The sequence below is a fragment of the Electrona antarctica genome (assembly GCF_951216825.1).
Source record: "Electrona antarctica genome assembly, chromosome: 5".
Classification (NCBI taxonomy): domain Eukaryota; kingdom Metazoa; phylum Chordata; class Actinopteri; order Myctophiformes; family Myctophidae; genus Electrona; species Electrona antarctica.
In genome coordinates, this window is record NC_136810.1 from 5,974,877 (window position 1) to 6,029,706 (window position 54,830).

The 54,830-nt window shown below is 42.0% G+C and overlaps 2 protein-coding genes across 6 annotated transcripts in view; one reads left to right on the forward strand and one right to left on the reverse strand.

Moving 5' to 3' along the window:
• Positions 1–14,691, reverse strand: part of LOC306923652 (troponin I, slow skeletal muscle-like) — a 41,619-nt gene extending 26,928 nt beyond the window's left edge. Inside the window, exons 1-7 of one of the 3 annotated variants that reach the window (XM_079501870.1) lie at positions 14,657–14,691; positions 12,413–12,454; positions 11,837–11,968; positions 11,520–11,609; positions 10,248–10,409; positions 6,079–6,187; positions 3,561–4,101 (exon numbers count right to left, since the gene is read on the reverse strand). In XM_079501870.1, coding sequence (XP_079357996.1) covers positions 6,101–6,187; positions 10,248–10,409; positions 11,520–11,609; positions 11,837–11,962 — 465 coding nt within the window. In that variant the 5' untranslated portion in view covers positions 11,963–11,968; positions 12,413–12,454; positions 14,657–14,691 and the 3' untranslated portion in view covers positions 3,561–4,101; positions 6,079–6,100. Of the gene's footprint in view, positions 1–3,560; positions 4,102–6,078; positions 6,188–10,247; positions 10,410–11,519; positions 11,610–11,836; positions 11,969–12,412; positions 12,455–13,117; positions 13,513–14,656 lie in introns of those variants that run through there. The other 2 variants (XM_079501868.1, XM_079501869.1) reach the window with 2 other exon arrangements.
• A 13,036-nt stretch (positions 14,692–27,727) lies between these two features.
• Positions 27,728–46,616, forward strand: LOC306923348 (uncharacterized protein). Of its 3 annotated transcripts, none has more exons than XM_079501401.1 (18): positions 27,728–27,856; positions 27,986–28,100; positions 33,025–33,199; positions 34,405–34,516; positions 34,638–34,744; positions 35,617–35,743; positions 38,352–38,472; positions 38,744–38,829; positions 39,382–39,518; positions 40,108–40,167; positions 40,596–40,659; positions 41,004–41,098; positions 41,209–41,337; positions 41,684–41,798; positions 41,892–42,029; positions 42,543–42,712; positions 44,223–44,305; positions 46,240–46,616. In XM_079501401.1, the coding sequence occupies exons 1-18, from the start codon at positions 27,784–27,786 to the stop codon at positions 46,433–46,435; spliced, it is 2,103 nt and encodes a 700-aa protein (XP_079357527.1). In that variant the 5' UTR covers positions 27,728–27,783; the 3' UTR covers positions 46,436–46,616. The 3 variants fall into 3 exon arrangements, with proteins under 3 accessions (XP_079357527.1, XP_079357528.1, XP_079357529.1); XM_079501402.1 differs by having other exon boundaries at positions 44,223–44,298; positions 46,240–46,468; XM_079501403.1 differs by lacking the exon at positions 27,986–28,100 and having other exon boundaries at positions 27,753–27,856.
• Positions 46,617–54,830: the final 8,214 nt, after the last annotated feature.

The window sequence follows — 54,830 nt, forward strand, 5'->3', positions numbered from 1 at the left end:
GGGCAGGCCCGTCTAGAGTTTAAATGGACAGGTATCAGTCAAAAGGGAGATATCGAAGAGGAAGGATGGATGGGGAAGGATCAACATATGGAATGTCAGAACAGGTTCTGACATATATCCATATACAGTTTGTAAATACATCAAAGATGCAAATATGATCCATTTCTAATGGATGAAGCCTTGACCTGGAAGATGTCCAACCTTCTGTGTTTCGACACTCTCCAGTTGGCGTGTCAGCAGTGATTGGCCAAGTCACTGCCCCTGTCCTCCAGGCTTCCAGCTATAGACGAATCCGCAGAGGGGCGCCCCGGGCGCAGCCATCACTGCAACCAGCACTGCGGTGAGGGCCACACCTGGCCAACAGGGAAGTTCGCATCCTGCCGGCCAGGTGCAGCGTGCTTACCACACCACGCCCGCCGCGCCCAGGGCACCCCCCTGCGGATCCGTCCACATGTCCTTTCTCTCCTGCCAGAACCAACAGAAGGCTCTCTCTGCCTTGTGTGTTCTTGTACTGCAGGCACTGAGAGGTCTCTCTATGACTATGGTTTGACTCCTCCTATGTCTCACCAGACTGTGCATCTGTGCGGTGTGCATGCGTCCATCCTTGTCCACACTTGGCATTACTCTGGTGAAGCCTTCTCTGAGTCTGTGTCACTCTCATTGTTGTTGTCTCCACCAGGCCGAAGGCATGGGGAGAGAGTATGTTTTGCACTCCGTCCGTCTGTGTGCGCGTCCGTCCGTCTGCGTACAGCTAATCTCCGGCACCGTTGGCCCAGGCGATGCCAAACTGCGCACACACACTCCCTGGATGCCAACGACGAACCTCTGCCCCAAATGTTCCACAATGGCCTGTTATAGCGCCACCATGAGGCCGATTTCAGCAAAACACATTTATTTGTATTACTCCTACAGATTTTATCCATACATCACGCAAATCGCTATACCCTATCTCCAAAGTCATGTGATCAATACGGACCTGTCCGCTTCCCCATATTCCATCCCCAATCGCTATACCCTATCTCCACAGTCATGTGATCAATACGGACCTGTCCGCTTCCCCATATTCCATCCCCAATCGCTATACCCTATCTCCACAGTCATGTGATCAATACGGACCTGTCCGCTTCCCCATATTCCATCCCCAATCGCTATACCCTATCTCCACAGTCATGTGATCGATACGGACCTGTCTGCTTCCCCATATTCCATCCCCAATCACAGTCATGTGATCGATACGGACCTGTCTGCTTCCCCATATTCCATCCCCAATCGCTATACCCTATCTCCACAGTCATGTGATCGATACGGACCTGTCTGCTTCCCCATATTCCATCCCCAATCGCTATACCCTATCTCCACAGTCATGTGATCGATACGGACCTGTCTGCTTCCCCATATTCCATCCCCAATCGCTATACCCTATCTCCACAGTCATGTGATCGATACGGACCTGTCTGCTTCCCCATATTCCATCCCCAATCGCTAAGATTGCCTTCCAAAGTTTGCAGGATTTGTCCATTTCCAACAAAATGCTTCAAATCATTCACACAGCGTGTGATTTCCATGACATTATGCACACACATCCCCATTAGGCCGAGGAAGAAATGCCACATCTACCAGTTATAACACATTTCTGTACATTACTCGTACATATTTTATCCATACATCACGCAAATCGGTATACACTATCTTCATATTAATGAGATAAACACGCATCTGTCTGCTTTCCCATGTTCCATCCCGATTGCCTAAGATTGCCTTCCAAACTTGCAGGATTGGTCCATTTTGAACAAAATGCCTCAAATCAACACAGCCTGTGATTTCCTTGAAATTATGCACACACATAAATGTTTACACCTATAACTGCACCAATCTGTGTACAACTTTGTATGTGCACTACTACACATTATGAATACACTGTTACGTGTTATATACTTTTTCATATAATACTCCTACTCTGGTGGTATTGCTCATTTGTACGTTCTGTAGCTTGCTTGGTGCCCTCTAGTTGCGAGTGCTGCTGCAACAGGGGTTGCTGGCCCCTGTTACCCCGCCAGTCTTTCCTGGAGGTCAGCTGTCTCTCCAGCGTCACCGACCTTCCTCGGTTGCCATCCGGGGCGGCGGTGGCTCAGGGGTAGAGTGGCTGGATGGTAACCGCAAGGTTGCCAGTTCAAACCCGGGCTCCCCTGCAGAGTTAGTGTCGAAGTGTCCTTGAGCAAGACACTGAACCCCTAATTGCTCCTGATGTGCTGGTTGGTGCCTTGCATGGTTTCTGCTGCCATCGGTGTATGAATGTGTGTGTGAATGGATGAATCTCTGTATAGCGCCTTGGATAAAGGCGCTATATAGGTTGACAGTCGCCCAGGGAATAATACCCAGGGAATAATACCCAGGGAATAATACCCAGGGATAATACCCAGGGAATAATATTGATGACATCAAGGTTCCCCATATATGGGCTTAATTGCGACAGCAGGTCGCATTTACTATGATATGAACCCTGATTTACTATCATCCCTGATGATGTCATAGTGATGTCACAAGACCTGGGCACAATATATGGGGGCTTTCCCCATGTATGGGGATTTTGAGTGATCATCCCTGATGATGTCATAGTGATGTCACGAGACCAGCACATGTGGGGCTTTCCCCATGTATGGGGATTTTGAGTGACGGAAAACACCCCATATATGGGGATTATGAGTGACGAAAAACGCAAAAGATTCCATAGTTACAGTAAGGTGTGAATAAAGTACAATATATTACATTTACACTTAATACATTTGGGGCATTTAGCTGTGGACACTATCCAGATGTAAGACAAGCTTACATTTCTAGATTACTAGATGCTTCGTATTCTTTATTAAAATAAAGTATATGATGCAGAGGTAGTGACTGTGATGATAAATCTATGAAAACTCGGGTGGAAACCTCATACAGTATGTCCAAAAAACTTTTCAGAACATTTCAAATTGAAAAACATCAAAAGTAGCACATCAACAAGCTCAAACGGTGCCACACTTTGAGCTTACAGATCTGCTGCTTTTGCTACTTTTGTGTGACGCTGTAGTATGATCAAGTAGGCCTGTAGGGCATTAAAGGTATATTCAGTGATTTCGCTTCATTCAAATATCACTTATTTTTTATTTTTCTTTGGATAATCCTCCCTACTATAGAGTGTGCTGACCATATAAGGAGTTCCTCCCTGTCCCCAGTGAGCCCCTGGGGTCAAAAAACCCTAGTTTCTGTTTTGGTGGCGGGTGGCAAAGCCTTCATCCAATCAGGATGAGAGGGGGCCTTCCTCCAATCATGTGTGGGGGCGGGCCTTGGTGCACATGCTGTTGCACTTCCCCCCACTGTAGAGCGTGTGCATGTGCACATTTTGTTACCGGGGCGGACTTGGTGGTTTTCCAAATCACCCAAATCACTGAATGCTCCTTTAACTTGTGAAAAAACACTAAACGTTATATAAGTTATATTTTATAAGTTATATAACATATGGAGATAAGAGGTTTCTGGCCGACAGCAACTACATCAGTATCAAAATAAACACAAACATGACATTTTCCATTATTTTTTAATCTGGAACTGAGTAATGAATACATGATACAAATCTAAATTGCCAAAGAAGAAACCATCATTTCCATAATACAGAGTCAGCATTTGTGTGCAGATAATGGCATCATACAGAAGAATTGTGTTTAAAAGCAAACTGTTTACATGTACATTACAAATTACAGGATTATATCTGTATGATATGGATATTGCACTTTCATACAAAACAATATATCACTGTCCTCTTAGAAACAAATATATACAATATTTTGTTTACTGTATTAAGTTCTTACCTAAGCTACCACCAAAAACAACTTAAGATTATTTGTATTTTCTCGTCCTACAATGTACCCAAGGTTTTCCATTTGACTGTTTTTGTTTGTTTGTTTGTTTGTTTGTTTGTTTGTTTGTTTGTTTGATTGTTTGTTTGTTTGAAACACTCACATAATTCCTCCAGGAGACATGTTGTACATTTTATCATGGCTAACCTACGCAATTTATTTCACCTCTGTTGGAGACTTCCGTCCGTGAGTCTTAGAAACAAATCTGTAATAAAGAGTAGAAAGACAATGTAAGGTACCAATAGTAGGACTCCATGACACCCGAGAGTCATCTAGGTCAGGGATGCAATAGTCAACTCAACATGACCATTTAATAAATCATAATTATAATAGATTCAGGGAAATCTATATGTTTTTGAAGGGAGTCCCTTTAGACACAATGCTGTAATAAACACATAGTTAAAGGACCACTTCACCACTTTTCAACTTCTCTTCCTATAATTGGTCCTAACTAATGTTCATGATAAAATACCACCATTTTTTCTCATAGGAAGTGATGGATTTAACTTAAAATAAAACCAATTAGTTGCATATAAAATGCAGAAGGGACAATTAATGATTCACCAAAGATATAAAGGACTGTATAATACTGAATCACTGAGTTACCCAGGGCTATAACTATAAAAAATACTTTTAAGAAAGTATTTAAAAGTACTGATAACTACTCAGCACCACAACACCAAGTTAACAATTAGTTTTAACAGGATTACTTTAAGCAGAAGGATCAACTTCCAGATGTTGATCTGAGCAGGAAATACTCTTTAAGAAAAATACCTTAAGTAGACAATTAAAAAGATGAGTCCACCAGAAGAATGATTGTCGAGTCAGAACAATTATGGTTTAGTTAATTCATTTTCCAGATCTGAGAGACAGAATGATACTCACATACAGCCAAATAACTCTCCCCTGTACCCCCAAAAGGCACAGGGTAGTCTCTCTCGAACAATTCATTTCACAGGCATTAATACTGTAGAATACGTCAGTTGTTGATACACATTGATTGGCTGAATACACAGTTAGTTTCCGCTATTCCACGCTGGCACTGGTTGTCACGCGCTCATTGGACCAGCACATGGATGATGAGACGGCTATTGGGACAGCTTCCTTAGTTCCGTCATGGAGAGCCATAAACCGGGAAAGCACTGAGGCTGGCGTTGCTATGGCAACCTGAAGATAACATTTCTTTCCCTGTTAGCTGTGAACTCTTACCAGAGAGAAATGCTCTCTCTCACTAGGCCCCAAGGCCACACTGATATCGAAGCAGCTGCATGTAACCTAAAATCAAAACAGCACACTACAGTATGCAAGCCAACTTTTGACTGGGGACAGACAGTGAATCTTAACTTGGCGTCAGGCAACCCATAATATAATATGATAAAATAATATAAAGGATAATATAGGGCTGAGATGATTAGGCCTGTGGAGGGTGACATGACATAAATAGGATAAGGAGAACACGGTCTGGGCCAAAGGGAAACATTGACAGAAGTCCACAAAAATACCAAAGTAACTGATCTACCATAACTCAAAATTATCTATCAGGAAGGCTTTAGGCAGTTCAGAAACCTGTCCACCAGTGACATATCATCGATGGTGAATCCAAGCTAATAGAAACGGCAGGCTTTCTTTTCCTGAAAAGTTGCAATGCAAAAGTTGAAGCCATCGTTCTCACGATAATAAAAATCTAAATATATTTTAAAACAAATCGTGTTTAAAAAAAAATCTGCCTAATGATGATGTCACTTGTGGATGGGTGTCCGAACTGCCCAAAGCCCTCCTATGAGACACAGACTGAGTAGGGGGAAAATGGTGGTGTTTTATCATGAACATTAGTGAGGACCAATGATATGAAGAGATGTTGAAAAGTGGTGAAGTGGTCCTTTAACGTCATTGACTGTCTTCCATCCTACTGCATCTTCAAGAACTTTTGTAGAAGCTCAACTTTTCAGTTGGTCGTACTTATCTACAGATAATGTTCAGTTGAATATAATATGACACACAATGCACATTGAAAATGTTGTACATGTATCTTTAAAGTAGCAGAAATTGACCATGAAGTCCATAGGGCTACAACAGTGAATCAGACTAAGCATCCCTAGAGACATTCTAGTGCAGGTTCTACTATAGGTATGCATGTGCATATATACTGCAATGTAGAGCAATGAAGATCATTCTGACATACCTTGTGTGGCGTCATTATATTTCTAGTTTCCAGCATTAAACATCTTCTTCCTGCCATCCATACCAGACATGGCCTCCACATTCTTACGCCAATCAACGGCCTCCTCTTTCTGAAATCGAGACACAGTTCATCGATGTTGACCATTTGACAACATTTTAAATTTGTTAAACTAGCTGATCTACATCTACACGTTGTGAGCTTGTAGATAGGCTATTTGAAATATTTTAAAATGTAAAATTCAAGATACAAAGAAAAATCAAATAAGTTTAGGCATAAGGGTAAGTCGGCATGCTAGATAAGGCCAGTGTATACTGGGTATTTGTATGGTATGTCTAGTAGTAGAGGAGCCTATCAATCAGATTTTGATGCCCGTGATTTTGGAATGTTAATTTTTGGAGACAGGTATATCTTGATTCTTGGGGTTCCCAGAATACCAAAGAAACATGTCTCCAATTTTTTCTGTTGGGTTTTGCATGTGTAATTAGCATAATTAGCTAATGAATTGCCAAAAACGGAAATGGCAATAACTTTGCTTCTAGGTAACTTATAAAGGTGATCTAAGAGTCTAAGTCTATGTTTGTGATGTCCAGAAAATCATCTGTTACCATTGTAAAGTCATACAACCTTTCCTAATTAGCATAATTAGCATAAATTATGCAAAAATGACGTTAAAATCAGGAAATTGCTGCATTTTTCACATTTAGCTGACTTAGAGAGATGATCTGAAACTCTTATTGACTACTTGAGTATTTTTACATGTCCAGAAATTCCTATCCTGCCATAAGTAAATCATGCAACCTTTTGTCATTAGTATAATCTGCATAGCTGATGTATTAATTAGTCTGGAAGTAGGAAATTACCTGTTTTGCTTTTAATAGATTGATAAAAGTGATCTAACAGTCTGTTTCTGTTTGTATATCCATAAATTAAACTCTTGCAATTAAGTCATGCAAATCAAGCTAATCATAGTTATTGAAAACACCTGAATGGTGCTGCTTGGACACATCATCAGTGACTAACCGAGGATAAGGTGTTTCTGGTCTACATTAATCTGTAGTAAATTGTATTAAATCTGAATTACGGAGTGGATACAGGAATTATTTCTCACTGTTGGTACCACTGCAAGAGAGGCCACTTCTCATCTAAATACAGGTAAGCTACTTTAGGCCATGGCAGAGTTTGACAAGAAAAACGAAGCGAACATTCCCCTCTTCAAGTTTGTGCGGCGCTACATGAAGATGGTGTGATATACACTTTCATATGTGCTATCCGTGATGCTCTCTGGTAACTTCATCTTTCTTCCCTCGATGAGCTATGCAAATACTTCTTTGCTCATGACAAGCAGAAGTATGCCCGGTTGGTTCCAGTCTACCTTGCAGAAATGAAGGCCCTGCAGACCACAGATCCAGAGATCTACCAAGATTTTATGGATGGTCATTTCACTGTCAATAAGAATCAGACACCATTCTGTGCCATTGGGGTGGATCATGCACTTGAGCACATCAATCGTATCATGAAGGTCACTGGAGGCCTTGTAGGCATTACTCAGAATGCCAGTGCTAGGGATAGGTTCTTCCTGACAGCACCAGAGCTGAGTAGACTTGCTGAAGAAGCACACCAGATGGCAGGCACACAAACATCTACACGAAAGGAGCACCATGACTTGTCCATGGCTGTCTGGACAAGGCAGGAAAAGTATGTCCTTCGATTGAAGCATGTGATCAAGTCATCTTTGAATCCTCTAACATATGATGGCAAAGACCTACCCAATATCATCACAAAAGTTGTGATGCTACCCCACGTGGAGAAAGATGTATGCAGCAAAGACGAAATTGGCTTTGGCTTTTGTGAAAGAGCAAAAATGAAGTCAGTGTCTGGGCCAGAATGAAAAAGGTTCAACTGAAGATGTGGAAGAGTGCAGGAAAAGTAGTGAAGCACAAACTCGCTGACCAGGTGGTGGAATTGAAGGATGACAGGTCACTGTTTGCTCGAATGCTGATTGTTGCTCGATCACGGTCAGAGATCAACCTCAAAGAAGCCATTGGCCAGCATGAGTTCACTGCCAAACCACGTGCCCTCTTTACAGTGACTGGTGACCTTCGGCCCTGCACAGACAAGTGCAAGCTCATGACCATTCTCGAGGAGCTGCAGAATGAGAAGAGGACTGGTGACGTTGGCAACCACAGAGTGCTGCCACTGACAGTTGTCCCGTGCCAGCTAAGAGTGTAACTGTCATATATGGAATGGCATTGGTACAGGCAATGGGAAAGCCACCATGGATCAAGACGTGTTCCCAGTGGGCTGACCACTTCATAGCCAAACTGGACACGAAGACCAAAGAACATAGTGAGATCCATGTAGTTTTTGACCGCTATTACATTGGATCTTCACTGAAGGAGGCCACACGTAAGCGACGCCAGGGTGGCAAGCCCCCTACCACTTATCATGTGGAAGACAACACACCGATAGGGAAGGTATCAGAAAAACAGTTCTTGTCAGGTATCAGCACCGTATCAGATGAGCTGACTGTCTATCTTGCTAAGAAAGCCCTCCAACACTTGCCCTGAAAAGGTGTCCTGTGGTGGTGGTATCTGCATTTGCTACTTTAGGAGCTACAAAAAAGCTCAGTTCTGACACAGAAAAAAAGATTGAAGAATGTGTTGTACGAGCCCGGTACAAATCTTGTGGATGTTGGTGAGCTCAGGTGGAGGTTATTCACAAAGAAACAATTAGAAGCCGAGAAGCTGCCACCTACACAAGGAGCATTACATCAAGCCATTGCCCATGCATATTATCAGGCAATGGTATGGGATCAGGACCACGTACCTAACCCACATATGCCACCAGCAACTCAATATGGATGGGAGGCTGAGGGAGATCAACTGGTGCCAGTCACAACACGGGATCCCCCAGCCCCAGACACCATTACCCAACTGGTCAAATGCGGCTGCAAGAAATGCAAGTGCATGTCACATTGTTCTTGTCGATCCCAACATTTGAACTGCTCTGAGATGTGCATGTGTGGGGCAGATGAAGAGTGGGGATCTGTTGGGGATTGACGATGACAAAGATGGAGACCCTTCAATTTAAATGCATTTTCAAAACTTTCTGTAAATATTAGAATAAACAATGTGATAATTCTGTGACCATTTCTCATATTGTGATTTATTTTATATGAGGGATATATATGCAAATGATGCTAATAAGGAAAGGTTGCATATCCTAGTTATGGAAAGAGAATATTTTCTAGACATGCAAACAGACTTACACTGTCTGTAAGATCACGTTAATTAATTAACATAAAGCAAAAAAATATAGCTATTTCTGGTTTCGGTGTGATTATTACATGATTATTACATAGACAAAAGGTTGCATGATTTATTTATAGGATGATAATAATTCCTGGACTTGTAAACATACACTTAGTCTGTGAGAAGCTTTAAAAGTTAATTAAAATTAAAAAATGCAGCAATTTGCTGATTTTCACCTGTTTTTTGCATAATTTATGCTAATTATGCTAATTAGGAAAGATTGTATGACTTCACAATGGTAACAGATGAATTTCTGGACATCACAAACATGGACTTAGACTCTTAGATCACCTGTATAAGTTACCTAGAAGCAAGGTTATTGCCATTTTCTGTTTTTGGCAATTATAGAGGTAATTATGCTAATTAAACATGCTAAACCCGACATAAAAAATTGGAGACATGTTTTTTTGGCATTCTGGTAACCTCAAGAATTAAGATATACATGTCTCCAAAAATTAACATTCCGAAATCACGGAAACTGATAGGCTCCCCTACTATAGTGTGAAAGAGAAGAAAAAGACCATTACTGTTTCAAAAGTCATCAACAAACTATGCTTTATGGTCAAACATTGGATAAATTGTCAAATATTGCCTAATAATTACATTTTTTTCTTTTTTTGTATATATATATATATATATATATATATATATATATATATATATATATTATTATTTTTCTGCCCAAAATAATGGGTTAATGTGTATATTAATTACTTATTAATGTGGTTAATTTGTAGTCCGTAATGCAACATGCTGCTTGCTGAGAAGATCAATTGGCAATCAACAGTGTTTTTACATTAGACATTAGTTATCAGTTCTGCTCAATTGTGTTTCAGCCAGTATTTTAGTTTACAGTACCTTCTCCTCCGCCTTCTTATGCGTCTTTAGATTGATCTTGAAGTCAGCCTTTGAGGACACTTCAGGGACAACAACGTCTTCTGTCTTAGGCTTCTTCACCCTCTTCAGGGTTGGTTTCTTGGCTCCCTTCAAGTCATAGACCTTCGCAGCGAGTGCCTGAATCTGTGCATCAAACATCAAGTTAAATCATCAAACATGTTTGGCCTCAGTTCCCCCTTTCCCTGAGTTCTGAAAACAAGTATCCATCCCCTTTACTTGACTTAAACCATTGCTAGCATTATGATGCTAATGAATGATAACCCACTTTTTGAAGAATATAACCTTACAATTGGAATTGGAGTGAAAGGTTTGTAGTTAGTGCCTCTTAATTCTCAGATTAAGAACTCCAGTTCAATTGTGGTCCTCTGTATAATATCGGATTCGGTCAGAATCGGTATCGGCAGATATGACCCTGCAAACTTACTTGACTTAGTCAAATCACTTTATTTATATAGGCTTAAATCTCCAACGTGTTAGCGGATTTTTGATTAATACTGTATGTATGCTAGAGTATTTTAATACAATATAATAGTACACCTGCGGACCTGAGTGGTCTCCCTAAATTTAGTGTTGGAGTAGGAGCATAGTGGTTGACATATTGGTATTGCCTGAAGGTCAAATCTCCCGTGTGGGCAGAGGAGATATTGTGCAAGCTAAGATGATCACCGATAGAAATGTCATCTCCCACCTGGGAAACACAAAGGCGCGATTCATACTCCTATTTTAGAGCCGAATAAAAGTCGGTTCGGCTCTGTAGAGCCTACAATGTGACGTCATTTGAGGTTCGGGGGGGCGGGTACCGTACTAAAGTCGGCTCTTCGGTGCTACTGAAAGTTTCTGACGAGCCGAAATCATTTCGGCACTACAGCGGTAAAATAGTATGAGTATGAATCGGCCCAAAGAGATAACAAAACAACAGTTTCTGTCCAGGCGAGGGAGAACTCCCGAGATCAAATTAACTCACAAAAGATAAAAACGTTCTTGATGTTGATGGGAAAAGAAAAGGATGAAACCGAGGTAGGCTACTGTGTGTGTGTGTGTGTGTGTGTGTGTGTGTGTGTGTGTGTGTGTGTGTGTGTGTGTGTGTGTGTGTGTGTGTGTGTGTGTGTGTGTGTGTGTGTGTGGCGGGGCGGTGGGGGGGGGACGACGACGACTAAAGAACAAGCCTATTAAATGTCTATGCTAGTGAACAGTAATTGGCAGTAGTTTTTGCTCAAGTTTAACTTAACGTACCTCCGTGTCATTTTTCTTCACCTTAACGTCCATGTCGTATCTTGCATCATCTGCTTCATCACTCTTTCTAATCAGGTCTTTGCAGAGTTCCTGGAAAGAAAGAACATATAATGAAGTAAATCCCCCCCGCCTCTCAAAAATATTTAATAAAAAGATAAATCAGTTATTTTATTAAAAGTGATTTAAAAATCACATCCGTGTGAAGTGAGTGGTGCACTCCGTGTGGGGGTCCTCGGGGGGGGGGGGGTTCCAGACCCACAGGCCCGATTCCGGCAAGCCGCCCCGCGTTCGAAACGGTTGAGAAATGACAGAGTTACCTGGAGCTGTTCCAGAGCCATGCCGGTCAGCTTGAGCGGAGGCACTCTCTCATCCAGAGTGCTCTGTCTGGCACGTTTCCTCTCAACCTCTTCGGCCACCAGCATGGACGTTGCTTTCTTCAGCATTTTAGTCTGGAAGTTGGACAAGCCTCGTTGATAAGATAAGAGTCCTTTTTCAAAGACATCTCAGACATTTATGGTTACTAGCAGTGTTGTTTTCGTCGACTAAAACCAAGGCGAAAAATGTTCGTCGACTACCTTTTTTCACTGACTAAAAAACTACCGGTAAATGAACTAAGCTATGATGACTAAAACTAAGGCTAAATATACCGGCAATTTTGTCAACAAATAAAAACTAGACTAAAATGTTAGGAAGGGACTAGTGGAGATCCACTATAAGTCATTTTACACTTGGTTGCATGCTGAAAATAGCAGATCTACAAGCTCACAACGCGTCGCAGCGTGGGCTTATAGATTGGCTATTTTCAGCAAGTGAAAAAACAGCCAACTAAAATCAAAATATGCTGCCAAAAACAACACTGGTTACTAGACATTAACAAAAAATGTGAGGCCTACCTTCAAATGCAACCGGCGCGTGGCCGAATATACCGGCTTTTTCTGGGATAGACAGAGAAATGTTATATTCTCAATGTGTAATGATGTCTATAGACATTTGTCTTGACCTTAACCACAACATTTTTAATAATGAAAAAATAATGAAAGGTCCTACAACATGAGATTAAACTTGTTTTGCGCTCCCCTATGTGTTTTCTATCCCCACAGATACGCAATTTTGAACAATCAGGCTTTCTGGCTTTTATGGAAATTGCTCTCAGGAACAGCTCAACTGATTTGGTCGTACGTGTGATGTCATCTGTATCACCCTACTTTGTATAATATCTCCCCCTCTTCAGTCTTCACTTCCAAATTTGCATTGCCACTTTGTTTACAATGTCCAATTGTACAATGTTGATTTTCCAAGTTGGCATTGGAATAGAAACAAGCCTGGTTCATCTAGCATCAGTATTATAATGACTCAAAGATCAAATAATTTGCATATAAGCGCCCCCACCACCTCAGGACATTGTGGTACTGCAGCTAAGACTTGGACTGGTTATATCAGAGTGGTGATTTAGGCTCAAACCATTAGAAATAAGTTTGAGGGACATAAACAATATAATATTAAATATTAAAAATAGTTTTAAAATGCATGTTGTTGTTCCTTTAAAAGAGTCCAAAGTATTGTTTGTAAAATGTACATTGTGTACTGTTTTTACTCACCGGTCTTCATCAGCAACAGAGGACACAAAAGGAAAAGGGATATTACAGTAGTTGACTTAATTCACACATATGCTATGCATGGTAATTGTATTGTAATGGTAATCTTCACTCCCTAATGCCAAAGCAATATTTTGTTGGCAACCAACATAACATTTGGTTCTTCCAGGTGTTTCAAAACGCCACTGAGCAACTTCCATTGAAATGAATAACAGGGGACGGGGCTGTTGCTCCCGGTCCACTCTCTATCCTTTATAGCTGGGAGGGAAATCATCAAGATTGTGCACTTGGTGACAGGTTCTTGATGTTTGGCATGGTGTTAGGTACAGTATGGGCATAAGATTTTCAAAACCCATCGCAAACGAGTTGGGCTCGGCCCCTAGTGGTCTGTTTGCAATGAATCCAGTATTAGTTGCGACTGTCAGTCAGGCCCAAAACATTGTGTTTATTGTCACGATGTGTCACAACTCGAGTTGGCTTTGTCCGCAGCGTAAACGTCTTTAAATAAATACTTTTTGAAAAGTCTATGAGGAAAATGAACGGGGAATTCTTTTCCTGGTCTCTCGAGGGGGGCGGGATTGCGACGCTCTATAGGTCGAAACATGTTGGTTTAATAAAGATTCTTCTCCTCTTTTAAATATTTTGAGTGCCCGGATCTCCGTCTTTTTTCACAAATGCCTACTACTAATATTGGACTCATTGCAAACAGACCACTAGGGGCGAGCCCAACTTGTTTGCGATGGTTTTTGAAAACCATATGCCCACAATAAATGCCTCATTGGCCGCTGCAGTTCGTTGGAGCCATGTGTGTTGAAGGAGGGGCGGAACAATTTACACTGGGGGAGGAAGTGCGCCGGAAGTGTGAAAGGCACGTTAAGTCACGCTGCCACTCAAGTGATTACTGGCCAATCACAGTGCATCTTTTCCGGGACTTATCAGACCCGAACATGCGCTCTGTGACGCACGCTCATGCTTCCGTGGTGCTTCGCAAGGAATCCTCCCTTGAGCACATACGCTCCAGAGCCAGAAGGGACGTCTCCGTCTACCGTTATATGTCTATGGCTGAAGGTATTTGCTTAAGGCACGCTGCGTCGCTGCCCAAGTGACGTCACTCATGCCACTCCTGCATGTCTCTCGCTGCCACTCAAGTGACTACTGGCCAATCACAGCGCGACTTTTCCGGGACTTCTGTGACACACGCGGAAGCTTGACAAGCTCCAAGCTTCGCAAGGAATCTCGGGAAAATTGTGCCTTCAATTTTGACACCCAGGCGCCCCAGAGCTGGAGACCTTTTTATGTCTATGATGCCCATACCTATAACACCATGCCATAAATCTAAAACTTAGCACCAAGTGCACGATTTTCACGAATTCCCTTCCAGCTATTTTAACTCTATGAATGCAACGCAGTTCAATGCAAGGCGACATGGTCAGTGGAGCAACCCTTTGTTGATTACAAAGGGAACATTCCCTGCATTGACGCTGACGCGACGCCCGATGGCTGCAGTGGGGCTTTGGCATCAGGGGAGTGTTAACGTTATACTCACCCCTCAGACATGGCTGCAGTTTACCTCCCTGTAGACAGAAAGGGTATAGCTTGTCAAAATGTCACTTTGTCTTTTCAGTCTCTTTTAACAAAACTTAACAAACGAGTAAAAGTCATGTACAGTAGACCCTTTTTCTGGGTCAGTAATGATCAACAACTTAACCCGGGAACCCCTTTTGGTGTTAGCATTATGTTATGCTTTAGCTATTGAAAAATAGCAGATCTACAAGCTCATAGCGTGCCACCGAGTGGCGCGCTATGAGCTTGTAGGTCTGCTATTTTTGACATAGAAACATAGCTTTTTCAGAAAAATGTAGAAGACATTTTTAGAATCTGATCTCATGTCAAAATGGGTTAATTTGATTTAGTTGGTATGGCACCCTCATAGGTATTGCACACCCATACCGATGATACCGTTAAAGCCTGATCCAACCCTGCAACCCCTCCTGCTCGCTCAGATCAGCTAACACAGGGACGCTGGACCTTCGTTAAAGAATCCAGGACAACGCTTCACACGTCCCAGACTAGCTGGCTCCCAAACTATGGAATGAACTCCCCATTGCCCTATAGCCTCGATGACCTTGCAGGCTTATGCAAAGGCTAAAAGATTAGATAGAATCAATGTTATGTAGACATGATGCCAGCTCATTATTGAACTGGCATCCTGTGTAGTGTTTATAGTTTCAATGTACAGATCATTGTACAACTTTGGATATTATACTGTTTAGATGGTGATACGTTCTCGGGTTACTTATGATCCTAGATGACTATTTATATTTATATTACCATGTGTAAATCACTCTGGATTAACCCATTAAAAAACCTCTGTGCATCTGTGACACTTTCGATTTTAACCACTTTAACCATTATTTCATACTTTGGCTATTCAAAAATAGCAGATATATATATATACAAGCTCATAGAGCTATATCTGCTAACATTTTGAACTCAAATCGTTGCTTCTGGAGGTCCCTTGAACAAAATATTTTGTAATGGCAATCCACAGTCAAATACATATCTGTATATATGTTGACCTTGACCATGACATGTAGAAGTTTGAGAACCACTGATACAGCAACATAGGTTCCTCTGAAAACTGTTGGAATTTAGAAGACATTTTGTAGAATCGGGCTCAGGTCTGCTAAAATGCATGAATTGTAAATTTAGGCTCCTTAAGGGTTTTGGTACAGCTTTCAATGTCTGTACAAAATTGCACAACACTTCCTGGGTTATCAAAGGTCAAGGTGAACTGGTGCATGGCCATATTTCAGAAGGTCTACATCGTTTGCACGCTTGTGGCCATTGGCCAAGATAACAGCTGTGATACCAGAGAAACCAAAACCGCTAGCTGTCTGTCTGTCATTAGGAAAAGATTGTAAATTGAAATGGTAGAACTGATTATAATTGATTATGTTTCGGCCAAAATAAAGTTATGAAACTGAATGACAAGTTGAATGTAGGAGAACTTGAAGCTTGGTGTATCATTTATTGTCTAGACCGTATAATCCACAAATACTGACTGACTAAGTAAAACATGTTTATACAGTCAAATTTGTAAAGTTAATGGGTTTTATGCAGTGAACTCGATTAATCTTATCTGTCTATCTATTTGTCTGTCTGTGCTTTGATATGACAAGGTGTCGATGTACTCAATGTGTAAGTTGCGATAAGACTCCATGAAAGAGGTTGACAGTTCATGCAAGCAGAGCCATCATCACCAATCAGCCCCACATTTCAGCTAAACCCAGTGGGTCAAGTGGCCACTCTACACTACAACGCAGCGTCTAAAGCTTCAGCTTACATTGCCTTGCTTGGGGATAAAAGAGATCACCCAGACATGTCAGAGCAGTCGATAAAGCCACAGTACCTTATTTGAATCAAGTCAATTTAAAAACGCAGCAGGGGAATAGCAGGGATGGTCTTACACGAATACAAGCAGCTGTAGCCGTGTCACGGCCACCATGGTGTCATACAAGTTGTTAATCCCCACATAATAGCACGGCAATTTGTCCCAGTCAGACACAGATACAGATGCCTCTACACAGTACTGTAGAGGCAAGCACTCAAGAAACTGGACTGTTCCCTTGTCCCAAGGTCTTGTAATATATGACGGTTAAATGTTGATTGACTTTTATATTCATATAATAAATACCTTCATCTGTCATGAAGCAGGTTGATTATTGTATTAAGACTTACCTTTAGAGGTGAGAGAAATAGGAGGTAGAGAAACAGTGTCACCGCAGGGAATAAAGGAAAAGTCAATTTTAATGAATGATGAATTCATAACTGCATATGATTGGCTTGCTAAAATAGCCTCCCATATCGCGCTGACGCTTCACTATTTTAATTGCCCTCGACTCGTGGTCCATGTTTTTCTTATGGGTCCACAGCCGACACTGCACTCACCCACACAACACAACAACATGTGCACGTGCACACACGCACACACACAGGCACACGCACACACACACACACACACACACACACACAAACACACACACACTCAAAGCCTTTGAGATTATTTTTTCTAATTGTGTACGATGATGCTGTTGTGTGTATTGTTCTACACATTCTACAGAGTTATATTCTACATTCACATTACACAACTACTGTATGGTTTAAAAGATATTCATGTGATATGTGTCATGATCATGTGGTGTTGATAAGGTATGGAGCAGCAGTGCCTGACATGACATGCCACACATGTTCCTTCTATTAGTACCTATACCTTTGACCTGATTCATTTTATAGCCCTATGTCTTTGTTCTGCCTTGTTTGTTTTTGTTCTGCTCATTTATATTGTCACAACTGTATTTGTTCTGTGTTTTCTGTGCTTCTATTTGTTTTTACTGTGTCAATTGTTCAGCACCTTGTAGCTTGCTTCGAAAGGTGCTTTATAAATACAATTTACTTACTTACTTACCGGAGATTAAATCTGTTGTGCACATGGGAGACTCCGCAATATAGGTAAAAGCAAGACATTACAGCAGTACAATTTACAAGACATATTAATACGTTAAAGCAAGAATCATCATCATAATATCAAGAACAGTATTCAAGTATAAGTACTCCTGTGAAGGTCATGACAAAGTACTTGCGATGCACACACGCACGCACGCAAGCACTCACACACACACACCATGTAGGGGTGACGTTTATCATCTGGTGATAGCTTTGTTTAGTAGTGCAATGACTACCTCACCACCTGTCTTACGTATGTATCATTTTGACAGTGTCAAAGTGTCAGTGGCAAAACCCATAGCTTGCCTTGAACATAAAGCTTTTCATAGACGCTAGGCTCTATACAGAGACAACTGGTTCACTAAACAATGTCAACAAAATCATACAGCACAGATCCTGTTGGCAACAGTTGAGACTTACATTTTATTTTTACATTGATGATTTGGATGAAGGCAACTCGTGGTATTTGAACTGGGACATGTGTTTCCATCACGCTCAGGCATTCAAATGCACCCCATTCGGCTTTGGTCAGGTTACACAGATGTAGATATAAGTCTGCCTTAATGTCTTGATTTAGAGGACGACTTCACCCATTTTCAACCTATCTTCATATAAGTGGTCCTCACGCTCATAGATAAGGTCAAAATAAATTGTACTTGGTCTGTGTCTCATAGGAGGGCTGTGGACACTTCAGAAACACGCCTAGCAGTGACAGCATTGTTAGGGGGTGGTCCATGATTATAGCATGCAAGTTTGCATGCTATAATGGAAACCATGTTGGTATTCAGACAGCCAGCAATGAGTAAAACGCTCCCAAAAATGTTTTGTCTCTGTGACACATCTAGAGGCAACAATCTGCATTTAGTCAGGGAATAGTATCAGTAGGCTTATAATGTCAAATCTGGGAATGCATTTCTTACCAAGAATTTTCTTCACCAATGTGTTTGTAAAGGTGTCTACTAACATATCCCACATTGGTTTATATTCAACCACCTAGGGGAATTTTTGACAGCTAGCTGAAAGTTGAGGTACCATACAAGCATTATAAGGCAAAATGTTCTAAATTTCATTATGCTTTAAGTAGCATGTGACGTGTCAAACTAGGGTGTTTACATGATTCTGAATCCATTCCAAGCATTAGTTTTGCACGAAAAACACGTCCTTGGGCTAAAAACGGCCATAGCCGTCATCACAAATGTGATGAGGTCAACACATTTGGGCATATTTGGGCAAGTGGCTATGGCCAAACTAGGGGGTCTATGGCCAAACTAGGGGGTCTAGGGGTCAAACTAGGGGGTTTTCATGATTATGAACTCATTCCAAGCATTCGTTTTGCATGAAAAACACACAAATGTGCTGACCTCATCACATTTGTGATGACGGCTATTGTGTTTTTCGTGCAAAACTAATGCTTGGAATGGATTCAAAATCATGAAAACACCCTAGTTTGACGTATGCTACTTAACATTTTGACTTATAATGGTTGTATGGTACCTCAACTTGCAGCAGCTGTCAAAAATTCCCCCTAGGGTGGTTGAATAGAAACCAATGTGGGATATGTTGGTGAAGAAAATTCTTGGTAAGAAATGTATTCCCAGATTTTATTAATTCAAAGATTTTCCTAGAAGCTTTGTCATTGGTTGAAAAAAAACCCTCCAGAAATGACCAATCAGGAAGTAGACAGGCAAATCGACCAATGACAAAGCTTCTAGCAAAATCTTTGAATGCAGATTGTGGCTCCTAAACCAAATTCCAATACCCAAAATCTCAGCCACTCGCTCACTCCCACTCGATCACTCGGGGTCATTCCAGCTTGACCCGGAAATGGTTAACGTTCCAATTGTTAATGTGCTCCATCGAGGAGGCGAGTGGAGCCGAGTGGAGGAGCCGAGTGGGCTCTCCGAGACCGCATAGAGCGAGTGTACATCAGGTGCAGGCTCGGTGGAGTATGTTGTCTCCTCGCGGCGGATTTCCGCATCACGTGTACATGTTTTTTTCCTTCTCCACCAGTGACATAAGTCCGCCTCCTCCACATGTGGCACAGAAAACACTGCTTGAAACCCGATACTATGCACCCCCCCCCCTACCCCCCATCCACTAGCTGCCGGCCGCTGTGGCTGAGTCGCTGACCCAACACACACATGCACGCACACACATTAAACTAAAACGCTTTGCTGTTTGTTGAAGAGAGACACATTTTCGCTGAATTAATAGAGCTTCAGAATGATAAAGTAGCCTATCTATAGCCTACATACGTATGTGAAAGTGAAATGACCACAACAAGCCACTGGCTTTATTGCGTTGTGTGATATAAGCATAATAAAAGTAGGCTATATAAATTAGGCTATATTGTGCTCACCTCAAAAACTATAGTTAATTTCTCTCTGTGCATGCCTGAATGCACAGACTGCTATGAATGACGGTGACAAAAATGTATTTATTTATATGTGGACTGAACTGAATATGTAAGTCAGAGAGACTACCTATAATTCCTGTTATAGTGTCCGTTATTTGCAAAGACCGTCGGAGGAGGGACTGTCCGAGGAGGCGGGAGGGCGGGGTGATTTATACGAGCAAAAATGCGGGCAGGTCAGGAATTCCCTTAATATAAAAGTGTGCGCATCCTGGCGCGTATTCACTATTTCAGGAATAAATAGCCTTGTTGCACATGTTACCAATACATACACATTGGCCTCGGTTACATGCACAAAATGATGAATTGTATATTCTGTAGACTGTATGGCTCTGGGTTCGGAGTTCCAGTGATCCAGCTGTGTTACACTGTATTGTTCCACCACTTTTGCCTTGGCAATGTAAACGTATGTTTTCCCATGCCAATAAAGCCCTTTGAATTTAATTGAATTGATACACGTCATAACTGATCGCGGAATGTGCCGTCGCTTTGAAATGACAGCGTAGTACATTCCGATTCTAGAGGCAAATCCACTCCACCACTCTGTCCTCGCATTGAATCCTCTCCTCCTCGCTGGGGGCGGAGCTAAGGAGCGAGTGGAGGACGCTAGGGGAAAAGTTGCGGTATTGGAATTTGGCTTTAAGTGTTGATTATCAAACAGTGAATAAAGTTATGGTCTTTGTCTTGGCTGGACTTTAAGCCCAACCCACACCAAAGGGTTGGGTTGGGACAAAACAGATTTTAAGATTGAATTGCAAGGAGTTTAGTTGCATTGGTGTGGTTTACCTTAAAAAACGGTTTGTCGCGACCCGACCCTTTGGTGTGGTTTGGGCTTTAGGCAGTTTTGTCCTTCTGTCCTACAGTAGATGGCAGCTGCTATCATTGATGTTAGGCTATTAGTTAAGAAGAACAAAAAAACTCTGCATGGATGCACCTGGGACGTATCCTCATTGATATGTACTGTATATAAGGTCATCGGGGTTTCGGGTCTTGCAACATCATACCCCTCACCCATACCCATCATACCCCTCACCCATACCCATCATACCCCTCACCCATACCCATCATACCCCTCACTGGTGCTGCAGGCTCCACCAGCAGCAGCTTACAATGCATCACAATGTGACATACTGTGAGCTTGTAGATAGGCTATTTTCAAATGGCATCCATATTCCTGGGGAACTTTAGCCAAAAATGAGTAGATCGGTTATTTTTGGTGAAGAGATTTGATGAAGACGGAAATAGGCGGTCCACATACAGTCTGTTTCACTAAGACTAGAGGGTTGTAGTAGTTAAAGAAGACTTCATTACATTCAGGATGTAAAATGACAATGAATCAACCTTGGTTTTAATAACAACCATAAAAATATGGAAATGGATTTAATTTTGGTAGGTACGGTTAAAAATGTACAGGATCCTGAAGTCAACCTATTTACAATCGCCAACATGCATTTTACAAACGTACTAATTTAAATTTGTCTACTGCTGCCCTCCAGTGACTGTCAGGTAGTATGACACGGTGGTTTGAAGTGGGCAGTGGGCACTAGTGGTACAGGCCAGGCCAGCAGCTGACTGTCAGGTAGTATGACACGGTGGTTTGAAGTGGGCAGTGGGCACTAGTGGTACAGGCCAGGCCAGCAGCTGACTGTCAGGTAGTATGACACGGTTGTTTGAAGTGGGCAGTGGGCACTAGTGGTACAGGCCAGCACCTGACTGTCAGGTAATATGACACGGTGGTTTGAAGTGGGCAGTGGGCACTAGTGGTACAGGGCAGCACCTGACTGTCAGGTAGTATGACACGGTGGTTTGAAGTGGGCAGTGGGCACTAGTGGTACAGGCCAGCACCTGACTGTCAGGTAATATGACACGGTGGTTTGAAGTGGGCAGTGGGCACTAGTGGTACAGGGCAGCACCTGACTGTCAGGTAGTATGACACGGTGGTTTGAAGTGGGCAGTGGGCACTAGTGGTACAGGCCAGCACCTGACTGTCAGGTAGTATGACACGGTGGTTTGAAGTGGGCAGTGGGCACTAGTGGTACAGGCCAGGCCAGCACCTGACTGCTAGAGTGTTTTCTCTAGGCCCTGTGTGCATAACTGTAGTTCAAGTTCCTTTTCCCATAGGTTCCTAACCCCTTGAATGTTTATGCAGCCTAATCTTATGCAATGTTCAGAAGAATACTGCAACAGGAAAGAAGAGTAACTAGTAATTGCTTACCAGGGTATTAGATGCAGTGCATGTATGCAGTGCATGTATCTATGCATGCATGCATGCGTGTGCGTGCGTGCGTGCGTGCGTGCGTGCGTGCGTGCGTGCGTGCGTGCGTGCATGCGTGCATGCGAGCGTGTGTTCATAGTGCATGTATGTGCAGTGGAACATACTGTATACGTGTAGAGTATGTATATTAATATGATAATTCACCATCTGATTCAATACATGTTACATTACAGTCTCCTGTTACACACAGCCGGCTTATTCAGTTCATGTGGAGAATAAGTTTATATTCTGTATGAAACTAGCAATCAAAGGATGTGTGTGCATTACTTTCAAGATCAGGAACCAGATGGATTCAATCAGCAAGGTAAGACTGTACCCAGAGCCTTACTGTACCCATATACAACATACAATACTATTTAACCCATTCTGACGTGAGATCAGATTGTAAAAATGTCTTCTACATCCTGACAGTTTTCTGAAAAAGCTGTTTCTATGTCAGTGGTTCTTCGATTTAAAAAAAATAGCAGACCTAGATCTGCTATTTTTCAATAGCTAAAGCATAACATAATGCTAACACCAAAAGGGGTTCCCGCCCAAAATGGGTTAAACAGAAAATTATAATATTTATACAGTACCAGCTCGTATATTGGATCTGGATGGAATCGTCAGGCATACATTTTCAGTGTCTCATCTGAGCCAGACGGACACTCACGCTATAGGATTATGTGACTTCTATTCCAGAGTATTGAAATATTATTTTAACTAGTACTGCAGATAACTACTGAAGTTTATGTTCTGTATAGCTCTGGTCCATAGCTCTAATGCTTAGAGCTATGGACCAGAGCTATGTTCTGTATAAATAGTCTAATGCAGAAACACAAATGATGTGTCTTAGATCCTACATTCATAACCATCAGCTGCCACAAGTGAACATGGTGGTGTTCAAGTCCAATAGAGAAAGGTATAGTCCTCTTATAACGCTATGTGCCTTCCTGGTGGCCAAATGTGGTATTGCAGTAGTACTAGCTCTATTTATAGACTGCCAGGGTAGATGTATTAACCCATTTTGACCTGAGATCAGATTCTAAAAATGTCTTCTTCATCCTGACAGTTTTCTGAAAAAGCTATGTTTCTATGTCAGTGGTTCTTCGATTTTTCAAAAATAGCAGACCTACAAGCTCGTAGCGCTATTGTGGAGCAATAGAAAGCTCCTGTTGTAAAGGGATTCTGTATTCTGTATTGTATATTTTAATGTATTGTACCTTTTTTTTGATTCATGGGTTTTTGAGTGGTGTAAACCACTCCTACGACTGGCTTTGTTAGTTTACGTGTCTGTCTGTCTGTCTGTCTGTCTGTCTGTCTGTCTGTTCGTATCAAAAAATGAGCATGGTTGCTACGGTCATCCAGTTCACACGGGTGTGATTTCATTACGTCAGACATTACGTCAGACCACAGCTGATCAGTCTATATAAGACCTTACACCACTCAGTTCACACGGGTGTGATTTCATTACGTCAGACATTACGTCAGACCACAGCTGATCAGTCTATATAAGACCTTACACCACTCAGTTCACACGGGTGTGATTTTTTATTATTGTTTGGACCCAATGTTTTATACATTTGTGTCAATAAACTAACTATGGCACATTGGCACATGCTGCATGCTGACATACTCGCCTCTTGTTCACAGAATGGTTCATACTTTCACAGCCATTCTGTGATCCATCAAAGGCCACTAGCCGTTTCCTGCATCGTTGGTGCGGCTCGTTTGGTTGGGCCTAGAAAAAGTCCATTCTCCTCGGCCACCAAATTGTGTTTGTCATTGGGTTCCCATCCCGTGTTTGACAAGGTGACTTCCTTCTGCAGAGAGGCCGCTCACGGAGACAGCAGCTGGTGCTGTGATTGGTCAGTTGTCGTATCAGCACTGCGGTGGGTGAACGGACAGACAATTAAATTGAGACTGTCCTGTCCCGATAATTAGACTCAGGGCTAGATTTATATTCAGCCAAAGGTCCAGCAGTGCACAATTTGCAATGGCAAGGTGTGCGGTTTACTAATTAAGAAAAATCTGTTAATGGAACGGTTTGAAGCAAGCCTTCCTGGCCTTGCAACGGTTCAGTGGAAAAATAAGATTTGTGCTAAGCAGCTCAAGAATTGAAATAAATTAATTGATGCTTAAACGTATTAATTACATGTAAATTACAGAACTCCAGGACCAGTGAAAAGGTTGCATCAACCATGCGTTGATGCCATGTGTGCATATGTGCAAGCACCCAACACTGTGTCCATACAAAAACACAATACAATACAGATAAAAGAAAGACAGAGTGTGTAGTGTGCCAGCACACAACACCATGCGTTGATGCCATGTGTGCATATGTGCAGCACCCAACACTCTATGTCCATACAAAAACACAATACAATACAGTACAATACAGGAACTATGCCTCCCCCTATCCACAAGGAGGAGCAGTGCACCAAAGCATTATGGGAATTGTAGTCCAGGAAGGAAGTGAGCCCAGTGTCGATGACATCAGAGACACTGGGCTCACTGGTAAAATCTAAAATATCTAAAACCACATATTACACGCATAAAACCCCCCCCAGGAAAGTGTTCTAAATATTCTAAACGTCATTAACATATATTTTTTTGCTAAAAGGGTGAAGTGTCCCTTTAAGCACTTTCTAGGCTCTAGGGGATAGAATGGCACAGAGAATGAATTGAAAGATCCTTGGATAAGATGGAGGGGCCATACATGTGTGGTGTGTTGCTCATCCATAGTAGGCGACATGCACACTAACACCTGCACTCAAACTAATGATGAATGATATCATGTGATCATTGTGTCATTCCACAGTGAAGAGAGAGGGAGAGCGGCGAGAAATAAGCATGTTAAGCATTACAAAATTCTATATATCTACACAATGTACACATACCATATTGAATTGAATGACTTCAATCCGGCATGCAGTTATTGAGGAGACACATCCTTGTCCCTCAGCCAGCTTTCACAACAGCCATGATGGTAACATCACTGTCCAGTGTCCACCACTCATGACGCACAATGACAACGGCCATGGCCATATGACACAATGTCAAGACAGAAGAACAGACTTTAGCTCACTAAGCCTGGTGAGTTACAGCAGGGGTTCTCAACCCGTGGGTCGCGACCCCTCGGGGGGTCGCCAAACTATTTTGGGGGGTCCCCAAATTATTTTCTGCAACTGAATAGCTAGAAAGTGGAAATGAAGAGTTTACATAAGTACACATAGTACATGCATACACCTTCCCTAATGATTATATCTGGTTTCAGTATATATTTATGGTGTATTGTCTCTATTATTAAGGTTATTGTAGCAGTCCATTTATATTGGGGGTCGGGAGGGGGCGGGGCGGGGGTCCCGAGACATTGCCAAATCATTTCCGGGGGTCCCTGGCCAAAAACGTTGAGAACCCCTGAGTTACAGAACACAAACATATAAGGCTCATAGCCTGCCTGGTGTGATACGATCCTTTAGCAGTTCTGAGTCCTCTAGATGTTGTGTTATGTCTGTTAATCATAATGTATGTTGTTATTTTGTCATCAATTGATTTTACCCAGTGCAGTGGGCAGTGGCGTGCACAGATAGACACTAGGGGGTGCTAGAGCACCACCTGCCCTTGCCCTCTGGACAGCAATGTGCCCTTTTGAAGGATTTTTTTGTACAGTGTACAGTATGTGGACGATGGTGACATTGATCAATTCTTGATAAAAAAAAAGCTTCTAATATATTATTTATGCCCCAAAATCTATAAATCTCACACTATTAAGGCAACCGGCCGGTTCCATGCGCTGCACAAGGTGCCCTTTTTCACTTGAGCACCTGCCCCTCTAAATGTCTGTGCACGCCACTGGCATTGGGGAATACTTCCATAGGTTAAGACTGTGTAAACAAAAAGTTGGGGGTCAAAGTTCAGTTTCCTGGGTAAAGTATCAGTGCATGTTTGTCACACTTCATAAGGTAAGCGCTGATCTGCATTAGTGGAGACACTTTCTTTTAGAATTCACCGTACGGCACATTTATTACAATAATAAGTTACCACGTTTATGTCAGGGAATTATCAGCAGGCCAATAGGTCCTCCTATTGAAATGTTGTTTTGAGAAATGTGTTAAATGTTAACGTGTAGCAAGACTGCAAGACTTTATGCCTTTATAATAATCCTAAATACCTATGAAAGGCTTTTGTTTTGCACTGAATGATGTATTGACGGAAGTTGTTTGACGGAAGTTGATTTCCTCTACTTGTCCCCACAGTCTCATGACTATTGTAATCCATTCTTGCAATTTAGTGCATAGATGTCATGAAACAGAAACAAGAATAAGGCAGAAATGGTTTAAAAGGAGATGGAAAACCCTCACCTCTCTTAGCAGTGTTTCACATGTGAACAACTCTGGGATGTTAGTGGGAGTCAGGTTCTTTTGAGAGTGACTCAAAAGGGGGCTTTCTTTGCCCCCCAGAAATGGGGGTGGGGTGGACGGGTCACGGTGCCCCAACTAAGTAGAGCAGAAATAATCTTCACAATGGCTGAGTTGGATTTCTGCCTTGCAGTGACAGACTGAGAACACACACTGCAGGGTTTCGTACAGCCGAGGAGCCTTATTGGTAAAACTATTTTGGTTTTCCAGAAAGAAACCGAGGTAACTTTCTCATCTTCAACTAGTGTTGTACGTTGTTCTAACTTTAAAAAAATAGGATATTCAGTTATTTCATGCATTTCGGTGCATTCAAAAACAATGTCTAACTCAGTGGTTCTCAAACATTTTCAGTTTCATGAATTTGGCCGCAGACCACCGTCTTACTCTTTTTTTTGTCAGAGACCTCCATATGGGCACAAGATTTGTGCTAGAATGTTTCAAACATGTTCCACATTTTTCCACATGTTTTGAAAACAGATCTACAAACTCACAAGCTGAGCTTGCAGATCTACTATTTTAAAATAGCTGATAGCTGAAAAACAGATTTTTTTATGCTATATTAACTCATTTTGTACCCCCCCAAAAGGACCCCGGACCCCACTTTGAGAACCACTCTGTTAGGTAAAAGGCCTGACTCACACCTTCACAACAGATTGATGTATAGCTGATGCATGAGACTTATTGACTGATGCAAGCTCACAATGCATTTCCAATGGGAGTCACATGGTTTGACACAACATTTGTGTTGTATGAGGGGGTGGGGGGCAGTCGAAACACAGCCGAAAGCCGTACAACACAAATGTTGACCATGTGACTTCCATTGGAAATGCATTGGGGCAAGATGTAAACAAACCCTTTCTTTACATCTAGCATGCATCAATGTTGTATGCTAGATCAAAAGGTGTGAGTCAGGCCAAAGGGTAATGTAGATCTCCTACAACAGCTACCATAATGTGACAGCACAGCAGTGTGTCACTATCTACTGCTTGATTGGATAATAAGGAGCAGCTGACAATGTTTGTCAAGGCATGTGTTTGGTTCAATGCTCTGACACTTTGTAGGGTCAGAACCGACGATGCTGAAAGGAGTCTCTGCGTGTATTCTGAGATGTGGAATTTCAACATTTCGAAGCAGATTGTGCAAGCATGGTAAAGGTTTTCACTCAAAGGCAGATTGTAAAATCAGTCTGTTTTTTTCCATTATATTGTCAAACTCATTTTGCATGAATATTCCCCACTTCATGTCTCTCACTTTTTGCCATAATGTTATTTCTTTAGATGGACTTGTGAAAGTTCATCCCTCTGTGTCACAGGCAGTGGCAGAGAACAGGCCAGTGGTGGCGCTAGAGAGCACTATCATTACCCATGGCATGCCCTATCCACATAATCTGAGGTACCCAAACAATATAAATACCACCGCTGATGCACTGATAATACATGTGTTTTAATTCCATTGTAGCTTCAGTGATTTATAACATTATATTCATTCACATTGCTAAAAACTGACTCTGGATTGCAGCTAAACAGATAACCTTGTTCAATTTAAAGTTATTTTGTATGTTAAAAAAATAAAAACATTAAACATTAACATGTCACAGACTCAACGTTTAGATATGATTATACAATATTATGAATCACATATGAATCATATATGTCAAATATATGCCCATTGTCTATATGCCCATATTTTTGTGGAAACGGAAAGATAAATGACTCTCTCTCTCTCTGTCTCTCTCGCACTCACCTCGTTGTATTATGTGATTTGTAAAACTGCACAGCCTTTTCTGGCAATAATGGATTTTTCCCATCCAGATAGGGCCACGTGCAGGTTCTCTTATCATCTCGTTTGGATCAATTGTTTGAATTTGCACGACAAGGAAAACTATATAGTATTTTTCTTCATCCTCATCATATCACCACTGTACTGTGGCCTCCGCATCCTTTCAGCACAGCACAGGAGGTGGAGGCCATAGTGCGGGCGGAGGGAGCCATTCCTCTTCATCCTCATCATATCACCACTAGGGGTGTGCTGAAATATCGATATTGCGATATATATCGATACGTCCTCCCGCGATAAATAATCGACATCGATTATTCAAATATCGACATTTTTTGAAATGTTGTTCATAATGAAGTGATGAACAACATGTTTAGAAATAGTCCTGTACCTGCCTGTAGACCTTCTCGCAATTTGGTGTTGGGGGAATTTCTCACTTGAACTGAGTCAATGGGTCCCTAGACATGAAATATCAACGAGGTGCTCGTCCGCCATAGTGCCACGAATGGCGCAATGGCCACATCAAATATGGCCACCATCGGCTATGATGAAAATACAACTTTTTTGTTTCTGGGTGTATTTGCACATGTAATACCTCCATTCTGACTAATTGAGGCATGTGGAATTCATTTCTGATACTATTTTAATCATTGTGGGTGATATTGACCTTGTAAGGTCATGGTCAAGGTCATTTAGCTATTCCAAAGACATTGGCCATTGTTAGGAGTAAAAATAAGTCTATTTCAACTAATTCTGACATTTATAATTAATTTCTGATATTGTTTTGACCATTAAGGATCATCTTATCATTGAGGTATCAATATAAATCTTTTTATTCAATAACTCCATTCCGATTTTTGTCTTTACTTTCACTTTTATTGTATTTCTCGTAATCATTTGTCTTATTTATTATATCAAAATAGATGAACATACAAATATAACAATTCTAAATGTCCCTCTTTAACTTTTATTTGAATTGAGTGCTTTAATTAGAATATAAGTATGCAGAAAATAAATGTTTTATACAAACAAAATAATAACACAAAATGAAATAACACTTTTACTCAAAGTGCACAATTGTGTGCATGCCAGTTAGTGTGATGGGTTTTACATGCATGAGACTCCAGCAGCACGGCAGCCACATCGGCATGCCAATTCTTTGGAGTTTGGCTGGATCATCAAGATCATCAAGAATGCTGTAGTCTCCAAAAGAGATGGAAACTGGAATCTACATGTGGCTACTATCAACGACTCTATGCCAATCTTTGCAGAATGTGACTGCATAAAGTACCTGGCATGGCTCATGGTATCTTGAACAAATAAAGGTTCTAGAGTTCACACATCCTGAGCTCTACAGGCGCTTCTCTGTAGGCCATTGAGTTGTTCAGGATCACCCAGGCTGGTTCTGCACTGTAGGAGGTGACATGAAGGTCGAGCAGACCATTCAGTGAGTGTCAAAGGGTCCAGGTGGTCACTATGTAGTAGGAGCCACACACAATGCAAATTCTGTGGCAGAATTTCTTGTTCCACAAGATTGGGTCAATCACCAATGTCCCCAACATTCTCACCAACAACCACACCATGAAAGACACAGAATGCCATCTCCCACATGCACTGAGCCTTACATTCAATCGTAATGTGGCGAAGCTGATGGACTTTGTGCTAGAGCGTCAGAATCCATACTCGATAGCGGTCAATGTGCCTGTGACACTGCACAATCTGCTCACAAAGCAGGCTGTTGACCGAGGGGTCGCTGCACGCTTGCTAAACTGTCTAAAAATGGGGAGCGTGTGTACTGCTCATACAGACAGGAAATGTTAGTTGGGAAGACCAAGACATTGAGCACAACCATACCAAAGCGGAAGATACTTCATTTCAACGAGCAACCACAGAAGACACCAACAACCATTCTGAAGGAGTAGAAGTTAGTTTCGTCCAAATACATTGCAGAGACACATAGTAGTTTGGACATTGCTAAGGAGCGGGGCATGAATATCCAGGAGATACTTACTCATGATGTGCTCTCAGCATTTCCGCTGCTTGATGGTGACCTTCCAGCTCATGTCGACAAGTCAAAACCTGCCAGTGAGATTGAGCCTGAACTTGACCTCACCCAATGGAGTCCAACGTCTACTCTTGCCACTCATGTTGTAGTAGACTTCATGGCGAAAATGCAGCAGATGCCACTAGCACAATTCCCTACTTTAGGTGCTGTCTTCAATACCATCATCAGGTCAACATCATCCCAGAGTTCATCCATATCATACTCGATTCTTACATTGAGATGTCTCTAAAGGAAGGGGTGCGCATGCGACGCACAGATTCAAGAACAGGAATCGACATTGTTGGCATGAACAGAGACTATCCCTCAGCAACTTGACAAATTCTGGGTGTCTGAGGAAAACAAACGGAATCTCCAGCTGCTAGTTCAGGATATGGTGTGCCATCAAGTCTATGGCACATTTTAGTAATGCTACCATCATTGTCAGCTTTGTTGTCTGTGATGATGAGGTGCTCCCAGCAAGAGTTCCCACACCTCTTGAATTGGATTGAGGAGGCTGACACCAGATTGGTGGTGCATGTGGAGTGGGCTGTTCGAGTGAAGCAGAGCAAGAGAGTTGTCATACAGACACCTGTTACTGCTACACTACACCCCATACGTCCAATCACTGGGGTTGAAGGAGATCTGGCAGCAGTATTGCACTGGTGAGAAGCTGTGCATGCTTCCACTGCATCAAGCAGTCTCTCGTCTTGGACCACCACTAGCAAAGACAGTGATGAAGGCACATATCCTGACTGGAGAAGACTGCATGAGCAAGTTGGGGACCAAACATGCAGCTATGGCTTCTGACCCAGTAAAATATTTAACTAACTGACACCTTTACAGAACAAGATGCAGCGTTGGCAGAGAAGTACTTGGTGCTTGTCTGGACGGGGGCCAGGTCAAGTACAACTGCTGAGACATTTGATGACCTCAGGGTGGAAAGCTATACCAGTGCCAGTGCTGAAATTGATGCTCTCCCTCCCACAAGTAGTGTGATCAGAGGTCACATCCAACGAGGTTTTTTCTGGTGCATAGGGCTTGCCACCTGCTTGAGACAGCAAAGGAACCCAAGTCAAGACTAGAGCCAATGGAACATGGATGGGAGGAGCACTTTTGTACACTCCTGCCATCAAAATGTCTGAAGCCCTTACCACCCAGTTTGCTCACAGTATGCAAGTGTGCAGGGAAGTGACACTTGACGATGTGGCTGCTGTGCTGATGGAGTTCCATGCATAATATTTTGCCATGGAAAACCCCTCATGTAAAAAGTAAAAACCCATCACACTAACTTGCATGCACACAATGGTGCACTGTTTTTTTTTGTTTAGATTTTATGGGGGACATTTATAATTGTTATATTTTTGTCATGTCATAACATGTCTTGTTATAAATAAAACAAATTGTGGAAAAAATACAATAAAAGTGACAGTAATGACAAAAATCGGAATTGAATTATTGAATAAAAACATTTATATTGATATCTCAATGACAAGATGATCCTTAATGGTCAAAATAGTATCAGAAATGAATTGAAAATGTCACAATTAGTTGCATTAGACTTATTGCACCTGTTCTTAATCCTAACAATGGCCAGGTTATGGCCAAGGTCTTCGGAATGGCAAAAGTACCTTGACCATGACCTTTCAAGGTCAATATCACCCACAATGGTTAAAATACTATCAGAAATGAATTCCACATACCTGAATTAGTCAGGATGGAGGTATTACATGTGCAAATACACCCAGAAACAAAAAAGTTGTATTTTCATCATAGCCGATGGCGGCCATATTTGATGTGGCCATTGCGCCATTCGTGGCACTATGGCGGACGAGCACCTCGTTGATTTTTCATGTCTAGGGACCCATTGACTCAGTTCAAATGAGAAATTCCCCCAACACCAAATTGCGAGAAGGTCTACAGGCAGGTACAGGACTAAAAAGGAGGAAATGACAGCTAAAATAAAGCAAATCCGACTCTCAGATTCCATAGCAACCAGAAGTACTGAATTACTGGATGGTGATTTGTCCAAACAGCTTTGTGGGAATACAAAAAATTTCCCCAGCAGTGGACAAGTCCACTGACACCAGTGATGATGATACCAGTGATAATGGTCAGTTGGTGCATGGTGTTTGTGAGGTATTATAATGATACCAGTGATAATGGTCAGTTGGTGGTGTTTGTGAGGTATTATAATGAGGGTATGAGGCAAAGGGGGAGTTTATTGAGTATTCATTTTGTGTTTGAGTGGTGCAACCACTATAGACAGCTATGTGTGTGTCCCTCCTTGTGTCCGAGCACGAAAAGTATAAGTATTTTGTAGTTGCAGATATCGTGATATATCGTTGATGAAATTTCATACAATATATCGATATATCGCAATATATCGAATATCGTGATATTATCGTTATCGAGGGCCTAATATCGCGATATATATTGTATCGTGAGGTACCCATATCGTCCCACCCCTAATCACCACTGTGGCCTATATCCTTTCAGCACAGCCCAGGAGGTGGAGGCCATAGTGCGGGCGGAGGGAGCCATCCCAGCCACAGTGGCTGTGATTCAGGGGCGTCTCCATGTGGGTCTGTCCTCAGAGGAGCTGGACCACCTGGCCCGAAGCAAGACATCCCTCAAGATATCCCGCCGGGATCTGCCGTATGCTATTAGCAAGGTTACACTCCAACTCATTAAATTGTGTGTCTCTTTAACAACTTGAACCCTAGCTAGCATCCCTATTCTGGGAATGTCAAAATAGGAAAACATTTGGCAATAATTATTGTCAACCTTCTGTTAAAGAATTTGCACCTCTGCAAGCTCACAACTCAATGCGACACCTTGTGAGCTTAGCTTGTAGATCTGCTATTTTCAATGAAGATGTTTTGTTATAGCTGGAAGAAAAAAGAAGGCGGCCTACAGTATATAGACCCCTGAGAGTCATTGGTTAATGATTATGATATAGTACTTTATTGTCAGTTCACACTGAAATGTGTCTTGCGACCCAGCAGCCAAGTATGCAGAACACATATACACACATTTGACATAACACAAAGAACAAGACAATTTACATACATAAAGACATGAAGACAAGAGCAATATCCACCGCTTAGATTACCCCGTGGCTACTACAACTCCTGATTAAGCCTCAAGGTCGACTGGTGAACAAAGGACCTCTTTAGTCTGACCTTATTGTATGCTGGTACACCATATCTCCTTCCTGAAGGTAGCAACCTATATTCTCCATACAACACATGCTTAGTATTAGAGGTGATATTCCTTGCTAACCTTAGGATGCTGTTATCATACGAGGATGTATAAAGTTTCCAACAATCTTTGAACAAATGTTCAGTTGTTGCAGCATTTGTGACTTTAGGCGTGTATGTATTGTACATAGTGGTGGATCGACCACAACCCATTTCCGCTGGTGTTTTGTGCCGCATTCTAGTGCATATGTATCCTTCGTGCTATTACAGTGTTAATTTCATCGACTAAAACTATGATGAAAAATCACTGATCAACTAAATAAAAACTACGCTATGATGACGAAAACTAAGACATAGTTCACTGCGACGTGTTGTGAGCTTGTAGAAGGGATATTTTCAGCGTGTAAAATCAGCCATCAAGGCCTACCAAGATACATTTTTGTTGACAAAATCAACTATAGATTTAGTCAACTAAAATATTATGACATTTAATCGACCAAAACTAGACAAAAACTTTTCATACGACTATAAAACTAAAACTTTTCATATGACTATAAAACTAAAACATTTCATATGACTAACACTAAATAGAATTGTATTCAAAAGACTAGTGACTAAACTAAATCAAAATTTGCTGTCAAACTCAACACCTGGTTCTATATGCATTCTATTTCAGGGTCTGTCGGGAGGCACTACGGTGTCAGGCACCATGATTGCAGCTCACAAAGCTGGTATACATGTTTTTGTAACGGGAGGCGTTGGAGGAGTGCACAGGGACGGGGAGAACAGTAAGTTGAACAAGGACATAACATCCATATCCATGCGATCGAATTGGCTAATTATTGTACAGTAGGCATTTTGTTACAGTGCAGTATGTCTCTATGTAGTAAATGATCATTATTCCCCCAGGTCTGGATATCAGTGCAGATCTGACTGAGTTGGGCAGGACTCCAATTGCAGTGGTCTCCGCTGGGGTGAAGTCCATTCTGGACATTGGCCGCACCCTGGAGTTCCTCGTAAGAATAAAACTGTATAAAACGACTGTTTTTGACCCATTTTGACCTGAGATCAAAATTCTAAAAAAAAGTCTTCTACATCCTGACAGTTTTCTGAAAAAGCTATGTTTCTATGTCAGTCGTTCTTCGATTTTTCAAAAATAGCAGAGCGCGCTATGAGCTTGTAGATCTGCTATTTTTCAATAGCTAAAGCATAACATAATGCTAACACCAAAAGGGGTTCCCGCCCAAAATGGGTTAATGTGCAAGAACAATGGAGTTGGATGGACCTTTATTGATACTAAGGAAAATTCTGCTATGATAACCGAATTTCCCTTTGGTCCATCAGTCCATCTACTTTTGGCTGCAAATTGTTCATTTGGTTGATACGTATTTTTGTTAACATTGACTGTACATTGTTGCCTGCTATACCATTATCATTATCCTGTATATCAGTGGTTCCCCAGGGGTGCTTGAGGGAGTTCCAGGGGGGACCCAGCTAAATGATAATTTGTAACCAAATGGACGCTTATGGGTCTGTAACTCAGAGAGTGTACAAATGGAACCGACACTCTCAGAGTTAAATTAACAGTGGTTTTACAATATAAATTGGGGTACCAGAGATAGAAATGCCATTAAATCAGGGATCCGTGGCATAATGCGTGTGAAACTGAGGGTCCTTGAAATTAATACGTTTCGGAATCACTGCTAGAGCCGTAAAATCCTCCCTTATCGGGGTCACTGGCATATGTTTTCAAATGGGGGGTCCGTGGCCTAATAAATGTTGATTTGGGGGTCCTTGACATGAAAAAGTTTGGGAACCACTGCTGTACATGACATTTATTAGACGGTGGAAGAACTGATAACATCTCCTGTCATGTGTCTTTTATCAGGAGACCCAGGGTGTGTGTGTGGCCACTTATGGACCGTCAAAGAATTTCCCAGCATTCTTTTCCCCACAAAGTGGATTCTCTTCCCCATACCACGTCTGCAATGCTGAGGAAGCGGCGGAACTCATTGGTAGATCAATGTCCTTGTGACTTTTGACACCCATGTGAAGAAACAGCAACTTAAAGGAGCATTCAGTGATTTGGGTGATTTGGAAAAAAACCCGGTCCGCCCCGATAACAAGATGTGCACATGCATGCACTACAGTGGGGGGACACACGACAGACCAACAGCACACACACCAAGGCCCGCCCCCGCTCAATCATGATTGGCGGAAGGCCCCTCTCTATTCTGATTGGATGAAAGCTGGGCCACCTAGCCAAAAACGAAACCTTAGGTTTTTTTACCCCCAGGGGTTAACTGGGGACTGGGAGGAACTCATTATATGGTCAGCACACTCTATAGCAGGGAGGATTATCACAACAAAACAAAAAAATAAGTGATTTTTGAATTAAGTGAAATCACTGAATATGCCTTTAACTTATACGAGTATAATTAATGATACCTGCTATGCAACACCTTGCTTGCTTGATCGATTCATTTTCACCTTGACCTTGTCAATTGAGACTTTGACCTTTTCAACTGTACATTGGTTTCCTCTGAATTGAAATGTATTTAAAATACCTTCATTTTCTGAAAGGTCCTTACAAGCGACACTTTAATGTGTTTAAATAATACATTTCAATGACAGAGTTAACCATGCAGTGTGCAAGGGATTTAATTTCTTCTTTGAAGTTTGCATTATTATTTTTATTCCTTGCAACACTACAGTACCACAAGAGAGAAAAAGCAATTTGGTGTGCATGTTGTTTCCACTTATCTAGACTACAGATCATTCCTATACCAAGTTTCATGAAAATCAAGGACAGGAAAGGAGCGATTGCTGTTCATAGTATTCTGTCTCAGACGTCTTGGTGGCAAACAGCACTTTGTTTGTAATAAAATGACTTACTTTAACCACATTAAATCTGGCTTCCCTATGTTGGGCATGTTATTATAGGGTTAGGGTTAGGGTCCCTATGTTGGGCATGTTATTATAGGTTTAGGGTTATTATAGGGTTAGGGTTCCCTATGTTGGGCATGTTATTATAGGGTTAGGGTTATCATAGGGTTAGGCCAGGGTTCCCTATGTTGGGCATGTTATTATAGGCCAAGAGTTGCACATTATTTAAATAACATCTACAAGCTTGTAAGGTTGTATATTGGGTATTTTCAAATATCCTACGTAAGTGTAAAATATAGGACTTATTGGCTAAACTATTTTGTCCCAGGAGGAAATTATCTTGGACACTTAGGTCACCTAATACTTCGGTAGACTCGATGCGAATGGGCGGACAATTTGGGATTCTTGCATATTTAATTTGCTGCGGTTTGCCTTAACACTGTCATCCGCATTCCTCAGCAATTGGAAACGCAGCAGGGGGGACCTTTATCAATGTGTTCCATTCATAAACTAGCCTACACAGTGAAATCTATGGTGATAAAATTATACTCATAACGTGCATGTGTCGTGCCATCTGGGACTTGCTCGGAGTAGAATGCGGTTCTTTGATACGCATTAGGATTCGAATGAGCCTTCACACCTAGCTGCCAAACGAAGTGCACTTTCTGACAATGCGCAGCAGGATTCGTTTTAATAGCAGCAAAGCTTTCTGGTGTGAATGTGACCTTATACAGCATCAGGTGATTATCATTAAATGACAACTATCATGTCCAATGAGCTGTGAACTGAGCAATATTGTGGGGGTAAAACCCATCGTGAGAATACTGTGATAATACTGATTACCCTGCTGCCGCACATTGCTGACGGCAGGGTGATTCATTTTCTTTACCTCAAATGAAACCACAGGGCTGCTTCTGGTTCTCATTTCATATACCTAAATAATGAAGCGTGTCCTCTCTGTGAAGCTACTTTATTCAATGTCTCTGTGTTGTGTTGTTCAGCTGGCTCTCTGTCTCTGGGTCTCCAGAGTGGTCTCTTGCTTAATGTCTCTGTGTTGTGTTGTTCAGCTGGCTCTCTGTCTCTGGGTCTCCAGAGTGGTCTCTGTGAAGCTACTTTATTCAATGTCTCTGTGTTGTTGTGTTGTTCAGCTGGCTCTCTGTCTCTGGGTCTCCAGAGTGGTCTCTTGAAGCTACTTTATTCAATGTCTCTGTGTTGTGTTGTGTTGTGTTGTTCAGCTGGCTCTCTGTCTCTGGGTCTCCAGAGTGGTCTCTTTATTCAATGTCTCTGTGTTGTGTTGTTCAGCTGGCTCTCTGTCTCTGGGTCTCCAGAGTGGTCTTTATTCAATGTCTCTGTGTTGTGTTGTTCAGCTGGATCTCTGTCTCTGGGTCTCCAGAGTGGTCTTTATTCAATGTCTCTGTGTTGTGTTGTTCAGCTGGCTCTCTGTCTCTGGGTCTCCAGAGTGGTCTCTCTGTGAAGCTACTTTATTCAATGTCTCTGTGTTGTGTTGTTCAGCTGGCTCTCTGTCTCTGGGTCTCCAGAGTGTCCTCTCTGTGAAGCTACTTTATTCAATGTCTCTGTGTTGTGTTGTTCAGCTGGCTCTCTGTCTCTGGGTCTCCAGAGTGGTCTCTATTCAATGTCTCTGTGTTTTGTTGTTCAGCTGGCTCTCTGTCTCTGGGTCTCCAGAGTGTCCTCTCTGTGAAGCTACTTTATTCAATGTCTCTGTGTTGTGTTGTTCAGCTGGCTCTCTGTCTCTGGGTCTCCAGAGTGGTATCTTGCTCGCGGTGCCCATCCCAGAGCAGCACGCAGCCACTGGCCAGCAGATGGAGGAAGCCATACAGATCGCTGTCGCTGAGGCCAGGTGAGCAGTGGTGTAAATTAGTAACTAAGTACATTTACTCAAGTACTGTAATTAAGTACAATTTTAGGTAGGGAATAGAGGCAAGCCGAGTACTGCTGAGGAAATTCATTAAAAAAAGGGATTTAAATATCTTCCATTGGTTTTTCATATTTTTCAACTGCCATTTCCTGACTTAAAGATAACAGCCTGAGAAAGAGATCATGTGGTCACTGGTCACAATAAATGAACCAAGCACTGTAGATCATTTGTCTCATTCATTTCCTCCATGCAGTGTTAAAGGTATCACAGGAAGAGATGTGACGCCATTCATTCTTCAAAAGGTCAATGAGCTCACTGAAGGAAAGTCCCTTCATGCCAGTATCCTTCTTACATCTTGATCAGAGAAAATGAGTACATCTTTCTTTCAGAGTCATAAACAGCCTGCGTTTTGTGTTGTCGACCACACATAATCACAAAATTAATTCTGGATGATCTAAGGCCTGTGTTGCATGTCCTTCTCTGCCTTTATTTCCTACTTCCCAAACTATATAATAACAATTAATTGAGACACTTCAGCTCAGATTGACCATAGACCATTTATTGCAAAGCTATTGCATGTTAGTATGGCGGTGTGGCTCTGCTCATGTGATATCAGATGATCTGCGTTCCGAGACACAGGTCTGATATCACATTGATATCTCTGATTATCTGTGCACCAAGACACAGCTCTGATATCAACAACCCCCCAGAGCAGAGCCAAAGATACAATAATCCATGAACAATACACAGTAATGACACATCAACACAGGTGTTTGTGTGTAACATTGCATATTGTGAGAGGAGGGCTGACAATGTTAGCTCCTGATGGCCTCAATAACATTGATCTAACTTGCAACTGATGACTTTAACCTTAACCTGTCCCGTTCAAAGACATAGCACTTATTCATAATAATGCAAAGGTGGGCAGCCAGATAGCCTGTGCACTATCAAAACTAATGAATGGCGACAAGCTAAGGCACCCTGCTCCCTCCTGCCAAAAGTACGCTTCAGACTCCCATTCAAATATTGTAAGTATGAATAATCCACATGAACATTGAATGCTTGAACGAAAGGCGCAAGGTTCACAATCAAATCGAGAGATATGTACATCTTGTGTAGCCTACATCAGTGGTTCCCAAACTTTTTCATGTCAAGGACCCCCAAATTGACTCTAATTAGCCCGTGGACCCCCATTTGAAAAGATATGCCAGGGACCCCCATAAGAGAAGATTTTTCTCTAGCAGTGATTTTCAACCTGTTTAATTTCAAAGACCCCCAGTTTGACATGCATTAGTCGACGGACCCCTATCTAATAGCATTTCTATCTCTGGGACCCCCAATTTATATTGTAAAATCAATGCTAATTTAACTCTGAGAGCATACAAATGGAACCAAATGGACCCGTTCGGGTCCATTTGGTTCCATTTGTACACTCTCTGAGTTACAGACCCATAAGGGTCTATTTGGTTACAAACCATCATCTAGCTGGGTCCCCCCTGGAACTCCCTGAAGGACCCCTGGGGGTCCCCGGACCCCACTTTGGGAACCACTGGCCTACATCCATGTATATTTTGCTTACTGTAATGCACAAGACAACAACCTGTTGAATTGTCACAGGTTGTCATAGGAGGAATAAACGTGGACTTCATTGCCAAAGGAAAAACAGAGAAGCTTTTGGTGAGTAAAAGCTTACGTTCATATCGTTGCTGTCGGGCAGAAACCTTGTATCTAAAAAAAAAAAGGATTTCAGGAAACGTAAAATATTATCTGTGTTCCAATTTGGATCCAATGTATTTATTATTTTGTCAAATGCTCTTGCTAACACTTTTCATTGGTTAAATATTTATAGTACACACAGACACACTTTCAATTTGGCATTCCCGTTTTGGAAAAATAGCTAATAACTTTAACTTTTGCGCGATACTGTCATAAGACTAAAAATGACTAAAACAGGTCATCCATTTATGAAAAATAATAACGTCAAAAGTTGAAATATGGAGATGCAAAGTTCCTGCCTGTTAGAAACACAACATGATATTATCTACAATACAAACAGATGATATATATACCGGTGGGCCAAGTTGATCCAAATGATCTGTTTGCAGTTTGGGCAGACTAATCCAGGAAGTGTCTGTCAGTCGTTTGGTGGTGTAGGACGTAACATTGCTGGTAAGACCGCATCTGATCATATCTGTGGCATTTTTCCTATCAATAAGGTGATATAGATCATTTCATTAGGAGAAAATAGAGTCCGCAACACTGGTATGAATCAACGTTTCGATCCCTTAGGATCTTCTTCAGGAATTCCTGAATTCCTGATTCCTGAAGAAGATCCTAAGGGATCGAAACGTTGATTCAAATAAAGCAGTGTAGCTGAGTTTTCATACCAGTGTTGCAGACTCTATTTTCTCCTCTTGTACTGCCTTTTGTACAGCACCTGGGCTAGAGTGGAGGTGCATGCTCTATTACCTTTGATAGATAATTTCATTCCCTTGGTAATGTTTTACTTCAAGACTCTCTGAGCCGACTCGGCCACAAAGCCCTGTTCATCTCTGCCATTGGGACTGACTCCCATAGTGAGGCTGTTCTGAACCACTGTAAACACATGGTATGTATGTGACCGTATAATCTGGTGTTTATTTATTGTAACCAAGAAACATTATCAATCCCTTTTACTTTTTATTTATTTAAACTCTGTTCATTCTTTATTTGTGTAAGAACACTAATGGCGTGGCCAGACTCCAGGAGCAACGGACTGCCACTTACTGCGCTGTTATCACTGAGAGTGGCGAGCTGAGTCTGGGCCTGGGTGACATGGACATTCATCAGTGTATCACGGAGCAGTATGTGAGTGCAGTGATAAGGAAAAGGCGACCTATATTTGTGTTTCAATTGCTCTCAATCTCTGAGCTGAACAATGTATTTCCTTAACCCATTTTGACCTGCGATCAGATTCTAAAAATGTCTTCTACATCCTGACAGTTTTCTGAAAAAGCTATGTTTCTATGTCAGTCCTTCTTCGATTTTTCAAAAATGGCAGACCTACAAGCTCGTAGCGCGCCACTCGGTGGCGCGCTATGAGCTTGTAGATCTGCTATTTTTCAATAGCTAAAGCATAACATAATGCTAACACCAAAAGGGGTTCCCGCCCAAAATGGGTTTTAATGTGTACCGTTAACATGTCTTCCTCCAGGTGTCGCAGTTCGAGACACAGCTTTCATCAGCCTTTCTTGTGTGTCTGGACGGGAACATCCCCGTCTCCACCATCAACTATGTGTGTTCCATTGCCCAGAAGCATGGAATGAATGGTAATCGTTAAAAAGCAGAACGCCCAAATGCTGAGTCTGAACAGTAGTTTTCATTGATACGGTTTTTGATGTGATGTCATTGGTGTGTTTCAGTTTGGTATGAGCCTACTGATAGTGATAAGGCCTGCAAGCCTTTCCTGTCAGAGGCCTGGAAGTCTCTGTCGTACACATCCCCTAACCTGGCAGAGTTGTGTACAATGAACAGGACCCTGGGGCTCCCAACCCCTGACGGTAATTAATACTTGAGTCGAGATGTACTCCGAAAGCTAGGTGATGGTGGTACGGCACTCACTAGTAAAAAAGGAATAAGATGCACATCCCCACCGTTTTTAGACCCAAAAATGATCAAATGAAGAAAGAAAAAAGGCAATGTCTGCACACGATATGTTTGCTCCCAGTCTTTTCTTTATTTTAACCCCATCAGGGCTTTCTCAAGTTCAGAAACAGAAAGTGAGGAGGGAGAAATTAAGCCCTGATGGGTGAAACGTTTTGGTTTAAAATAAAGAAAGGACTGGGAGCAAACATATCGAGACTCACTAGTTTCATACACTCACGCACGCGTGTACACACAGACAGACACGCATGCATGCACGCACGCACGCACGCACGCACGCACGCACGCACGCACGCACGCACGCACACACACACACACACACACACCATGTATTCACTGTTAAGTAGATACTATGTAGTTAGTCAGTTATATACTCTGATGAGGATGTGTTCTTGCTTTGGGGCTGGCAGTGCTGCCAAACTCCTTGGAGGAAGTACTGAGCTGTGCTCTGGCTCTCTCCCGCCCCCTGCTGGAGCATCTACATTGTCTGGTGGTGACGCTGGGGGCCCAGGGTGTGTTGGTGTGTGGGGAGCACGGTGACACTGGGTCTGTCAACCTACAGCCAAGGAAACACAACAAGGTAAGGGTTGAAGTATCCTAGCATGAATGATGGGAATTGTTGTCTTTGTTGATGCAGTGTATTGTGTGTGTGTGTGTGTGTGTGTGTGTGTGTGTGTGTGTGTGTGTGTGTGTGTGTGTGTGTGTGTGTGTGTGTGTGTGTGTGTTAGGTACAGAAAACAATCTTGATCTGAAACACTACAATTAGATATAGCCTACTAACTACAGCATGGTCAGTTACATTTTATGCACGGCCTACTACAATGAACTATTCAAAAAGTAAAGTATGCATGTGTGAAAATGTGTATTGTCACTGTGTAAATGTCACAAACAGGGGTCATCGCCGGACATTACCAGAAACTAGGGATGTTCCTAGCGGTTACGTTTATTCCTTTATTATTCATTTGCATTGTAGTGACTCGTCTTCACGTCTTGCGACTTGAGTGGACTCGGTGGGGGAATAGTCCCGAGTCAGTGGGTCCAAGACCGAGTCAAGTACAAGTAAACTGAAGGGCGAGACCAAGACGAGACAGCTAGAGTCAATGAAAATGTGGACTCGAGACTGGACTTGAGACAATTGAGTACTACAACACATCAAACCATGTACACTCAAGACACGCTAATATGGCCAGTATAGTTCCATATGTTGATCTCACCTCATCAAACCCTTAGATCTCCATATATGGAACTGACCTGTTCTGACATTCCATATCTTGATCTGACGTCATCAAACCCTGTACACTCAAGACACGCTCCATATATGGCGCGTGTCACGGAGAAGACTCGATCATCATCTAGATCTATAGGAGCCGGCCAGCGACTCTACATCTGACCTCACGGACACCGGATTAATAGTTTAACTCCTGCTTCTTTTAACTGTGCCGGATTAAGAAGCTCTGTTGTTTTCTCGCCCCCGGGACGTCTTGGCCTGACAGCGCGTCACAGGTTTGAGTCCCGATCCCGACGGCCTTTGCTGTATGTAACTCTGCGCATATGTCTCTCCCCATTTCCTGGCATAAAAAGCCCAAAAATAAGTCTTTATATATACATTGTGTGTATACAGTATACAGAGAATATAGAGTGTGAGAGTGTGTGAGATAATTATACAGTTTGAAAATGAATAAAATCCGCACTTCCAGTCGAGTAAGAGTCTTTGTTTAATGGTGATAGTGCTCCGCAGCAGCAGTCATACCAGACAGACAAACGCGTTTCGGCGCGCAGGCCTTCGTCAAAATTGGCAGTAGCTATACTGCCAATTTTGACACTGACGAAGGCCTGCGTGCCGAAACGCGTTTGTCTGTCTGGTATGACTGCTGCTGCGGAGCACTATCACCATTAAACAAAGACTCTTACTCGACTGAGAGTGCGGATTTTATTCATTTTCTATATGTTCATTTTGAATCTGCAGCACACGCCTGAAACTAACTATAAGTATACAGTTTCTCAGTTACATTCATACATTACATTCACATTCATTAATGTACACACATGTATGCCTGATGCTGATGAAGATGCATGGTGTGTGTTTCCAGAGGGGTCGACTGTGTGCTGTGCATTACCCATCGTTGCATGTGGACACAGAAGAAACCGTGAACGTCTCGGGAGCAGGTGACAGGTGCTGCCATTCTCCTCACCATCACCTTCCTTTCTCTGCATTCATTTACGCTCTCTCTAACCACTTAAACTCCATATACTGTACTGCAGTGGTTCCCAAACTTTTTCATGTCAAGGACCCCCAAATCAACATTTATTAGGCCACGGACCCCCCATTTGAGAACATATGCCAGTGACCCCGATAAGGGAGGATTTTTACAGCTCCAGCAGTGATTCCGAAACATATTAATTTCATGGACCCCCCAGTTTCACACGCATTATGCCACGGATCCCCGATTTAATGGCATTTCTATCTCTGGGACCCCCAATTTATATTGTAAAACCACTGTTAATTTAACTCTGAGACCCTGACGGGTCCATTTGGTTCCATTTGTACACTCTCTGAGTTACAGACCCATAAGGGTCCATTTGGTTACAAATTATCATTTAGCTGGGTCCCCCCTGGAACTCCCTCAGGTACCCCTGGGGGTCCCCGGACCCCACTTTGGGAACCACTGCTGTACTGTACTTTGTTGACCGGGGTCCCCCGAGGGCAGGGTGTTCCAGCCGCCCCTTGAAATAAAACATCATCCCTTATTTGGAAACTAAAAGAAAGACAGTGTCCCTTATTGAACTGATGAAGGACACGCTTTGTTCCTTATTTTTGGGAATCAATCAATGACACATCTTACATGTTTAAACAGCTCCTGCTAATATGTGGGCTATATTATAGCCTACATACATACTATAATACAGATTGTATAGACTCTAGACCTGGTTGTCTCTGTAGCCTTCTTGGATGGCTTTTTCAGTCTACACCAAATCTGCCAAAAGTATCTACAAGTGCACAATGTGTTGCGTTGTGAGCTTTTAGATCTGTTATTTTTGACTAATGTTCTCCCCAGAATATGGATGCTTGCTGGGGTTCATATAATTATTTATTTTTTAACCCATTTAGACCTGAGACCAGATTCTACAAAATGTCTTCTAAATCATGACGGTTTTCTGAAAAACCTATGTTTCTATGTCAGTGGTGCTCAAACTATTTCATGTCAAGAACCCCTAGAATTATATGCATTCGGCCGCCGACCCCATCTGAAAATATGTTGTTCCAGGGACCCCCCAGAAGCAAAGATATGAGTTAAAAACATTTGCTCTGAAAGAATATATATTCAAAGATTTGCACCACATTTTCACGATTTTTCAGAAATAGCTAAAGTATAACATTATGCTTAACATCAAAAGGGGTTCTCGTCCAGAATGGGTTAAATGAGGGATGCCCGGCCGGGTGTCGCTTATTTGATTTTCAATGTAGTTGTCAACCTTAGCCATTTCCCCCCCGTTGCAATGTGACGCAGTGTGAGCTTTTAAATCTGCTATTTTTGCCGAATGTTCACCTATTTCTGCAGAATGTCCCCCTATTATTATGTCATACCAATCAGTAACATTTCCTCTTGTCAATGACGCTCCACGCGTCCCAAACTCTTCTCCCTTCTGGCTCCAAAACTATGGAATGCACTTCCCATCACAATCAGAACTGCAGCCTCACTCCCAATCTTCCGCCGTAGTCTGAAAACCCACCTCTACAGACTCCACCATGGCCTAGCCCCTTAGATAGCACTTTATGTAGACTTAGATAGTATTTGAAACAGACTTATAGCATGTTACGTAGACAGCACCAGAATTGCATTTTATGTAGTCATAGCACTTTATAGTACACATGTATAATATATAGTATAGTATGTATAGTTTACATAGATACTCCACTGTTACGTTCTTAGCTTACGCATGTTTCATGATAACTACTTTTTATATTATGTGATGTATGCCATGCTTTTTTGTTATTGCTTAATGTAAGTCGCTCTGGATTAAGAGCGTCTGCTAAATGCCTAAATTGTAAATTGTAATGCATTTCCTGTGAAGTAAGACGATCCGCCGTCCCTCTTGTGTCCTCAGTCTTGCCGGTGGTATCATGGCTGGGATTCTCCAGGGTGGAGATACTAACAGCTGTGTTAGAATGGGGCTCCTGGCTGCACGACTGTCCCTAGCATCGCCACATCCCATTTCCCCCGTTCTCACCTTTGACACTGTGGATCCCAGTAAGGCCCGTGATCAACCGTGGCCTGAGCCCAGCTTCATGTGGATGGATTAACCCATTAAAGGGATTGTTCACCTTGGCCCGGGCGGTTAGCTCAACCGTCTGGGCACCTAGGCCATACATGGGCAACTGGCGGCCCGGGGGCCACATGCGGCCCCCACCTTCACTTAATGAGGCCCTCAGGTTACAGAATACTGATTTTTTTATACTGGTATTATTGATTTCAGCTGTTACAATTCCAAACATGCTTTAATTACGTCAGTCTAGTAGCTTAATGAGTAGTATTAAAAGGTTATTTTACTTCCTTTTCCTTTTGATGTATTTGTACTTGGTTCATGAAGTTAACATAACTATAATTAAAGCCATTTTGAAATTAAATAAAAATGTAACTTTTCTGTAATTCAATTCAAAAATAAAAAAATAATAATTCATGGTTTCAATTAAAATATAGCAAAAATAGCCGATCTACAAGCTCAAAATGTGTCGCAGTGCGACGCCTTTTGAGCTTGTAGATCAGCTATTTTTGCTACTGTATATGACAGTAATATAGTAATGTGGCCCTCTGGAGTGAGTGTGGAAATATGGTGGCCCTCGCCATCATCAAAGTTGCCCACCCCTGACCTAGGCTGTCAAACCAGCCGGACGGTGTGCCACGGGTTCGACTCCCGAGCCCGACGGCCTTTGCCGCGTGTCACTCCCCATCTCTCTCCCCCTTTCCTGTCTAATTACTGTACCCTATCAATAAAGGCCAAAAACGCCAAAAAAGCAATATCTTAAATGGATCGTTCACCTCCAAAATGACTGACGGCCAAGCTACACCAGGCTTTTCTCGCACAAAACGCGCGCGTTTACCCTAAACGCGTGCGTTGAATTTAGGTCCAGTCCTATTTTAAAAAATCACACCCGTGTGAACTGGGTGGTGTAAGGTCTTATATAGACTGATCAGCTGTGGTCTGACGTAATGTCTGACGTAATGAAATCACACCCGTGTGAACTGGGTGACCATAGCAACCATGCTCATTTTTTGGTACGAACAGACAGACAGACAAACTAACAAAGCCAGTTGTAGGAGTGGTTTACACCACTCAAAAACCTGGTGTAGCTTGGCCGTGATGTCACAGCATGATGTCATAGCATGACGTCACATCGCCTTATATAAGCTGGCGCATAATGAAGGAAAGAATATAAGCAATACGCGTTAGAGTAAGAGGGGTATACTGTATGTACTGTATCTGACCATGCCCCACACTCAAGTGATTGACCCCTCGTCCTGTGCTCAGCTACCTATTTAAGGTGAGACATGGCAGGTGAATAGGGTAAAAGGGTTAACTAATAGCTATCACAATGAAACTTCTCCAGTTGATTACTTACATTAAGACTAAGACTTTTTGTATTACAAGTTTTCTGAAAATGTTTAAATATGCAAATTAGGCATTATATGCCCTAATTTTCATACATTTTGGGACGATAATTCTGAAGATCGGATTCAAAATGATTGTTTCATTTTCTTGACATATTAGAGACAAAGGAAATTAGGGATTTTAGATATCTCTAATTATCACTCCACAAATCAGAAAATAGTGTCAACAGGCATAAAAAAACAATTTTCGCCATGTTTTTAGGAATAAAATGTGATGTAAATCAGGCTATGAATGATATATCAACAAACCCTTCTGTAAATTCCTGCAAAATATAGTTATGAATAAGACTGGAAAGTTTGGTGTATGTGAGTGCAACTGAAGTGGAGATTCTTTGTCCCAGGTATGAGGAAAACTCATTTTGAGAAAACGGCCTTTTGTATTGTAAAATTCCAAAACTTTTTATTCAAAGCCACTATTTTGAGACAAAATATCTCATCAAATACTTGGCAACAACATATGCCATATCATAGGAAAGGTCTGGACCTCGAGCTGACTGTGGTTTGATCCAAATATGGTCATTTCCTTTGTACCAGCAACCAATCATGAAAATAGAGAGGTTGGATTTTCACCCAGCAAAACGAGCTGTCATTGGCTAAAATAAACTACTAAAATATACCTAAATATATCTAAATGTACATTTTAAATGTTTATTTTGCATTAGTTTGAAAGAAAAACATGTTTAGGAAGCAAAATAGCACAACATCTCATTTGAAAAATTATGATTTCACATGCCATGTCTCGCCTTAAAAACCACATGCTACGGTGCCCAAATCTGAATTTTGGTGCTCAAATGAACTCAAACTGAAGCAATTCAGTAAAGGTCAACACTTCCTCCTGGGGTCATTTTAGGGGCTGGGACCTCCAGTAAAAGGCCTAAATACTCTCCAAGAGTTGGGGAACAACATATCAAGAGAGTGGAGTGGTAGGCCCTTGGATTGACCCAGGACCAGTGATTAAATGTACCCCACTGAAAAATAGCAGATCTACAAGCTCGTAGCGTGGCACTCTGTGCCGAACTAAGAGCTTGTAGATCTGCCCAAAGTTGAAGGGCTTCAACCTTGGGTACTGGGTAGCTGAAGTTGAAGCTCTGCCCTTCAACTTTGGGCACTTTTACATGTAGGCTGACCCAAAGTTGAAACAGTTGCAAGGGGGATATCTTTGGGCATGGGGTCCTCATCGTTGAATATGTTGTTCCCACAACCAAGAAGAGTATTTTACCCTTTACTGGAGGTCCTAGGCCCTAAAATGACCCCATGAGGAAGCGTTGACCTTTACTGAATTGCTTCAGTTTCAGTTCATTTGACCACCTAACTTCAGATTTGGGCACAATTACACCATTGCTTCGGTTTCTGTTCATTTGACAACCTTCTTTCAACTTTGGGCACTTTTACATGTAGGCTGACCCAAAGTTGAAACAGTTGCCAGGGGGACATCTTTGGGCCTGGGGTCCTCATCATTGGATATGTTGTTCCCACTACCGAGAAGAGTATTTTACCCTTTACTGGAGGTCCTAGGCCCTAAAATGACCCCATGAGGAAGCGTTGACCTTTACTGAATTGCTTCAGTTTCAGGTCATTTGACCACCTAACTTCAGATTTGGGCACCCTAACATGTGGTCTTTAAGTGGTGGGCCTGTGGTCATCTAATGGCTAGGAGGTCCAGTGAAAGGCCCACATACTCTCCCAAGATGGAGGAACAACATTTTACAATCTGGGAACCCTAGGCCTTTGTATGGCTACAGTGCGACTGGTTCAATCCTACCCTAAATCTAGGCCTAAGACGTGACACCTCAAAGTGGGGTACATTGCATCCACTGGTCAATCCAAGGGCCTACCACGTACTCCACTCTCTTGATATGTTCTTTCCCAACTCTTGGAGAGTATGTAGGCCTTTCCCTGGACCTTCTAGCGGCTAGAAGGTCCAGGGAAAGTCCTACATTGTAGGACTAGTAGCATGCCAAAGTTTGTGCTATTGCCATTGAGAATGCATTGGGCGTTTAAAGATAAATGGTAAATGGTGCATTTATATAGCGCCTTTATCCAAGGCGCTTTACATAGATTGTGCATTACATTCACCCATTCACACACACATTCATACACCGATTGCGGCGGAAGCCATGCAAGGTACCAACCAGCACATCGGGAGCAATTTGGGGTTCAGTGTCTGCCCAAGGACACTTCGACATGTTGCCAGGAGGAGCCGGGATTCGAACCGCCGACCCATGGATCATTGGACGACCTGCTCTACCTCTTGAGCCACAGTCGCCCCTAAGTTAAGTGACACGGTCCCCCTAACAGAGAGCATCAGTAACAGTCTCCTTTGTCTCCTAACGGAAACACAACAGGTAATCAAATTATTGGCTTAGGAATGTGGTCTCCATGGGGTGAGCAATCGATAGGAAGAAAAAGTCATCTTGGGGGTGAACTGCTTCTGAGATCAGATTCTATAAATGTCTTCTACATCCTGACAGTTTTCTGAAAAAGCTATGTTTCTATGTCGGTCGTTCTTCGATTTTACAAAAATGGCAGACCTACAAGCTCGTAGCGCGCCACTCGGTGGCGCGCTACGAGCTTGTAGATCTGCTATTTTTCAATAGCTAAAGCATAACATAATGCTAATACCAAAAGGGGTTCCCGCCCAAAATGGGTTTTAAGTGACACGGTCCTCCTACAGCTGCAGGTTCTCCCTAACAGAGAGCACCCCAGGGGTACTTGAGGGAGTTCCAGGGGGGACCCAGCTAAATGATCATTTGGAACCAAATGGACCATTATGGGTCTGTAACTCTGAGAGTGTACAAATGGACCCGTTAGGGTCCATTTGGTTCCATTTGTACACTCTCAGAGTTAAATTAACATTGATTTTACAATATAAATTGGGGTCTCAGAGATAGAAATCCCATTAAATGGGGGTCCGTAGCCTAATGCATATCAAACTAGGGGTGAAAATCGTTGAAAATCACTGCTAGACCCGTATAAATCTTCTGTTATGGGGGTCCCTGGCATACCTTTTCAAATGGGGGTACGCAGGCTAATTAGTGTCAATGTGGGGGTCCTTGACATGAAAAAGTTTGGGAACCACTGTCCTAACGGAAACACAACAGGTAATCAAATTATTGGCTTAGGAATGTGGTCTCCATGGGGTGAGCAATCGATAGGAAGAAGAAGTCATCTTGGGGGTGAACTGCTTCTTTAAGACCTGAGATCAGATTCTAAAAATGTCTTCTACATCCTGACAGTTTTCTGAAAAAGCTATGTTTCTATGTCAGTCGTTCTTTGATTTTTCAAAAATAGCAGACCTACAAGCTCGTAGCGCGCCACTCGGTGGCGCGCTATGAACTTGTAGATCTGCTATTTTTCAATAGCTAAAGCATAACATAATGCTAACACCAAAAGGGGTTCCGGCCCAAAATGGGTTATGACCTGAGGCCGATTCTACAAATGCCTTCTAAACCAGTAGCTCTCAAACCTTTTCTTGCCAAGGACCCCCAAATTGATATGGCCGTGGACCCCCACATGGACCCCCACATAACTAACATCTAAAATGATATGGCCGTGGACCCCCACCGTGGACCCCCACATAACTAACATCTAAAATGATATGGCCGTGGACCCCCACATGGACCCCCACATAACTAACATCTAAAATGATATGGCCGTGGACCCCCACATGGACCCCCACATAACTAACATCTAAAATGATATGGCCGTGGACCCCCACATAACTAACATCTAAAATGATATGGCCGTGGACCCCCACCGTGGACCCCCACATAACTAACATCTAAATTGATATGGCCGTGGACCCCCACATGGACCCCCACATAACTAACATCTAAATTGATATGGCCGTGGACCCCCACCGTGGACCCCCACATAACTAACATCTAAAATGATATGGCCGTGGACCCCCACATGGACCCCCACATAACTAACATCTAAATTGATATGGCCGTGGACCCCCACATGGACCCCCACATAACTAACATCTAAATTGATATGGCCGTGGACCCCCACATGGACCCCCACATAACTAACATCTAAATTGATATGGCCGTGGACCCCCACATGGACCCCCACATAACTAACATCTAAATTGATATGGCCGTGGACCCCCACCGTGGACCCCCACATAACTAACATCTACAATGATACAGATGCTTTCCCGGTTTGAATGGGTTAATACATTATAATAATGGAACTTGATAGTGACATTTTCTTGAATGGATAAATACTTTTTGACTACTTGTCAATGAATTTGTTGTCGGGATGTCATTTTTAATGCTATAAATATCGGCCTTCAAATTTGTGACCATAGCATGTGATTGATTGAATATAGGATTTTTTTTCCATACCCATAACCAAAACTATTTCAATTCTATCAAGATTTCAATTTCAAATTCTTAATGTAATCCTGGCACAGTGTCTATAGTCTGTTCTTAATGTAATCCTAGCACTGTGTAATCTATAGTCTGTTCTTAATGTAATCCTGGCACAGTGTCTATAGTCTGTTCTTAATGTAATCCTAGCACTGTGTAATCTATAGTCTGTTCTTAATGTAATCCTGGCACAGTGTCTATAGTCTGTTCTTAATGTAATCCTAGCACTGTGTAATCTATAGTCTGTTCTTAATGTAATCCTGGCACAGTGTCTATAGTCTGTTCTTAAAGGGGAAAACCACCCATTTTCAACATTTTACCATGTCATTAATACACCTTAGAGCTGTTGTGTGGAAATAATAAAAAAGTCCCCCCATTCTGTGTTTCCTAGAAATGTAATTATGAAAAAAATCATTAACATGGTGAAACACATCTTGATGATGTCATCAAGATGCGTTTCACCATGTTAATGATTTTTTTCAGACCTCTAGTTCTAGGAAACACAGAATCGGGGAGACTTTTTATTATTTCCACACAACAGCTCTAAGGTACATTAATGACATAGTAAAATGTTGAAAATGAGTGGAATGCTCCTTTAATGTAATCCTGGCACTGTGTAATATATAGTCTGTTCTTAATGTAATCCTGGCACAGTGTCTATAGTCTGTTCTTAATGTAATCCTGGCACTGTGTAATCTATAGTCTGTTCTTAATGTAATCCTGGCACAGTGTCTATAGTCTGTTCTTAATGTAATCCTGGCACTGTGTAATCTATAGTCTGTTCTTAATGTAATCTATAGTCTGTTCTTAATGTAATCCTGGCACTGTGTCATCTATAGTCTGTTCTTAATGTAATCTATAGTCTGTTCTTAATGTAATCCTAGCACTGTGTAATCTATAGTCTGTTCTTAATGTAATCATGGCACTGTGTAATCTAATCTATAGTATATATAGTTTATATATGTTAATAGTACAATAGTGCTGTGTAATCTATAAGCGGTTAACCACTTAAACCCTCTGAATTTACTAAACCTGACCTGGATACCAATGATGGCATGTAAACAGTAAAGTTTACATCTCAGTTAATAGTTATTAGTCTAGTAGCCAGAATGTGAACCTGGACATGTTGAGTACACCAACGTTTTATGTTATAAATGTTTAGTATGGGTCCCCAGCATGTAGAAACTGTCGGATGCTAACTTGCATAATGTTGAGCATTTTTCATAATTGGCATAATATGTGACCATACCATTAAGGCAAAATATTCAAAATTTCATCATGCTTTATCTAGCATGGTTTTCATGATGCTGAATCCATTCCAAGCATTAGTTTTGAAAAAAACCCACTCATTGGGTTTAAGGCTTAAACGGCCATGCCCACATTTGTGATGACGGCATTGGCCGTTTTTAGCCCAATGAGTGTTTTTTTGCAAAACTAATGTTTGGAATGGATTCAGCATCATGAAAACCCCCTAGTTTGACATGTCACATGCTACATAAAGCATGATGACATTTTGAATATTTTGCCTTCTATAGGTTGTTAAAGGACCACTTCACCACTTTTCAACATCTCTTCATATAATTGGTCCTCACTAATGTTCATGATAAAACATCACCATTTTTTCCTACTCAGTCTGTGTCTCATAGGAGGGCTTTGGGCAGTTCGGACACCCGTCCACCAGTGACATCATCATTAGGCAGATCTTTTTTTTAAACAAGATTTGTTTTAAAATATATTTAGATTTGTATTATCGTGAGAACCATGGCTTCAACTTTTGCATTGCAACTTTTCAGGAAAAGAAAGCCTGCCGTTTCTATTAGCTTGGATTCACCATCGATGATGTCACTGGTGGACAGGTTTCTGAACTGCCCACAGCCTTCCTATGAGACACAGACTGAGTAGAAAAAAATGGTGGTATTTTATCATGAACATTAGTTAGGACCAATTATAGGAAGAGAAGTTGAAAAGTGGTGAAGTGGTCCTTTAATGGTATGGTCACAGATTATGCCAATTATGAAAATAATTGCCCAACATATGCAAGTGAGCATCCGGCAGTTTCTACATGCTGGGGACCCATACTAAACATTTAGAACATAAAACGTTGGTATACTCAACATGTCCGGGTTCACAATGGGGCTCTATGGGCTGGCTACTAGACTATATTTGAACAGCACTGATTTGGAAAAGACACTGCATGGCATGGGACAGTGTCTGTGGAATGATAGTCTCTTGAGACAGACTGTTGACTGTTTTGCCAATGGGTTCCCAGATTGGTTGAAAATTGGAAAGATCATTCTGGAGAGGCTTGACAACTCCACACTTCGGAATCCATTGTGTGTAGTCTGGTGTGGTCTGGTGGTCTGGTGTGGTCTGGTGGTCTGGTGTGGTCTGGTGTGGTCTGGTGGTCTGGTGTGGTCTGGTGGTCTGGTGTGATCTGGTGGTCTGGTGGTCTGGTGTGGTCTGGTGGTCTGGTGGTCTGGTGTGGTCTGGTGGTCTGGTGGTCTGGTGTGGTCTGGTGGTCTGGTGTGGTCTGGTGGTCTGGTGTGGTCTGTGGTGCACCATGTGTTTCAAATTACTTTATTTACATTGTCATATGAGTCCTCATCCTGACACTATAGGCAGGTTCTAGAACTTTCTCAATGAAGATGAGACC

Coding starts and splice junctions, on each gene's coding strand:
- LOC306923348 (XM_079501401.1), top strand. CDS start 27,784: ATGCTGAAAGGAGTCTCTGCGTGTATTCTGAGATGTGGAATTTCAACA. Junction 27,857..27,985: donor AAGCAGATTGTGCAAGCATG/GTAAAGGTTTTC, acceptor TTATTTCTTTAG/ATGGACTTGTGAAAGTTCAT. Junction 42,030..42,542: donor GGGGCTCCCAACCCCTGACG/GTAATTAATACT, acceptor TGGGGCTGGCAG/TGCTGCCAAACTCCTTGGAG.